Raw genomic sequence first — 72,089 nt, 5'->3', positions numbered from 1 at the left:
CTTGCCCGCACGAGGTTGTCTCACGCCAAGGGTCTTGTGAGGCTCTTGCCTTCCATGCCCTTTGGGGCCATATCTTCCATGACAACCCATAAGTTCTACAACACTTAACAAAATGTAAGAAAGTTTGGTGTATCTTTGAAATGGGAAAAAGAACCATCAGGTACAAGGCATGCCCATGAGTACGGGATGTACGATCCTAAGGAGGATAGAGGCACGACTCTTACATTCGTGCCTGGCAAGTAGTGGAAGTACGAGGAGTGGTGGCATGACCTGCATGTCTCTGACCACAAACCAGCATCGACACCATGATCCGCTGCTCCACCATGACATGTGCCACTACCATGACAGTGAACCCAAGTACCTTCTTGTCCCCTAGGACCACCTTGTATCAGAGGCCATTACAGCCAAGCTATAAATATACCTCCACCCCTCAAACTAAGGGGTTGGAAAATTCTTGTAATACCAGGAAATTCAAAGAGCAATATACATGTTTTCTTTCATTACTCTACTGCCGTTGTTCTCTGAGTCTCCATAAGTTTTCCTAAGTTTATAAGTTTTTGGTTAAGTCATTGAATTTTCTGACCTTAATTCGTTGACGAGTTCTCACCATCTACACCATGACATCTATGGCAGCGCAGATTACTGCTTTAACTAATCAAGTGGTTTCTTTAACAACTCAGAATAATCCATCAGTTATTGAAAGTGTAGCAGCTGCATCTATTTCACAATACATGGACAACAGATCGTACAATAACAACTACCGGGGTAATCCAATTCCTAATTATTATCATTCGGGGTTAAGAAACCATGAGAATTTCTCCTATGCCAACAATAAAAATATCTTGCAACTGCCACCTGGGTTTAATGCTCAACAGCCAACTGAGAAGAAATCATTAGAAGATATTTTGGGGACTTGTATGATGGAATCAAACAAGAGGTTTAATAAGAATGAAGCAAGGTTGGACAACATAGAAACCCATATTTCTAACATGGGTGCTTCAATAAAAAAAATATTGAGGTACAAGTAGGACAGTTGGAAAATGCAGTAAGTGCTAATTAGAAGAGGAATTTTCCTAGTGCTATCGTGGTAAATCCAAAGGAATCATGCCAAGAAATTTCGTTGAGAAACGGAAAGTTTATTGATGGGGATAAAACCAAGAGTGAAGACAATTTTTCAAGAAAGCAAGATGAGCCAATGGTGAGAGAGGTAGACAAGGAAAAGCAAGCCATAAAGCAGAGCGTTAATGACAAGTCTGATAAAGAGAAAGTTAGTCTTCCAATGTACAACCTCCTATACCATATCCTCAAAGATTTCAAAATAAGAAACTGGATGAGCAGTTTGCAAAATTCTTAGAGATTTTTAAAAAGATTCACATCAACATTCCATTTCTAGATGCCCTTGCACAGATGCCAAATTATGTACAATTTATGAAAGAAGTCATTCGAAGAGAAGAAAATTAGAAGACTTTGAAACTATGAAGCTAACAGAAGAATGTAGTGCCATCTTATAGAAAAAATTGCCTCAGAAGGTGAAAGATCTAGGTAGATTTACTATACCTTGCACTATTGGGGGGTCATCTTTTTATTAAGCATTATGTGATCTTGGAGCCAGTATTAATTTAATGCCTCTTTTAGTTTTTAAGAAGTTGGGGATAGGAGAGGTGAAGCCTACAACCATTACTCTTCAATTGGCAAATAGATCACTAACTTATCCTCGTGGAGTGATTGAAGATGTATTGGTTAAGGTTGACAAATTTATTTTACCTGCTGATTTTGCGGTATTTGACATGGAGGAAGACCATGAAATTCCCATTATTCTTGGTCGTCCATTTTTGGCTACTGTAAGAGCTCTTATTGATGTGTAGGGTGGTCATACGACATTGAGGGTTAATAATGAAGAGGTCAAATTCAACATTTATCAAGCACTGAAGCATCCCGATAACACAAGCACTTGTCACCATGTTTATTCTGTTGACGTAGTAGTGGAAGAGACGATGAAGAAGGAATTATGTTCATATCCTCTACAACATTATCTGAATTCTAGTGCTACTCAATCTGATTTAGAAAAGGTGAATGGAGAAGTTGTGGATGGTGAAGTTTTTGATTGTGTGATGGCTCTTAGTGCTATTCCTAGTACTAGTGGAATGAATGTGAAAGAAACTCTATGTCAAGCTGAAGATGGTGAAGTGGAAATAAAAAGTAGTGGGTAAGAAAGATTTGAAACCTTCTCTGATCATTTACGCTATGAATTTCTAGGAGAGAATTTCATAAATCTAGTTATTATCTCATCAAAACTTTCGGAGGGTGAAACAGACGAATTACTAAGAATTTTGAGAGATCATAAATCTGCCTTGGGATGGACGATTGCAGATCTAAAGGGAATAACCCCAACTGTTTGCATGCACAAGATTATGTTCGAGGAGAATTACAAGCCAGCCATTGATCATCAAAGAAGATTAAATCCATCCATGAAGGAAGTAGTACGATCTGAGGTTCTTAAGCTTTTAAATGTTGGAATTATTTATGCTATTTCAGATAGTAGTTGGGTTAGTCTTGTTCAAGTTGTACCGAAGAAAGGAGGAATGAAAGTGGTGAAGACTGAGGCCAATGAGTTGATTCTAATGAGAACAGTGACTGGGTGGAGAGTGTGTATTGACCATAGGAAGTTGAACAAGGACACTAGAAAAGACCATTTTCCGCTTCCCTTTATTGATCAGATGCTTGACTGGTTAGCTGGGTATTCACACTACTATTTCTTTGATGGTTATTCAGGTTATAATCAAATAGCCATCGCTCCAAAAGATCAAGAAAAGACCACATTCACTTGCCCATACGGTACATTTGCTTATCGAAGAATGCCATTCGACTTATGTAATGCTCTAGCTATGTTTCAACGATGCATGATGGCTATATTTTCTTATATGACTGAGGAGATTATGGAAGTATTTATGGATGACTTTTTTGTGTTTGTGTTATCTTTTGATCATTGTCTACATAATTTGTCTTTGGTACTTCATCGCTATAAAGAGAAGAATCTTGTGCTGAATTGGGAGAAGTGTCACTTCATGGTTCATGAAGGAATTATTTTGGGGCATCATGTGTCAAAGGAGGGCCTTGAAGTGGACTGAGCAAAGATAACAATTATTGAGAAGTTACCTCCACCAACTAATGTCAAAGCTATTAGAAGTTTCCTTGGGCATGGCAGTTTCTATAGAAGGTTTATTATTGATTTTTCAAAGATAAGTAAGCCATTGTGTAACCTTCTTGAAAAAGACACATCATTTACTTTTGATGATGAATGTAGACAAGCTTTTGACGCCATAAAGGAGAATTTGGTGACCGCACCAATTATGGTTATGTTGGATTGGAGTCAACCTTTTGAGATTATGTGTGACACTAGTGATTATGCTATGGGGGTTGTTTTGGGTCAAAGAAGAGAGAAAATATTTTGAGCTATTTATTATGCGAGCAAGATCTTGAATGATACTCAACGAAACTACTCAACTACTGAGAAGGCATTGTTGGCAGTTGTAACGTCCCAAAATTACCTAAAAGGCTTAGGGCCTTGATTAGGGGGCCGTGATGGAAATATGTGAAAATATGTGTTTAGTTGCTATGTTAATTGTAATTATGTGAATTACGTGATAATATGACTAGATGTGCATATTTAGGGGTATTAAATATGCATGTGGAGCTGCTTCTTATTAGAAGGGCGACTTTGGTAATTTGGCCCGTTGCGGGCATAAATGTGTATTTGTGTGCATATATGTGATATATGTGAGAGACTACATTATTATGTGGATTTATTTGGATTATTCGGCATGAGGCGATTCTAGGGAGCAAGTTAGCGGGAGAGTCACAATGGGACCCGATACCCGACTCAGGGTGAGTCAAGAGGTATTTTGAGTATTAGATATTTATTTAGGTTATTGGGTTATAAAAATAATTATTTGGAGTTAGAGTGTTTAGGAGGGAATATTGGGGAAATTTACCATTTTTCCCTCATGGATGTTTTTGGTACCCCGAGCCTTGGGATTAATTTAAGTGACTTAAGTTAGATAAGACAAAAATAAGGGAAACAATTGGAAGCTGTCTAAACCGACCCCCTCCCTTTCTCTCAGCTCACTCTTTTCTTTTCTCAAAACTCTCTCAAGCTAAACCATTGGAAATCAAGGGGATTTTAACTAGAAGTCACAAGAATTGAAGCTTAGGACTTGGGGATTTATCTGTCACAGCTTGTGGATTCAAACAATAATTGAGGTGTGCTTTGAAATTTGATTTCTGGCCATTAAATTCTGAGTTTTCATGGCTGGTTTTAAGTGTTCTTGAGCTCTTAAAGTTTAAAGATTTAATTGGTGGTTTAATGAGTTTTGGGACTAGTTTTCTGTTGGGTTTTGTTGCTGGGAGCATATTAGAGATGTTGTATTGATTTAATTTTGTTGTTGGGATGATTTTGAGTTAAATTGGATGGAATTTGGCTGCTGAAATGAAGGTTTTTTCTGGGTTCGAAGGGGTCGGGCTGCGGCTTTATTCTTGGTGTGTCATGGCCCTCTAGAACTATTGGGAGCGAAGGTGGGCTCTACAGCAAGGACGGCCTGCGGCGCCACCATGGCTGGGCCGCGATGCGTGTCTGATGGTTGGGGAGGCTGAGCCTTTGGTTGGAGGCAGGTTGTGGCATAGGGGCATGGGGTCGCAACTCTTAGGGGGGTTTTTGGACCCCAAGAAGATTTTGAGCACGAGAACTAAACCTTAGGGGCTCGAGATTGTTTCCACTACCCAGTTTGGTGGAACCCGAAGCCCCAGAGGCTAGGACTTGGTCTGAAAGTCTTTGATATCTCGATATTAATAGAATCCTATTTTATGGTTGTGACTTAGGCTATCACTAAGGGCTTGGAACCGGGATTGTGCTCGAGGGTCGTTGTTGTTTGCAGTTGCTTGGACTTAAGGTAAGAAAACTGCACCCAGAACGTGTTGTATGTGATTAGGGCTTGGCCTGTTTGTTATATATTAATATGATTAGGGCTTGGGCCCCAGGGTTGGTTTTATTAGGCTATTGTTCTAAATTCTTGTTAATAAATGCTTAAGTGCTTATATTCGTTACATGAATTCTATGGCCAGAGCATGTGGCCCCGTTATGTGAATATGTTTAGCATTGTGGAAATGGTTATATAATGAGATTCTATGATTAGCATGAATATGTGCTTAATTGTTGGGATGTGCCTATCCACATCTGTTTCTTACAAGTAAGGTATGTAATCCTGGATCAGGGCTTGACTTATAAGTCAAGGACGGAAATAGCGCGTTGTGCGCTGGTCGAAAGGCATTGGCCTAAACTAGCAACGTACTATTACGTTGATCGACTCTAAGGTCGAAGGTGAACCACGGGGGTTGGGCTAGCTCTATGGCTAGTGAGATAGAGCTAAGGGCGAGGCCCCAGGTGACTCTATGGTCACGTAGCTAGGGCATAGGCCCAAGAATTGGCTTAAAATCCAACCAAGTAGGGCAGCGGCCCCAAGTTGATCTAGTGATCTAGTGATTGAGTATATATGATACTAGCTATGAATTAATGTTATTGATTACCTTTGAATGGTTATTTTAATGTTATATTCTCTGTTGTTGTATATTCTATTTTCTTGCTGAGCCTTAGCTCACAGATGCTTTGTGGTGCAGGTAAGGGAAAGGGAAAGTTTGACCAGCCATGAGTTGGAGAGCTTCGGTGGCGGCGGGTACATATGCAGCTGCTCGACCATCACAGCCGGGGTTATCTCAGAGGAACTAGGGTTATAGCCCTGTTTTGTTGCTTAGGCTGGCTGATGTAACTTTTGATATGTATCTATCCTTTTTAACAGTTGAGTTGTAATATTTTGGGATCCCATGTTATACAACACTTTTGGAATAAAAGTCAATGGTTCCTTGACCAAATTTTTTAACCCTAACGCTTGTCATTAACCTTAGTTACACGCTTTAAGCCAAATGCCCTGATTAGCAGGTCTGACAAAATTTTAAGTACACAGTGTAATGGTCCTGGATTAGGAGGGCATTACAGCAGTGGTATTTTCTTGTGATAAATTTAGGCCCTATTTATTGTATTCTAAAGTTCTCCTTCATACAGATCATGCAGCGCTTTGTTACCTTTTTGCAAAGAAAGATGCCAAACTAAGGTTGATTCATTGGGTATTGTTACTCCAAGAATTCAGTGTCGAGATTATTGATAAGAAGGGAAGGGATAACTTGGTGGTTGAACACTTCTAGATTGGAGAATGGAGTAGAGGAAGAAAACAATCCCATTAAAGAAATATTTCCAAATGAGTTGTTATTGTCCATTTTAGCGACAGTGCCTTGGTTTGCTGATATTGTCAACTACATAGTTTGTGGTACACTTCCTCTAGATTACAATTCTCATCAAAGAAAAAAATTAATTCATGATTCCAGGTTTTATTTCTTTGATGATCAAGATTTGTTCAAGAGAAGTTCTGATAGTGTGATTTGACGCTGTGTACCAATAGAATAAATTCAATCCATAATTGAACATTGTCATTCGTCTCCTAATGGTGGTCATTTTGGCCCATCTCGTACAACAGCAAAGGTATTACAATCTGGTTTTTATTGGCCTTCTGTATTTAAAGATTGTTATACTTTCATAAAGACTTGTGATAGATGTCAACGAATTGGGAATATTTCAAGATGTAATGAGTTACCCATGAATGATATATTGGAGATTGAATTATTTGATGTATAGGGTATAGACTTCATTGGACCATTCCCACCATCTTTTGGGAACTTGTATATTCTGCTCTCTGTGGATTATGTTTCAAAGTAGGTAGAAGCAATTGCTACCACAATGAATGATGCTAAAGTAGTTATGAAGTTTCTGCATAAAAACATTTTTTTGTCGCTTTGGTACTCCAAGGACCATTCTTAGCGATGAAGGGACTCACTTTTGCAACAAACTCCTGGATGCTCTCTTAAGAAAATATGAAGTGAGACATAAAGTGGCATTGGCTTATCATCCACATTCCAATGGACAAGATGCGGTATCAAACCGAGAGATCAAGTTAATCTTGGAGAAGATGGTCAATACCAATACAAAAGATTGGTCTCAAAAGCTTGATGATTCCTTGTAGGCTTATCGGACTGCCCTTAAGACTCCTCTTGGTATGGCACCATATAGACTTGTTTATGGTAAATCATGTCACTTACCAATTTAATTAGAACATAAGGCGTATTGAGCTATAAAGAAAATGAATTTTGATTTCCATGGAGCTGGTGAGAAACATCTTTTGCAACTTAATGAGATGGAGGAATTTTGTAATGATGCTTATGATAGTGCTCGGATTTAAAAGGAACGAATGAAGAAGTACCATGATCAACAGATTTTGAACCAGGTCAACAGGTGTTACTTTATAATTCTCATCTAAAGTTGTTTCCTGGTAAACTTAAGTCTTGTTGGTCTGGTCCATTCACTATCACAAAAGTTTTACCTATGGAGCGGTGGAGTTGAAATATACTAATGATTCTATATTTCAAGTCAATGGCCAAAGATTGAAACATTATTTTGGTCATGTTAATCGAAATGTGGAGACCATATACATTAAGAATTGTCACTGAAGCAACAACAACGTCTAGCTTAAGACGATAACAAAGCGCTTTATGGGAGGCCGCCCATACATTTTTTTATATATTTTTTAGTTTTTAATTTTTGTTTATGAACTACGTTTTTATTTTTGTTATTTCTGTATGTACTTTAGTCGATGAATCATAAAATACGTGAAAAAAAAATTATTTGGAATTTTTGGCGCAATAGCGCCTAGTGTTAGGCGCTACAGCGCCGTGCGTCACTGACTGAACAGTGACAGAAGCCTCATCAGGTGCTATTGCGCTGCGAGGACTGTTTCGAAAAAAAATAGAATTATGACCACTTAAGTGGTCATGTGAGTGACACATGACGTCGATGATGATCCACCTACTACTGATGGTGGTGACACGGTTATGGACCCTTAGTCCTAGCTGCTCTGGTTTGTTTTCTCTCCTTTAATTTTATTGCACAGTGGGGACACTGTTTACTTTAAGTTTGGGGGAAAGACAATTTTTATGTTTTCATTTTTCGCTATTTTGGGTTTTATGGGTAGTTTAGTTTTTTTTTTTTAATTATTGGGTGACTGTACTATTAATGTTGACCACCTTATGACCTATGGGCTTCGATAATGAACTGATGTTGAACTCTTTGATATTATTCAGTATGTGTGAATAACTTGTGGAATGTGTGCTTAATCTATTATGCTTACTTTTGGTATTGTTATATGGATATATGTTGTTCTACTTGTTCTATACATATTTTTATTTTGTGTGTATATGAAGACTTGGTTTGAATTGGTTGATATTGAGATAACTAGAACTTGTGTAATTGATTTGATGATGCGAAATTAAAAATCTTTGTTGTGTAGAGATGATTAAGGCAATTTTTGTTGAAGCGTTTGAGCCAAAAAGCTAACCTTGATACATTATCCTTTGTTGTCCTATTTTGAGCTTAATTTTTCCAACTTTTGTTCTTTGCTAAATAAATGCATATTTATCCTTGATTAGGAACATTGACCGTGATTAAGCATAGGTTGTTTTGTAATGAGTGACAATATGATGTCAGTAAGATGGGAATATTATGAAAGTATCATTTTGGAAAAGGAATTTATGTGTATAATAAGTTATGATCCATTTGTTTTATGTTGAAAAATTTTCTTGTTATGAAAAAAAAAAAAGATTCAAAGAAAGAAAAATTCATGATGAAAAGCAAAAGAAAAATAACAAGAGATTAAATTTTATAGGATTGTAACTTCACTTGTGCTAAAGGAAAGCATTGAATGGAAGTGCTAAAAAGGATTTGGAAAGTGAGTTGTGTATTATTGAGTTTAGTTGTTTTGTCAGTTTATGGTGTGAAATTAGCCTAAATGACATTCTAATCCACCATTTACCTAAGTCTAATGATATATGCCTATAAAGTCCTTTTTATCTACATGATTTTTATTTACATTAGTGGAGATGAATTGGTTATGCAAGCTTATGGTTATCTTGATTGTTTTGTGGTATGGGAAGTCTTTATGCACATGAACTATGTGTTATATAGAATTTTTAGAATTGACATATACACACTTTAATGATAAGACAATATTGGAAGTTTGAGTTTGACAGGTTGAAATTCTAATCCTTTGTTTGAAGTGCAAGTTGGATAATTGAAAAAAAGTTTGGTATGTTGAGATAAATTGCCCTTGGTCTATGCTTTTTTTTTTTTTTTGATGAACAAAGAATATTATTAACAAACCAAACCAATTACAAACCGAGAACACAAAAACCAAAACAAAAACAGCTCAAAAAGAGCCCAGCCAACCGAGACAAATAACAGACCAGCTCACCAAGAGCCCAGCAAAAGAAGATTACAGCAGATTCAGGCTCCTAAGAAAAATAATGTCATTGCTCTTCATCTTAGCCTTAGACAAACTAGAAACTCTAGCCTTAATACTATCTTGAATCATAGAGACAGCCTTGCAAACAGACATCGAAAAGGAATTAAAAACACACTGGTTTCTGTTCCACCAAACCAGATACACAGAGGCAGCTAGCCCAGCAGCAACTATCTTCTGCTGCAGAGACTTTGGCTTCCCCTCCATCCACCTAATCCAATCCTGGAAACAAGCAGGCCAAATCAACCTACCCAGCCAGCTAGCCACACCTTTCCTTACTTGAGCAGCAAATTGACATTGAAAAAATAAGTGCTCATGACATTCCTGATGCACTTCACAGATTGGACACAAGCAAGAAGACAGTTGCAGATGGCACTTCACTAAATTGTCCCTGGTTAATAGGTGCTTCAAGGATGCTTGCCAAAGAATAAACCTGTGTTTAGGCAAGGACAAGCTACACCAAATAACAGCAGCCGAAGGCACCTTATCTCTGTTCATCAGCTGAAAGTACATCTTACTGGTTTTAAAATTGCTGTTAACTATAGCCTTATCTAACATCTCCTTGCTAAGTAAAGCCCTCAACTTGATTAGCTTACGCCAATACCAGCTCATGTCAGATTGTATATTGTACTCCCAAAAAGATTGTCCTTTAAGATAAACAGAATCAATCCATTTAACCCAAAGAAGATCTTGTTTAGTAGACACAGCCCAAATATACTTAGCAAGAAGAACCATATTCCAGGTGGCCCCTTCCTTGAACCCGATACCCCCCAAACACTTAGGCAAGCAAACTTGGTTCCAAGCTGTGAGGTGAATTCTACTTCTGTTTTCATTCCCTTTGCTGGTCCCCCACAGAAATCTCCTACACAGGCTATCAATCTCACTAATTACACTCTTAGGGAGGAGAAAAATACTCATCCAAAAAGATCTAATTCCCAACAGAACAGATTGAATGAGCTGAGCTCGTCCAGCATATGAAAGATGCCGATTAGACCAATGGAAAAGTTTCAGCTGAATTTTTTGAATAATAGTAGCACAATCCCCCGCCCTCCACTTTGTAGGTCTCAGCGGAACACCAAGATACTTTAAGGGGAAATCACCTTCAGCAAAGTGCAAATCTCTTAAAATATCCCTGGTCTCTACCTCTGTTAAACCCCCAAAGTAAACTCTGCATTTGTCCAAATTAGCTGTCAAACCAGAAATCTCACTGAACTCAGTAAAACACTTCTTTATAATCTGAACAGAAGCGCTCTGGCCTTTGCAAAAGATCACAAGATCGTCTGCGAAGCAAAGGCTCACCAAATTCAAGCTCCTACACCGAGGGTGAAACTTAAACTCCCTGTTTTGAGTGGCTCGGATAAGCATCCTGGTGAAGAATTCCATAACTAGAACAAATAATAACGGAGGGATTGGATCTCCTTGCTTCAGCCCCCTTCTACCCGTAAAACAGCCCTGAACTCTACCATTAAGCAAAATAGAATAAGAAGCATCTCTTAAACACACAAAAATCCAGTTAATAAATTGCTTCGGGAAACAAAAACCAGTAAGAATCGTCTCCAAACAATGCCAATCAATGGAATCATAAGCCTTGCTGAGATCGACCTTCATCACACATCGAGGGGAAATATGTTTTCTTTTATAACCCTTAAGGATATCCTGAAAAATCAGAATGTTATGCGCTAAAAGCCGATCCTTAATAAACGCCCCTTGATTCTGATGAATAAGAAAAGGAAGTACCCTTTTAAGTCTCTCACACATCATCTTAGAAATACACTTATACAAAGTATTGCAGCAAGCGATGGGCCTATACTCCACAGCCTTCGTCGGATTAGCAATTTTTGGAATCAAAGTCAACATAGCATTATTAAGATTTTTAGGAAGAATGCCTTGCTGAAAGAAACCCAAAACAGCCTCTGAAACTTCATCACCAATCTCATTCCACATAGCTTTAAAGAAACCCGACCCATAACCATCCGGACCCAGACTCTTTAAAGATCCAATGCTAAACATAGCATTTCTAACATCCTTCTTAGTAAACGGTTTAACTAAAGCCAGCTGATGCTCTAAAGAAAGGATATTACCATGAACAAAACACTCCATGTGAATAGATCCCGAAGCCTTACTTTGACTGCCCAAAACATTTCTAAAATGATGTAAGAAATGATCCACCACCTCCTCATACTTCTCAACAAGCTGACCATTGTCAGAAACATAAGAGGCAATCCTATTTATTTCCTTCCTCTGCTTCAAACAAGCATGGAAATACGCTGTATTATCATCCCCAAATTTGAGCCAATTAACTTTACTTTTTTGCCTCAAAAAACTATCATAAAATCTGGAACTCTGAACCAACACCTCAAGCGCCAGCTTTTCCTCAGCCTGAAACACAGAAGACAAAGGATCCTGCTGAAGGTTACTTTGGGCCTGGTTATACAAAATTTTAGCCATCTGGAATTTGCTCTCTACATCACCAAAATCAGACTTATTAAATCTCCTTAAGACATGGCTAAGCCTCTGAAGTTTCAATAACACACCAGTAAAACCACCAACAGCTACTGGTTTTTGCCAATTTTGCATAACAGTAGACTTAAAATTATTATGCTCCACCCACATGTTATAAAATCTAAAAGGTTTGAACCCAGTGATAACCTCCTAAAACAACTTAATAATGCAATAACAGTGGTCTGAGAGCAAGTCCCACTGTTTGATAGCCACTGAAGCAGGAAAGAGGTCAAGCCACTCCTCATTTTTAAAGACCCGATCTATTTTGGAATAGATCCTAGCATCAGCTGTTTGGTTATTAGTCCAAGTATAATGAGAACCAATTGAACCCAGCTCATCAGCTAATCCTTGACCACGCCATCTCTGAGCATCAACCAACTCCGCAGAAGTAACTGGCCGACCCCCTTTTCTGTCTTCAAACTCAAACACAGTGTTGAAATCTCCAGCCAACAACCAAGGAGCAACAGGGAACCTAAGACAAGATAAATCAAGCCACATCTGAGTTCTTTCCTGGACCAAGTTACGCCCATAAGCAAAAGTCACACAGTACATCCTCTTAGACTGATGCTCCTTGATAATAGTATGAACAAGTTGATCAGTCTCATGAATAACATCAACCAAAAGCAGACTACTCTTCCAAACCAGCAAAATTCTACCCTCACAAAGAGAACCTTTAAAATAATTCCACCCATCAAAAAATCTACTCATCATATTCTCCACTTTCTCACCTCTTAACTTGGTTTCAAGAAAAGCACCCAAACCAATCTTATTGATACGACAAAAAACACTAAGGGATCTCTGTTTTTCCCTCTTATTCAAACCTCGAACATTCCAGCTAAGAATTTGGAACTCTACCATAAGATTTTTTATTTGCAGGCAAAGCCAAATTCGCATCCTCCCCACTCTTATCAAGTAAGACATTATAAGTATTTTTTACCCTGTTCTGAGCCTTATAAGCCAGCGATTTCTTCCCCCCAACTTTCCTAGGAGTAATCCAATCTCCATCTGGTTCTACCATACTAGCGGAACCATTATCAACAGCCACCAGGTTTCCTTTGGAAGCTTGGTTCAACTTATCTGCACCCATCTCTGTATTTGTCTGAACTTGTGTACCCTTCAGAGCCTTGTCAAGCAAAGTAGACTTGTCCCCCTCTCCAGTACCTGGCACCGAAGAAATAGCCTCTTTGTGCACCTCAGAATTGCTCCTTATAGTCTCCTCCACCGATTTATCCAATTTGGTTCCATTAACTAACTGATCTTTTGGTCTCCAAACTACATTTTTTTTTCTTATTACATAAAGATTCAGTATGACCAAACACCTTGCATAGCTTACATTGGGTGGGCAGCCACTCAAACTCAACAAATTGTTCCATTAATTGACCTCTTTCATTCAAAAACTGAATGGATTTCGGGACCTCATCAGCTATGTCAATATCAACTAAAACTCGAGCAAATTGCATCATAGACCTTTCCATTGTAACCTTATCCACCATGATAGGTTTGCCAAGAGTACTAACTAAAGCACTAAGGCATTTGGTACCCCAATACTGTAGCCCCAAACCGGGCAACCTCACCCAAATTGGGACCGATTTAACCATTCGCAAATGATCTAATTCAGCTGTCCAAGGCCTAACAATGACTGGTTTTCTGTCAAAGTGCAAAACTCCATTTTCTAACACCATATCTCTAGTCGATTCGTCCCTGAATTTGACCAATGTATGGCCATCATTTAGTCTCGCTATCCGCTCAATACCCAGTTTTCCCCACATTCTCTTGATGAAACCCTCAAAAACAGTGAACGGGGGGTTAGCACCCAACACCGTACACACTACAGCAGACTGCCAATGAGAAGTTTCAACCTCAATTTCTTCCAAATCCACCTGAGCTATCCGATGACCGTCCTGAACTAACGGCTCCTCAAATTGTAAACGAGCACCCCCTTGGTTCGGCAATAGATCTTTGAATGATGCCCACTTATCCTTAGCTTGATTAGCACAATCATTTAGATCTTCTTCTTGCTCACTCCATCTCAAACCAGTCTGGGTCGAATCCACCCTATCCCTAATCAAATTACCTTTCACCGACCCTCCAATCTCTGGAAATTCTGCCATCGAGTCCTTGAAAACATCCTCCATCTCAGCTGGAAGATCAGCATCTTCAACTACAACCGATTCACCACCCATGCCCACATGTATACCCTCATCGCAATCCTTGTCCACATTGCCCTTGTCGATTGAAACTGGCTTCTGGTGTACCCTCTTACGTCTCGCCATGGAGCAGCATAGAGAGAAACCTCACGCCCTGGTCTATGATTTTTTATTTGGTCATTCCAATAATTTAAGTTTTTTAGTTTTATGTTTTCTTTTGTCATTGCTTGAGGACACGCAATAGTTCAAGTTTGGGGTGTGATGAGTGCACATTTGTACATTCATTCATGATCATTAATAATATTAATTATTGTGCTTTTCTTAATATTTTTGTATAAATTTGATGTGTTCTCTGTAGTGTGCAGTGTTGAGCTTAAATTGATGATATTAGAGTGAATTTGGAGTCCACTGTACATAATTGAGTAAAGTGCTGAAACCGGGAAGCGACTGGGTAAAGAACCACACAAAATCAAGAAATGTTATTTCAGGCGCAATAGCACCGCATATGAAGCGCAATAACGTCGTTCATGGAGAAAAAATATTTCATGCATAAACAACAAGACTTCGGGAAAATAAGTCAGGCACAATTGCGCCGCTTGCTAGGCGCCATAGCGTCGTACATTTGTCGATTTTAATTAACCTATTTTTAAAACGTGATTTTTATGGGCCTATGAATACAATCTGATAGCTTTGGTTTTGGGGACTAGAGAGAACGAGAGATGACGTTTTACGTCAGAGAAACACATTGAAGAGGAGGAGAGAACGAGATTCCAAGTGATCACCGATCATCATTAGAGTTCTTTCTTCCTTTATTCTCTTATTTAGTGAATTAATTATGAATATGATTATTGCTATTATGTTTGTGATTATGAACTAAACACTCTTTTCTAGAGTGTTGATGGAACTATTTATGATTATGAATTCAAGTTTTAGTTTATCCCCGTATTTATTCTTGTGAATTGTTTGTGCAATTTTGTGAGTATTTCTATCTTGTTAATGCTTGATCATCATTAAATAGTATTGAGATTTTAGGTTTTACACTTGAGAGAGGTAATTAGTATTGAGATTGAGATTTTCCACTAATTCTATGAGTTTCATTTAAGAGAATCAGAGTGCTTTATTCCTACTTGATTGATTAATATTGAATAGAGATATCTTATTAATTGATTAAGTTAATTCTATCATCACTTGAGAAAGGATTACATTAGGATTCTTGAAACTACAAATTAGGGATAAATTAGGATAATTGATAAACTAATGTTCATGGTTTGGAATAGGGAAATCAATGCTCTAGTTTTGTATTCTCTCATTGAAATCATCTAATCATCTTGTTTACGTTTATGTTATTTATTATTCTTTTGCTCTTAAAGCCTTCTAAATTTTGTTTCATCTAATTAAAACAAGAGACTAAAAAGTGTTGTACTTAGTAAAATTTAATAATCAATCCCTGTGGGTTCGACAATCTTTTAAATATTAAAATTTTGCTATAACAACATTGAGTAGTTGCAGTAAAAAAAATTGTGTACCAATGCTCATTTTATGGAGACGTAAGGGCGTCTTGACCGTAATTTTTTTTCCCATAACAGTATCCATTATATAGCGAGCCTCCTGCAAGTTTTCGAGAAATTCTGAATAATTAAAGTACCGAAAAATAAAATTCAAACTGTTTGTTGTACGTGTGCTTTTATTTAATATTATTATTTTATATGCTTTGCGTGGTTTTTTTTATATAAAAAGTAAAATTATGTATAAGAAAAATTATATTTTGTGTAAGGGTTATTTTGGCCGATTACCCATTTGGACAATTAACTTTTAGACTTTGTGTTTTGTAAAAATATTAAAAATAGGAATTGATAGATTGATTATTTGAGTACTGTATTTTGACCGATTACACATTTTAACCCTTTAATTTTAGAAATTAACCTTTGGAACATGTATTTATTCAAAAGTTTAAAAATTCTTTATAAAAAGGAAGTATATAATTTATGTTTTCTGTAAATGTTCACACCATTTTGAACCTTGTATTTTAACTGATTATCCGTTGGGACTCTTTATTTCTAAAAATTAACTTATGAACCTCAAGTTTTGTCAAAAGGTTAAGAATAGGAAATAGATAGGCCAGTTATTTGAACACTATTTGGCCAATCACCCGTTTTAATTCATTATTTTTAAAAATTAACCTTAGGACCATGTATTTATTCAAAATGTTAAAAATTATTTATAAAATTTATGTTTTCGATAAGAGTTCACACCATTTTGACCCTTGTATTTTAGCCAATTACCTATTTGGATCCTTTATTATTAAAATTAACTTGTGGACCTTGTGTTTTGTCAAAATATTAAAAATATGAATATATAGATAGATTATTTTAACCACATGTATTTTGGTCCATTGCTTGTTTTGGGATCCTTTATTTTTTTTTTAAAATAAGAAAAATAGATATATAAGTAAATTGTATCATAATTAAATTGCATGAAAATAATTCATTCGCAAAAATGGATACATGAATTAAAAGTGACAATATGTAAAATGCTTATTGTAAATTTTAAAGCTATTAATTATATATATATGATACTTACCATTTTTATTTTTATTACTAATTAATTATTCAATTATTTTTTAGGCTATATAATTATTAGAAAATTAATTAAATAGGTATAAATTAGAAAAAGATAGAGTGCTTTCGAAAGATTTTAACAAACACATATGTATTGTATTATCCAAAGAAAACATATATGAAAGAGTTAAATGAAAAACGAAGGAGAAAAAACAACTACTAACAATTTTTAGTAAAATACTGCTACAAATTTATAAAAGACATAAATTGAAATTTGATCATATATCAATGTACATGCATAATTCTCACCAGACACAATTACCAATTTGTTAGAAGTGTATATTAAAAATGTTACGATACTTGACCCATTTGCCGAAAAAATGAGAAAAAAATATATTAATCTCATATGATCATTTATTTACAAATGATGCATGAATGTTCCCAAAGTCAACAAAAAGTAGTCAAGATTGTGTAAGATGACCACTTGAAAAGAAAAAAAAAGTAGTAATTTTAGATTTGACATTCCTACTATACTACCTCCATGCCATTAAAACGGCTCAAGATTGATTTTTGTATAAGGAACCAACATCCCAATCCTAAGTTGTTCATCCAAGCCCTTGATTGATATCTTCAAGAGTTTATTCTTACAAATACTTAGTTAATATCAACAAAGATATTAGTTAGATAAATTGAAACTACAACGAACAAGTGAACAAATAAAGAAAGAGAATAATAATGATCAAAAGAAATTAAGTAAATGAAAAAAGTTAAGAAAAAATAAGATCATAGAAGGCATGAAAGACATGAACTCAAATATATTGAATGAATTTGGAATAAAATAATTTTGGCCAAATTGAAATTCAAATTATATAGGAAGATCGTAATTATATATAGATATATATATAGAATTTAAAATAGATAATTAGAATTTATATATCTCTTATTTAAAATAATTAATTAATTTTTTATTATTATTATTATAAAAAATAAAAATAAGTTTTCATAACTATATATATTTAGAATTTAAATATCTCTCATTTCAATTAATGAATTAATTTAATTCAAATTATATATGAATTTGATAGATATTTTTATTTTTTTAATCATAAATTTTTAAAAGAAGAATAAAAAAAAAGTGAAAAAAGAAAGAAAGAATGTTTTTGAACAACTTTAGAGTACCACATCATTTTCATGATCCTCTCATCTATATAAATATATAGATAGATAGATAGATATGAATTAGACATATATTTAAATTTTTTATTGTAAATTTTTAAAAGAAGAATAAAAAAAATTAGAAAATAGAAAAGATACTTTGAAATAATTTTAGAGTGTTACATTATCTCCGTGATCCTCTCGTTTATATAAATATATAGATATATAGATGGTTTGGAGAGATTGTAGAGTATTACATCACTTTTTTAGGACTCTCCTTTATATAAATTTAAAATAAAATAAAATAAAATAAATTAATTAATTAATCTTTAAACTATATATAGAAAAATATCTTTAAATTATATATAGAAATTATCATGATTATACGGATGGAAGAAAACATAAAATTTGTGAATTTAAAATAAAATAAATTAATTAATCTTTAAACTATATATATAAAATATCTTTAAACTATATAATAGGAAATATCATAATAATTTCGTTATGAAAAAATGAATTAAAAATAAAAGCAATTTTGGAATATTTTAAAAATTAATTTGTAGAATAAAAAAATGAGAAAAAAATAAGAAGATAGATAAAGTGGTTTGGAGATATTTTAGAGTGTCACATTACCTTGAGACTCTCCTTTATATAAATATATCATCATTTCACGTTGTTTACTTAGTTTTACATATAGAATTTTTCAATTATATTTATTAAATTTATATCACTGTCATATAAATTTCAATATAAATAAATAATATTATTGTTGATCATCGATCTGGCCAACGACACGGAATCAGAAATAAGATGATAATCAAGAATGGAATCAAATGGTAAAGAGATGGCACAGATGATTTATAGTAGTTCGGCCTCAAAGAACTAGGGTTCTTGAGTTTCACAAGCCTTAGGAGAATTACAATTGTTTTGAGGATAATCGCACTATCCACCCTTTCTCTTAGTATTCAGAAAAAAGGTTCAAAAGTCTCTTCCTTGAGCCCTCTCATGCATATTTATAGGCTCAAGGGGGGTTACATGGGCAAATGGGCCTTAATTATCCTTATATCTGCATATCAAGGCAATAAAGAAGAAATAATCAATGTAGTTATTATAAAATTATAATCTTATAAGGAAATAAACCGAAGAATACGACCAGTCTGGTGGCATCTAATCGTGAGGTTTGACGAAGCAACAAGGAGTTGGTCGATAAGCGAACAACACATCTTCATTTCAACTCTGCCACGTGTCAACCACGTGTGAGAAATTCTTGCCACATCATCAGCAACCATTTTTTTGGGTAAACATTTGCCCCCAAGTTTATTTTACTGCGACCAGCATAAAGTAAACTTAGGAAACAGACCCTTCACATACCCCACCAAATCTGTCAGAGCTGCCCATGCCTTCTCGAAAAAGGTAACTAATCATGTCCAATCAAGTCTTTTCGGTTTCCCAAAAATTTGTCTGACGACTATTGTGTTTCCCCATGCTTTGAAAAAAGTAATTCCATGATTACCTCTTTTACAGTGCCGCGATCAATATAAATAATCCCCCCAAGATCATTTTTTACTTTTTACTTTTCACTTATCTTCTCTTCTTCAAGAACTCTGAAGAACAGAGCCAAACAACCCAGAAGCTTTCATCGCTGATCTAAGGAACTTTCGCTCAGACGTTCAAAACGTTTGTGTTTGTACTCTAACTTTCATCCAAGTAAGTTTTCCGAACCTTTTAGTCGTTTGAGATGCCATGCAATACATGTTCCATCTTCGTTTTGTATTCTGAGTTTCTGAGCACTTTCGGCTGTTTTTGAGAAATTACTTCAGGGTAGACGATTATACTGATCTATTTTTTAGAGGGTAGTGAAATAATGTTTTATAGGAGTTAAGAGTCAGTTTGGTAGTTGAGATTGTAGATTTAGGGCGTAAAATCGAAGTAAAAAATCAATTTTTAAGCTAGTTGAAAAACTGGGTTTTTCCCGCCCTTTCAGAGTCGAAAAGTTTTTCTTGAAAAACCTTTCACTTATGCTTTTTTAATCCATTTTCCAAACTGTTCGCTTGAAATATAGTGTTTTTTATCAAAATGTTGTTGGTCGTATAAAAGCTTACCTTTTATACATGAGCAGCGTTATTCCAACTTTTAAACACAAGGTTTTAGGCCTTAGATTCTAATCTCCCCCTTTTCTGTTCGCAGATTTTCATGCAAGATCTGTGGGGAGGTGAGAGGCCTATCAACGACGATTTGCTGGCCCAATTGCTCGAGGACAAGGAGCAACCGTCGATGTTGATCCCAGAGATCCCCTTTTCTCCTGTCATCCCAAACACTCCATCGGCCCTTCTTCAAAACATGGGTCGAGTAAAGTCCAAAGCCCAGAAAAAGAAACCATCCGCTTCTCCTTCAAATCAGCCTGCTCCTCAGGGTGAAATTCCTTTGACCAGTGGTCAGGAAGAAAATATCCCCGACCCAGAAATCCAAACTCAAGCCCAACTCTGAAACGTCATTTGACCGGATGTCGAATGGCACGTTGCCCCTCCTAGTTGAGTAACTGTTAGGATGATTGTCAAATACATCAGGAAGTACGAGCTTCCTGGGGTGACCCTAGTCCAACCCACCGGAGACCAACGGGCGAATCTTCCTGGAGGCGCCTTCAGCGCCTGGTCGAGGTATCACATCGAGACAGGAGCGATCTTGCCTCTCCATCCTTTCTTCCAAGGAGTGGCCAACTATTTTGGGGTCGCTCCTTTCCAAATAACCCCAGATGGGTATAGAATTCTCTCTACGCTCTATATCCTTTATAGTCATAAGAAGTGGCCTGTCCCCATGCCACACGAGGTCAACTATCTGTTCGACCTAAAATCCAACCTCAATCAAGAAAACACAGGGTCTTCCATTTCTGCCACCAGGAAACAACCCGCATTTTCCTGAGTGATACCACATTTATATCCAATGTGGAGAAGTACCATCTAGAGTACTTTCTGACTACCGACATGGTCACCAACAACCTGGCCTTCACCCAAGGAGGTAATATCTTTGCTCCCCTAGTCATTTATTTTCCTTTAATTCTTCCTACATTCCCCTTAGAGATTTAGTTTATTTTAGGTTTGTGGCTGCGACTGGCTCCCACTCCAGGCATGGAAGTTCGATCAGCACTCTTGGCCAGCATGACTGACGTAGAGAAGAGCTTCAAACAGTTGGTCACAGAAGCTAACCTGAGGCTGGTCGGGCTTCTGGCGCCTCACCAGGATGTGAGGGAGTCAACAGTGGGGAGTGCCACCGGTGAGGAGATTCCCGAGCAGCACCCAGATGTGTAGCAACCTCAAAGGAGGAGGATGACTTGAGTGACAATCAGGGAACCCTCCAGCACCCTGCGAGTTGCTGCTCCCCCTGCCCCACTTGGAAAGGGAAAAAAGAAAGTCACCAAACCCTCTGCTCCCATCGATGAGTCCTCAGATGAGAACGGTACTGTTTTCTCATTCTTTGATAGCTTGCCAATTCCCTGTCATTTATTTGACGGGGATGACAACTTTAAGTATACTCCACACTTAGGTTCAGATTTCTTCCAAGCAGTAAGTGAGGGTAGCAGTAGTTCAGTAAGTAATGTAGTGACCCGTAGTTGTAGCACGGGTACTTTACTTATAATTTCCTAGCTTTCCTTTTTAGCTCCATCTATAAATATTGTCTCACTGTTCGTATTGTTTCCTTTTATGAATATATGTCTTCTGAAGACATGTTCGAGCATTACAAGGCCGCTGCTACTTCCTCGAGCAGGAAGAATGATAGCAAGAGGGATCACGGAGAAAGCAGCAAAATTGCTTCAAAGAAGGCCCGGACTGAGGGTCCTTTAGCAGCTGCCCCTTCGAAGGAAACCACGCCACCTCCTTCTCCACTTGACCAGCCGTCCTCAACTCCACCGATCGACCAGCACTCTACTCCTCCAGCACCTTCCGACCATCCACATCGTACTCAGCCCGAAGGCACCCTGGCCAGCACCATGGTTAGTTCGGCCAGGGATAGAATATACAAACTCTCCAAGCACAAGTGCAGCCAAGAGGCCATCAACAGTACCATCTCCATGGAAACCAATCAAATAATAAACCGAGGACTAAACGAGATAGTCAGTGTAAGTTGCTTTTCGTTGCTGAGTCATTCTACTCTTAATTTCTACCATCATCTTATTTCTTTTGTCTGGTTGCAGGGATTGCTGACAATGACTACTGGCTGGCGCCGAGCGGGTGCAATGGTCTCCCAGACCAAATACTTTGACACCAGGCTCGTTGAGGCAATGAAGTCGCTTGAGGGGAAGAATGCTGACCTGCTCGAGAAAAATAAAAAACTGACCAAGCAGAACGGTGAACTGCTTGAGAAAAATGCATAATTGACCAAGCAGAACGATGAACTGCTCGAGCAGAATGCCACGCTGACCGAGGAGCTATTGGAAAGCCGACCCGCCCTGAATAAATCCAATGAAGAGAAAGAAAAATTTAGGGTGAGTGCCAAACTCAACTACCAAGAATCCAAACAGCTTGAGCTCGATCTGATCGCGAGCAGAAAGGGGACGGAGGAGTTGGAGGGGCGCGTTAAGGAGCTCGAAGAGACTGATGCCAAAAAATTGGAGAAGTACAGGGAAGCCACCCACCTTTGCTTCTACGAGTTTTGGAAGCACAATCAAAAGGTCGACTTCAGCTATCTGTCTGAGCGCCTGAGACGCACTTTAATGACCCGATGCGCCATTCGCCTAGAGGAGGAGGAAAGAGCCAAAACTCCTGCTTCCCCATAAATTTCCTTAGCAACGGGGATTGATGGTGTAGACAACGAAGCAAACGCAACTGCCGACCAGAACGCTCCTCAAGATCCTACAGCCTCGTAGTCTTTTTTTTACGACCTATGGGTCGTGATGTAAAGACAATTTCTTCTTTAATTTTTATTGATGCATGGGCAGCTTTTACTTTTAACAAACAATTACATCCGAGCAGCTACTGCTCGCGGTGTAAAGGAATTCCTTTTGATATTATAATATTTGTATTTTATTATAACATATGTTCATATGACTGAACCTAGCATAGTACTTTGGTTTGATTTAACAAAATACAAAATTTTAAAAAATACTCTAAGTACCGTAACATGCTTTCACTTATTTTGCTCATGTGTTCATATCTTTTTATATGCTTTGCTTTACTAGATGCCTTATATGCCCCCTAAGTGATTGAGGAGCTTTAGGTCCTTGGTCACTTGCCTTTTCCAAAACCTGTTCGAACCTTATTGCTCGTATCAAAGAATTTAATACAGCAAAACAACACACGTAATGAGAAAATATTTGTAATAAATACAATAATTGGCAAGAGTGACTGGCTGCGCACAATCCCTTATATTTCTCGTAATAAATGGACAAAACATGTCTGTACGAGTGATCAACAAGATCTTACACTTATAAGCGATCAGTCACGTAAAATGACCAACGCTTTTTCATAACTTGTAAAAAGTAAAATTAATACAAGCCAATTCTATAAGAAGAATTGTTTATTGATAGTACTTGCGTAGGTGTTCTCCATTCCAATAGCGAGGAATGAGATCTCCATTTAAGCGAGCAAGTTTATAGGTGCCTGGATGGAGGACTTCTTCAATCTGGTATGGTCTTTCCCAATTAGGTCTGAGTACTCCAGCAGCCTGGTCGCGGGTGTTAAGGAAAACCCTTCGAAGTACTAGATCTCCGACATTGAATTTCCTTTCACGTACTTTAGAATTGAAATACCAAGCAACTTTTTGCTGGTAAGCTGCTACTCGAAGTTGGGCATACTCACGCTTTTCATCGATCAAATCCAGGGACTCCATTAATAGCTGACTATTAGAGCCTTGATCGTACGTTATTCTTCGATGTGACGGTGGATCTAACTCAACAGGCAACATAGCCTCATATTCGATGGGAAGTTCTGTACGACCAAAGTACCTCAGGCAATTGCTTCGACCATGCCCCCTTAGCTTCTTCAAGTCTTTTCTTCAGAGTATCCTTTAGCGTTTTATTAACTGCTTTAACATGTCCATTTTCTTGAGGATGAGCAACTGAAGAAAAGCTCTTGATAATTCCATGTCGTTCACAAAAATCCATGAATAGATCACCATCAAACTGCGTGTCGTTGTCTGAGACAATTTTTCTTGGCAATCCATAGTGACACACAATGTTTTTAATCACAAAATCCAGCACTTTCTTGGTCATTAAGGTTGCGAGTGGCTCAACTTCGGCCCATTTAGTGAAGTAATCAATGGCAACCACAGCGTACTTGGCGCTGCCCTTTCCTGTAGGCAGAGATCCGATTAAATCTATACCCCAGACTGCAAACGACCACTGACTTTGCATCTATTTTAGCTCATTAAGGGCTGCTCGTGCAATTTTGGAGAACCTCTGGCACTTGTCGCACCTCCGCATAAATTCCATCGAGTCTTCATTCATTGTTGGCCAGAAGTATACTTGCCTTAGGATCTTTTTCGATAAGCTCTGCCCCCCAGCATGGTCCCCACAAAAGCCTCTGTTGGCCTCTTTCATCAATTCTTTGGCCTTCTCCTTTCAAATACATCTGAGGAGTGGCATTGAGTATCCCCTTTGGTACATGATTCCATTGACCAAGATATACCTAGCAGCCTGCCGCTGAAGGGTCTTAGCTTTGTTTTTGTCCGTCGATAAGATGCCCTGCGTAAGGTACTCTATGTAAGGTGCCATCCATGTATTGGCCGCCTAGATCACCAAAGAGGTCTCCTCTGCTTGGATGCTTCGCATGGATAGTCGCTCAACTGGCACTATGTTTAGAGTGTCAGCGTCCTTCGCACTTGCTTATTTGGCCAAAGCATCAGCATTTGAATTCTAGTCGTGAGGCACTTGCTGGAGGGTGTACTTGTCAAACTGCGCTAATAGATCATTTGCTTTATTTAAGTAAGCAACCATTTTTAAGCCTCGGGCCTGATATTCTCCACTGATTTGATTGACCACCAGTTGGGAGTCACTATAGATATTAAGCAATTCTATGTGCATATCTCTGGCTAGCCATAACCCAACGAGCAAAACTTCATACTCGGCCTCGTTGTTAGAAGCAGTGAAGTCAAACCTGATCGCGCAGTGAAATCGATGCCCTTAAGGCATTATCAAAATCACACCTGCTCCTACGTGATGTTCATTAGAAGATCTGTCCGTGTACAACTTCCATGAGGGAGGTTGGTTATGAGGCTCGGTGTAACACCCTGGCTACCCCAGAACAGTTACGGTGAATGGTGGACCGGACATTTGACTCGCTACCCAAGTCCTTTGGTCAAAAACGTGCTCTAAGTGTAATTAACAGGTTAAGGCATAAAACCAATAAAAAGGAAGAGGAGATTTTCATTACAAACTGCTCTGCAGAGCTAAACAAAACATTTACAAGTGGTTCTCAGTACAAAATGGTCATTATTGTTTTAAATTTACAATCCCGCCGACCTAAGCGGCAAAAATAGGGTAAACCCCCTAGTTCCTCTGAGAACTCCTTGGGCGTGGTGGTCAAGCGGCCGCATATGTACACATCACCACATTAGCTCTCCACTCAAGGCTAGGTGAGCTTTTCTTTCCCTTTACCTGCACCACATAGCACCCATGAGCCAAAGCCCAGCAAGAAAACATAATACTTTTCATAAACATTATCAAATGATTATCATTATAATCACATTGAGCATAAAGCTCTCGAACAAACGAGTGAACATCACATGATATTAGCAGGGGAGAGTGGCTGCTAGGTAAGCCACTAGAATCCAAGCGCTTATTTCATTCATCGACCCTCGGGGTCGGTCTGGCATTAATGATCTTTGAGCCATTCAATGCTAATAGTCGATTAGATCTAATCTCTGTTGGCTTGCGTGATCCACGCTATGGCCGTTCTGACTAATGAGTCTGCGCTACGTGACCAGTGTCCAGTATCACTGCCGAACCTGACTAATAAGTCACAGCTTCACAGTTAACACTAACACCTTTGCCAATTCTGACTGATGAGTCAGTGCAACGTGACCAGTGCCCAGTACCACTGCCGAACCTGACTAATGAGTCACAGCTTCACAGTTGATACCAGCACCTTTGCCGAACCTGGCTAATAAGTCAGTACCATGCACAAGTGAGCAACTTATGCTAAGCATTATATATTCAATCCATGTCCATATTACACAACCAACATGCCTCACGAATATCCATGCATGTCACACTTGAGGTGCAGTTTTCTTACCTCTGGTTCGAGCTAGAATGAATAAAAGAACGACCCTGAGAACGATCAACCTTTTGGTCCTTTAGCGGTTACCTGGTCATAACCAATTATGGGATTCCATCAATAAAATGAACAATAAAAGGTTCCCAAACCAAAACCTAACCTCCGGGACATCAAACACTACTCAACCGGGTAGTAGGTTCAACCCCGAGGCCTTAGGCTTGGATTCCCATGCTAGAAGCTCCATTTTGGCCAAAAATGCCTTAAGGGCTGCGACCCTCCTTGGCCATGCCGCGGCCCGCCCCTCAAACAGAGGCGCCCAAACTCAGCATTCCCCAAGGGCCGCGGCTCACCCTGGCCATGCCGCGGCGCAACCCCCAGTTCAGCCAAAACCCCTGTTTTTCTTCCCTTGCGTTCTCTCTTGGAACCAACCCTTCAAACCCAATTAAAACACCAACCTAACACCCAATTAAACGTCTAAACATCACCCATAACTCTCCCCCATCATAACCCAACCTAAACATCACAAAAAATCCCCTTGATTCCAACTTTCCACACCAAAATCTAGAGCTGAAATCTTAAAACGAAAACAGAGCATACATGGAGACTAATGGCTAAAAGCTTACCTCAAGTTCAGGTTATGGTGCTCTTCCACAGTGGAACACTCTCCCAATGTACCAAGGCCTAGCTCCCAAGCTCAAATCCTCAACAAGATCACAAAAATTCACAAGGAAGATGAAGGAAGGAGAAGGTACGGGAAGAAGAAGAAGAAAACTCTGTTTTTGGTTCTGTTTATTCTACAACCTCCAAACATCATATATATCCAAGCCCAAAAGACTAAAATACCCCTAGGTCTTTTAAAGCTTCTAAAACCACTTCAAGGGTAATTTTGGCATTTTCCACCTACACCGTTAATGATAATTAACGCTTCCCAATTCCCGCTAATCTCAATATTCTCAAACACCAATAATTCACATCCTGTTACCCTTTAACGCCCGGTAACACTCTAATCATTAAAACACCCCGAGACTCACCCCGAGCCCCGAGCTTAAGCCTATTATGACCAAACCGATAATTAACATTCCTTGATCGTCTCATGCCAAATGGCTCGAACAAACCCACATCATAATGTGGTCTCAAGATATATCACCAACATGCGTACAAATAATCAATTTACCCTCAACGGGCCAAATTACTATCACACCCCTGTAATTAGAAATATGGACTCACATGCATGCATTTCACATCATATCATAATATAATCAACATATACATGCATTTTATCAATTAATAACATAACTAAGCAAGTATGGCCCTCCCGGCCTACTATTCACGCCGTTAAACACAACGGAGAATTCGGGGCATTACACGCGGGCTCTTCAGGCGCTTCTGGCTGCTTGCTATCTGGAAGCCCAGTGAGCTCTGCGATGAAGTCAGCCAGGGCTTGCCCTTTTATCGCTACTCGTGGCAAGTAAGAGATATCGAACTGCCCAAGTTCGACTGCCCATTTCAATAATCTGCCTGCGGCTTCTGGCTTCTGCAGAACTTGTCGTAGAGGCTGGTCGGTCAGGACCATGATTGGGTGAGCTTGAAAGTAGGGTCGCAGCTTCCTGGAGGCTAAGATCAAGCAATAGGCTAATTTTTCAATAGGTGGATATCGCAGTTCCACTCCTATTAGCCTCTTTCTTACATAATAAACAACCTTTTGCACACCTTCTTCTTCTCTTACTAAGACAGCACTAGCAGCGTATTCTGTGATCGCCAAGTAAATGAACAAAGTTTCTTTATCCACTGGCTTTGATAGGATCGGTGGTTGCGACATGTGCATCTTCAATGCTTGAAAAGCCTGCTCGCATTCCTCCGTCCATTCGAATTTCTTGCTGCCTCTGAGTAGATTAAAAAATGGGACGCATTTTTCCGTAGATTTGGAAATAAATCTACTGAGAGCAACAATTCTTCCGGTCAAACTTTGAACATCCTTGATCTTTGCTGGCAATTTTATATCGACCAGGGCTTTGATTTTCTCGGGATTGGCCTCAATCCCTCGTGAATTTACTATAAATCCCAAGAATTTCCCTGATCCAACTCCGAATGAGCACTTGAGGGGATTCAGCTTCATCTGATACTTGTTCAAGACGCTGAAGCATGCTTGCAAGTCCCCTACATGCCCTTCTACCTTCTTCGACTTAACCAGCATGTCATCGACATACACTTCCATGTTTGTGCCGATCAGCTCCTTAAACATGTGGCTGACCAGTCGCTGGTAAGTTGTACCAGCATTTTTCAAATCGAAGGGCATTACTTTGTAACAGTAAAGCCCTGTATGAGTCTGAAAGCTAGTGTGATCCTCATCAGGAGGATGCATACTGATCTGATTATATCCAGAGTATGCATCCATGAATGAGAGAATCTCGTGCCCCACAGTGGCATCAACTAGTTGGTTGATCCTAGGGAGTGGGAAACAATCTTTTGGGCAGGCTTTATTAAGGTTTGTTAAATCCACGCCTGTTCACCATTTTCCATTAGGCTTGGGAACAAGCACGGGATTAGAGGCCCATGATTGATAAAACCTTACCCTGATGAATCCATTCTCCTTCAACGTCTCGACTTCTTCCTTTATAGCCTTTGATCTATCTTTGTCGAGCAGTCTCCTTTTTTGTTGCACTGGTGGAAAACTTTTGTCTATGTTCAGGACATGTCTAATGAATGCAGGGTCTATTCCCACCATGTCTTTATGCGACCAGGCAAAGACTTCCTAGTTTTTCCTCAAAAATTCCACCAGTGCTTGCTTCGTTGTTGTCTCTAAGTTTTTACCGACTTTCACAACATTGGTCGGGTTTTCTTCATCGAGTTGGACCTCTTCAAGGTCCTCGATGGGTCCTATCTCTTCATCAAAATCCCCAAAGCGAGGATCTATATCTCTGTCCTCACTTTGGGCAACGCCCTATTTGGTGACATTATCACCTGATTGGGCTTGTACATTAGTCGCCATTTGCAACTCTTTTCTGGCAACTTCCCTCGATACACCTTTCTTCGCCTTAGCTATCGAGACATTGTAACACTCCCTCGCTTCCCGCTGATTTCCCAACACGCATCCTGCCCCTGCGTTGGTTGGGAATTTCATGGCCAGGTTCCATATCGAGGTAATGGCTCGTAGGTCGACCAAAATTGGCCTCCCAATTACAGAATTATATGCTGAAGGACATTCAACTACTATGAAAGCAGTGAGTAATGTCCTGTTAGCAGGTACAGTACCTGCTGTAACTGGGAGCCTGATTGACCCAGTTGGGGCGAGCCCTTAGCTAGAAAAACCATAAATGGTTTGGTTGCATGGCTCCAAATCCTTGACGGACAGTTTCATTCTTTCCAGTGAAGACTTGTATAGGATGTTGACTGAGCTTCCTGTGTCAACCAACACCTTCTTAACCATCATGTTGGCAATTTGAACGTCCACGACCAGCGGATCGGAGTGTGGGAATCGTACGTGCTGGGCATCGTCCTTAGAGAAGGTTATTAATTCCTCCTCTGTTCGAGCCTTCTTTGGTGCTCGATCCTCCACACTCATCATCTCGATGTCCTGGTCATGTCGTAGGGTTCGAGCGTATTGTTCCCTTGTCTTCCCACTGCCCCCTGCAAGGTGTGGGCCACCACAGATGGTGAGTAAAGTGCCTGCCACAGGAGCTGGCTGTAAAGTTGGCGAGCGTTGGCGTGCAGGTGCTTGCTCGTTGCCACCTTGAGCCTCTCGCTGAGACCCTCCTGCGGCTCGCACTGTCCCTGCCTGATCAAGAACTCAATCTCATCCTTCAACTGGTTGCACTCATTGGTATCGTGTCCGTAGTCGTTGTGAAAAAAACAGAATTTTGTGGTATATCTCTTGGAGATATCCTTCCTTATAGGTGTAGGTCGCTTATAAGGAACATTAGAGTTGGTCACCTGGTAGACCTCTGCTTGACTTTCAACAAGGGTCACGTAGTTGGTGAATCTCGGCTCATATCTATTGCCTTTGGGGCATTTATTCTCAAATGCTGACGGCTCATTGCTCGCCCGTTTTCCACCATTTCTGCCATTTCCATTCCCGTTTCCCTTGCCGTTGCCATTGGGTTTCTCCGATCCGTTGGCGGCCTTGGTGGGTTATTCCTTTGGCCCCTTGTCCTTCGTGGGCGATTTCCCCTCGTTGGAAATCGCGTCCTCGAGCTTGATATATCAATCTGCTCGATCCAAAAACTCCTGGGTACTTTTTACCCCATTCTTTCTTAGGCTACTCCAGAGGGGAGAATGGCGTCTAACCCCAGTAGTTAGGGCCATCATTTTACCCTTGTCCCCCACTGTCTTGGCTCCAGCTGCTGCTCGCATGAAGCGCTGGACATACTCTTTTAAGGGCTCTCCCTCCTTTTGGCGTATCTCGACCAGCTGGTTGGCCTCAGTGGGGTGTACGTGACCCGCATAAAACTGTCCGTAAAATTCCTTCATGAAAATTTCCCAGGATACTATACTAGCAGGAGGAAACTTAAATAATCACTCATGGGCGGTGTCAGACAGTGTTGCGGGGAAGATCCTACAGCAGGCATCGCCTGACACTTTCTGTATGTCCATTTGTATCTCAAATTTGTTGACATGAGATACTGGATCTCCGTACCCATCAAAGTTTGGAAGTATTGGCATTTTGAATTTACTGGGGGTTTCTGCCACACTAATATTTTGCACAAACGGAGTGCTCTGATCAAACTCTATGTGGGATGTTCGACCCCCGACCAGCTGTTGTACTGCCTGGTTCAGAGCATCAATCTGAGCCTGAACCGCTTCTGGGATCGCTGGGGCGACCGGTGCCAAAGGAGTGTACTAATCATGCCTTTCACGACAGTCGTTGAGTACGTCCCTCAAATCATCATCCCTGCGCCTCTGCTCGCTAACTCCTAGCCGATCAAAGACGTTATGATGCCTGGGTTGCCCCCCAGCGTTATGGCTTGCTGGCCTATTTTCTCTAGGTGGGGGGCTTCTGTCTCCACCTCTTTCCTCATTCCTTCGACCAGCATTCCCTCTGCCAGAATCGACTTCATTATAGTCATGGAAATCTCTAAACTGTGGCCGACTATGGCGTGACTGGCTGTTCACGCTATTTCCTCCTTGGGCTGGTATTTCCCGAGCGTCACAGGGAGGCCTGCGCTGGTCGTTGGGTCCTCGTGCATTATTATGTCGTGGGGGGCCCCTGACCGTAGAGCCTGACTCATTCCTTCAGTTGGTAGAAGGATGCTGCCCCCTGCTCGGTGGATTCGGCTCTTCGTCCCCTGCGTGCCCAGGGCTGCGGGGTGGTTGCCCGGCCCTATTCTGCCTCTGGCCCTGGGGATCACCTCGACCAGCTTGAGATGGAGGCAACTGCTCAGGATCCCAAATTGGGACATCATCCTAAGCCACAGGTGGCTGCTCCGGCCTTTAGGGGCTTGCTGGCTGGAGTGGAGGACTTGGATTGGGAGCCCGCTGTGGTGGCGTGCTCGGTGGCTGATCTGGTTGAGAGGCCGGCATAGCCTGTCCTCGAGCTAATTGAATGGATGCTTCAAGAGCGGCCATGGCATCCCTCTGCCGATGGTCCATGTCCGCTTGCCGCTCATTCAGCTCCTGGCGCTGACGTTCAATTTCTCTCTACTGCAGCACCATTATCTCCGCTGCGTTCTCCTAATTGGCCCTCAGATTGGCCAACTCATCCTACAACACCCCCAGTGTTGCCCTCAGTGTTTCCGTATCCAACTCCTCATCTTCAAACTCTAAATGTGGTTCATTCTCCGCCACATTTGGAGGAGGAGGTTGAGATGATGCAACGCCAGCGGCCAGTCCAACTTTCTTAGATGTCTTTGCCATTAGATTTTCTTACAGCTTCTTGAGTTCAACTCTCAATGAAAACACCATAATGTTGACCCTCGATCTGTCCAACGACACAGAGTCAGAAATACGACAAGAAATGAGATGATAATCAAGAATGGAATCAAATGGTAAAGAGATGACACTGACGATTTATAGTGGTTCGGCCCCAATGAATGGTAATGACCTACATCCACTTAGTGCTATTATTGATATTGAATCCCAATGTCGTGATCAAAGAACTAGGGTTCTTGAGTTTCACAAGCCTTAGGAGAATTACAACTGTTTGGAGGACAATCGCACTATCCACCCTTTCTCTTAGTATTCAGAAAAAAGGTTCAAAAGTCTCTTCCTTGAGCCCTCTCATGCATATTTATAGGCTCAAGGGGGGTTACATGGGCCAATGGGCCTTAATTATCCTTAATATCCGCGTATCAAGGCAATAAAGATGAAATAATCAATGTAGTTATTATAAAATTACAATCTTTTAAGGAAATAAATTGAAGTATACGACCAGTCTAGTCGCATCTAATCGTGAGGTTTGACGAAGCAACAGGGAGTTGGTCGATAAGCGAACAACACCTCTTCATTTCGACTCTGCCACATGTCAACCACATGTGAGAAACTCTTGCCACGTCATCAGCAGCCATTTTTTTGGGTAAACAATTATATATAAAAAATGACATAAACATATTAAATAAAAAATTAAACCAAAACATTGTTTATTGTTTTTTTAAATATATATAATATGATAAAATATTTAAACATAAATGATAATTTTCTTAATAAAAATCAAGATTATGTATTATATATTATTATTATAATATTTAAATTTATATTAATATAAGCATTAAATATCTAGTTTTGTATTAAATAATAGAATAAATAACATTTTTGCCCCCCGGACTATGACCATTGTATGATCGTGCCCCCCAAATGATTCATAGTGTTAAAAATTTCCCCCAAACTATACACATTACTTAAATATGAGACTTAGTCTAATATAAGTCTCATATTTCAGTAACGTGTATAGTTCGGAGGGAAGTTTTAACATCGCAAATCATTTGGGGGGCACGATCATGTAGTGGTCATAGTTCGGGAGCAAAAATGTTATTTATTCTAAATATTATTATAACAATAATATTTTATAATATTTGAATTCATATAAATATAATTAGTAAAAAAATAGGTTTGTATAATATTATCAAAATAATATTAATAACATTTAAATTTACATTAATATAATTATTAAATATCTAGTCTTGTATTATATATTATAAAATTTGAATTTGATTTTATATTAATATAATTATTATATATGCAGTTTTATATTAAATATTATTATAATAATGATATTTTATAATATTTAAATTTATATTAATATAATTAATAAATATCTATTTTAATTAGTTTTAAAGGAATATTTCGTTAAATATTTAGAATATTCCATTAAAGTTAACCAAACAACCCATTAAAACTAAGAATTTCCATTATCTACATTTTTTTATATAGAAGAGATATAGACATAGATATAGATATTGAATTCAACATATCATGTTCACCCAATATAAAAAATAAAAAATAAAAAAACTAGAAAATATAACTGCGTTTCGCGCAATCTTTTGTAATGGATATTTTGGAAAATTATCTTTTATTTATAAAAATAAACTTTTAAACCTCGTGTTTTGTCAAAAGGTAAAAAAAGAATATATAGATCGATTATTTGAACACTCTATTTCAACCAATTACTCGTTTTGACATTTTATTTATAAAAATTAAGATTTGGACCATGTATATATTCAAAAGGTTAAAAATTATTTATAAAAATAAATTATATATAATATATTTTTTGTGTAAGGGTTCACACTATTTTGAGCCTTCCATTATAGCCGATCACCCGTTTGGACCATTTATTTTTAAAAAAATTAACTTTTGGATCTCATGTTTTGTTAAAACCTTAAAAAATTGTATATATAAATAGATTATTTGAACCACATGTATTTGGTTGTTTAAATCACTTATTTTAAAAAATCAAAATTTTGGACCTCGTGTTTTATATATTCGATTACATGTTTAGACCATTTATTTTAAAAAATTAATTTTTGCACCTCGTGTTTTGTCGAAACGTTACAAATAGATATATTATTTTAATCACATATATTTGGGTCCATTACTTATTGGGACCCTTTATTTTTAAAATAATAAAAAAAAGATTAATTTTTTCTAACAAAGAGTTAGTATTAAATTTTCGGAAATAATATTTGAATAAAATAGAATGGATTAGAATATATTTTCTTTTATATAATTGTGTTGTACTTTTGTTTTGAAGTAATTTTAAATATATATTTATATATGTCTATTATTATATATAGATAGATATTTCAAAACTAAAATAAAAAAATTTGAAAAGTAGAATAAAAATATATATTCTTTTAGAAATGTTGAATAAAAAAATGAGAAAAAATAAGAAAATAGATAGATTGTTTTAGAGAAATTTTAGAGTGTCACATAATATATATGCTTATTGTTATACCCAAAAATTGGAGAATGCATCCTAGGAGGCTAAGGAGAATGCATCTAGGAGAGTGCCTCCTAGGAGAGCTAAGGGGAGTGGTCCTAGGAGACCCCAAGGAGGATGTGGTCCTAGGAGACCCCAAGGGTGTGTAGGAGGCAAGCCTCCCAAGGTTTTCTAAGTGTTGGCTCGAACGTGTCCAAGGTAAATAGCTAAGGAGGAGGAGTCTCATGCAAGAGAATGGAGACTTAGACTTTCATAAGGAAAGTCTATACAATGTTCGATCGGACATGTTTGGGAGATGCTAAAGAAGGTTGCCTCAATGTTGTCCAAGGTGAGGTTGCCTCAATGTTGTCCAAGGTGAGGTTGCCTCAATATTGTCCAAGGTGAGGTTCCCTCAATGTTGTCCAAGGTGAGGTTCCCTCAATGTTGTCCAAGGTGAGGTGCCAAGGAGGTTGCCTCGGACCACCTTGGTCCGAGGAGAAGCCAAGGAGATTGGTTCAAGGAGGAACATGGCATGCTAGAGGAGAGTGCATGTTAGAGGAGAGAAGTGCATCTCCTACCACCATGCACGTTCAACCTACCACCATGCATATCCTACCACCATGCATGTTCAACCAGCACTTGCATGGGTAGTGAGTAGGAGGTGGACCAACTAGCTAGAGGAGACTAAGTCAGACACAACTTCAACAACATGCGCGGGAATCTCTCATTCTTCCCACAAATGGGGAGTTTGTTACATTTCAAATTTTGAATGTTTATTTGTAATATAAATGTAATAAATATAATAAAATATCCCTATTATAAGGGGATATCAATTGAGGATCCCAGGCCTATAAATAGAGAGCTTATGGGATGAGAGAGGGGCTCTTCTTCTGCTTCTTCTTTCTAGAGAGAGAAAATTGGGACTGTCTATTCTAGAGAGAGAAAGTGCTGAAGTTAGAGAGAATTCTTGTATTTTCACAATTTATACTGAAGAAACTCAGTTGGCATAGTCCATCTGATCTTGAGTATAGATTTATAAATCACAACTCTAAGTGGATTAGGCTATTACCGACAATCGGGGCTGAACCACTATAAAAATCCTGTGTGTTATTTACTTTTCTTGTTTATACCGTCTGTTGTCGTTTACATTCTCTTGAAGGTTCGTCGTATTTGACGTTCTCACGTCATTGGCTAAAAACGCAGTCAACATTTTGGTGCTTTCATTGAGAGCCTGAAGAGAAGAACAGACGGTCCCTAAAGCAAGATGGCGCCTAAGAACACCACTGCTGCTTCCAAGAGGACAAACTCCTCTAAAGAACCTGCTAGATCTGAAGGTCCTTGCCCACAATATCATGAGAATGAGCCTAGAGTCATGCTTGAGGACGTGACTCCAGGAGTCGAAGAGCTCCAAGAGACCATGGGGGCCTTCCAGGAGGAGATGGCACGATTCCACGCTAGGCAAGAGGCGTTTGCTGAAGAGATGGCCAGGCAGAGAGCTGCCTTAGAGCAGCAAAAACACGATATGGAGGCCAGAAGTGAGGAGCTCAGACAACAACAGGAGGAGGTCAACCAGAAACATCGTGAAGCAGCGTTTGCTTTGGAGGCAGCTACCAAGTTGGCCCAGGCCAATGCCCAAGCTACAGCACGAGGGGCAACCACTCCAGGAGCAAGGACCACAGAAGCTGGTGGTAGGAGTAATGATAGACCAAGGAGGGGTGGTAATAACCCACCTAGTGAGGGAGATGGAGTTCGATCGCACACTACCTCAACCCAAGGGGAGCACTCTAGAACCCCCTCCAGAAGTCACCGATCGGGCAGTAAAAAGACTCCACCTGGGAAGGAGCAAAATAAAGCTCCTAGAGAGAAGAGGACCTCTCAGTTCAAAGATGGGCATGGTGGGGATGAGGCTGATAGTCATCCAACCAGCCAATCCAAGGAAAAGGAGGACCACAACCCACAAGGAGGAGAAAACTGCCCAGAGCACGCTAAGAAGCCTCCATTGCACCCCGACCAGCGGCGTAGCAGGAGAGAGGAAGTCCCATGTAGTAAGCCCGCTGGGAAATCGAAGAGTACGGTGTTCGATCGGGTAGGAGAGCATGCTTCTCAGAAGGATCTAAGGGACGTTATCACCAACAAGAGGAGGACCGTCCTGGTCGAAGGGCAAAATCTGGACCGTCCTACCAGTCAAGTAGAAATACTTGACGGTGACGCCCCAGATGCTAATGCCCGACCAGGCGGTCAAAACCTTGGAACCTCATCAGTTGCACCAGCTATCCAAGCCCAGCTTGACATGCTAGCAGCTGCAGTGCAAGTTTTGTCGAAGCGACCTTCCGAGATAGATCCGATAGACTACCGGAGTGGCAGCCCGTTCTCTGCTCGAATAAGAGCAGCCCAACCACCAGCAAAGTACAAAGCACCGGTACTGCCAATTTATACCGAAAAGGTAGACCCGATAAGACATGTTGGAAAGTTTGAGGACCAGATGGAACTACTCGGAGTGAGTGATGACTATCGGTGTAGAGTCTTCCCCACCACCTTGACGGACACTGCCCAAGAGTGGTATTGGAGGTTTAAACCAAACTCCATTACCTCTTGGGAGTCATTCAGGAAGGAGTTTTGTAGACAATTTAGCACTGCCCGGACTCCACCAGTTTATGCCAACGACTTGGCAGATATCAAACAAAGAAAAGATGAGTCTCTAAAGAGCTATATACAGAGGTTCATGAGAGAAGCCAATAGAGCAACTGCTGTAGGAGACGAAGGGAAGATGGTTGCCATATCTGCTGGGATAATTTATCGGAGTCCTCTATGGGACAGCATCCATCGCCATCCAATCTCAACACTTCAACAATTTCTTGACCGGGCAGAAAAATATATGAATTTGGATGATGCGATAGAGAAAGGGGAGAATGGCATAAACAACCCAAGTAGACCAAGTGACTCTCCTAGTGATGGTGGAAAGAAACGTAGAAGTAATGGGTCTGACCACCATGAAGAAAAGAAGGCAAAGGTGGATTCAAGTGAGAAGCCAACCAAGTATGAGCCTCAATTCACCAACTACACCACTCTCTCAACCAATAGAGCAGAGATATATCTTGCTAGTCAAGAGGAGGTTCCTTACAAGAAGCCTCCACCCATCAGGAGAGAGATGAGGAAGAGAGACATGAACAAGTATTGTCGCTTCCATGAAGATTATGGTCACGACACAAATGAATGCAACCACCTCAAGGATGAGATAGAATTTCTTCTCCGGTCGGGCAAGTTGAAGAAGTACCGAGCAGAGACACCCCAAGGAGAAGGAGGTAGAAGCAACTCCGGATTCAAGCGACAAAAATGTCCACCCTTGCAGCCTGGACCCGTGGACTTCACCGTAGACACTATATGTGGAGGTCCACCCTTAGCTGAGGAGAGCAACGAAGCAAGAGGAGGAGTATGCTGAGGAGGAGTGCTAGGAGCAGGAATCGTTGGAGTGGCGTGCACATAGAGCGTCGAAGGAGATATTATTTTTAAATACCGCTTTCAGAGTGGTAGCTTGGTTTCGAGTTTTTTAGACTTGTTATTTAAGTTTGGTGTATGAACTGGTTATTTGCTAACCAGTCATTTTATTTTGAACAATTTTGGTTGTTTAAGACTCGTTGTTAGACATGTTTTGTCATTTTTAATTTACGAGTAATAAAAGAGACTACGCGCAGCGTGGTCGATTCTTGCTACAAATATGCATGTGTGTTAATTATCCGAGCAGTGTTCAACTGGTCGATATGTTCAAGCAGTGTTCAACTGCTTGAGTATTTTCCATATATTCTATGTGTTTCACGAGTAGTTAACTGCTCGAACAGATTCAGTCAGGTAGCAAGTGACTAAGGATCTTTCAACCTCCAACCACCTGGGGGGCACATGGGGTATGTTGGTATATAACTTAACACAGGCAATAAGAGCACGAGGTAATATATCTGTTTTTAGGCTGACTTGTAAATTTTCGAAGTCCAAAAAGGCCATTAAGCTAACTTGCTTGGCAAAGCTTAAGTAACTTGGAATTTTTTAAAAATCTCAAGTTAGGAGCAGATATTCGTGTGACCATAAACATCATGCTCATAAAATGTTAGAGCAATAAGAGTGTGAGAAAGTATACTTCGCACGGACTTATGAAATGTCTAGAATTTCTAAGTTAGAAAACTAAGTACTCATGCGAAAATCTAAGGCATACACCAGAGTGACTTTACTCTTCACAAAAAACTTATAACTTTTTAAGTCTAGAGGAGACTTAGAATGTTTTAAGTTAACAAGGAGAAGTAAAGTCTAAATGCCAACAGCTACAAGTTTAGCTCACCAGGTGCAAAGTTTTCTTGCTCAGGAGAGCAGATACAACTTCCCTGGTAGGCTAAGCATGTATCACCAATCGACTTCCCTGGAGTGAATCAAACAAATACGTGCAAAATAAATGCTACATGGTGAAAATTTCTCCTTGGGAGGAGAAGTCAAGTTTTCACCAAGATTTATTGAGAAAAATCAATCTCTCAAAATAATTTTGGGAGGCTCGAACAAAGGTGCTTCGATGGTCTTTCTTAAAAGGTCCTAAGAGTGCCTAAAGGTGAAATGTTTGGAAAAATTATAGCATGGAGTATACCATGTTTGGTCCGAAAGGTGTGTCTAAGGAGAAGCGTCCAAATGGTGATGCTGCCTATGTCCGATCGGATGTGCATGCTTAGAAGGCTGGCTACTGTTCCATGCATTGCATTGCATTGCATTCATGTTAACACAGCTTATGCCTGTTTGTCCATGCTCACGATCAATACAGGTGCTTAAAGTGTTTGAAAAATTTGGTGTCCAAGCATACTTTGAGATGGCTGATCGGATGCATGTTGATCCAAGGAGCATCTCACCTACGTCCAAGGATCTAGGCTAGAAATATTGGTGCCTAAGGTGCTACATCCGACCAAGAGGAAACAAGAAGTATCCAGTCGGACCTAGGTCTTTGGCACCATAAGAAAAGAAGTGTCCGATCGGACAAGAAGTGTGCCTAAGGTGCTACATTCGACCAAGAGATAGACTTGGACCTTGGCCAAAGAGAGGCCACGAAGTGACCGATCAGACCTTAGTTGGAGGAGCCAAAAGCTTCGCTCGGACCATGTCCAAGGAGGAGCCAAGTCATTGGCTTGGACTTTGGTTCAAGGAAAGGTCATGAAAGCTTCGATCGGATTATGCTCGAGGAGAAGGCCATGCATGTGTGCCAAGGGTCCGATCGGACCTTAGCTTGGTGAGCTTCCAAGAAGATTGGCTCGGACCAAATCCAAGGAGAGGTCCAATGCATGCCTGCCTTGTGTCTAAGAGTATATGCATCCGATCGGACATGATTGGAGGAGCCAAGAAGTGTCCGATCGGACCTTAGTTTGAACTTCCAAAAATATGTAGCTGGGACATGTCCGAGGAGAGCCAAGGTGATTGCCTTGGACCCATACCCGAGGAGAGTGCCTGCATTCGATCGGATCACATCCAAGGAGACCCTGTTTTGCATGGTGTAGGCCGAGCATATCCAAGGAGCCTAATGCATGTGTCCGATCGGACAATGTCATGAAAGCTCAGTCTGAGGAGACCGTGCATCCGTTCCAAGATGGTTGGCTCGGACCAAGTCCAAGGAGAAGTCCCATGCATACCCAAAAGATGAACTTAGTTTTTGGCCAAGGGTATGCAATGTCCGATCGGACATGATCTGAGATGCCAAGAAGAGTGTTCTTCCGATTGGGCATGGTTGAAGATGCCAAGAGATTGGACCTAGATTTTGGCCAAGGAGAGGCCACACAAGCTTCGATCGGACAGTGTCCGAGGAGAAAGCCAAGTCATTGGCTTAGATTTTAGATCGAGGAAAGGCCATGGAAGCTCCGATCGGACCATATCATGAAAGCTCCGATCGGACCATATCATGAAAGCTCCGATCGGACATAGTTGGAGGAGCCTAGTGCGTTTGGCTCGGACATGTCCGAGGTGAACTTCCAAGATGTGTGGCTCGGACCACCTTGGTCCGAGGAGAATGCAAAAATATGCCCGATCAGACCCTAGTCTGAGAAGCCAAGAAATTGCCTCGGAGGAGAAGACAAGAAGCTCACCCATGGTCCGCAACCAAATCCTAGCGCAACCAAATCGAGGATATTCAACGACGTATCTCTATACCATGATGATTTTGCAACATATACAAAGGGAGCTTATGTTTTCATTACATCAAGAAAATAGAGTTTGAAGAAATCACAAGGCAAGTTCGAGACAAGTTCTGTCATGGGAGTTTACGTGAAAGTTATCAACCGGATAGGAGCTTTGGGATGACCTCGAGAGCATTTTGCTAGAAGAAAAGTTTATCATACGAGGGAAATCGTATAATAAACTTGGGGGGCAAATGTTATACCCAAAAATTGGAGAATGCATCCTAGGAGGCTAAGGAGAATGCATCTAGGAGAGTGCCTCCTAGGAGAGCTAAGGGGAGTGGTCCTAGGAGACCCCAAGGGTGTGTAGGAGGCAAGCCTCCCAAGGTTTTCTAAGTGTTGGCTCGAACGTGTCCAAGGTAAATAGCTAAGGAGGAGGAGTCTCATGCAAGAGAATGGAGACTTAGACTTTCATAAGGAAAGTCTATACAATGTTCGATCGGACATGTTTGGGAGATGCTAAAGAAGGTTGCCTCAATGTTGTCCAAGGTGAGGTTGCCTCAATGTTGTCCAAGGTGAGGTTGCCTCAATATTGTCCAAGGTGAGGTTCCCTCAATGTTGTCCAAGGTGAGGTTCCCTCAATGTTGTCCAAGGTGAGGTGCCAAGGAGGTTGCCTCGGACCACCTTGGTCCGAGGAGAAGCCAAGGAGATTGGTTCAAGGAGGAACATGGCATGCTAGAGGAGAGTGCATGTTAGAGGAGAGAAGTGCATCTCCTACCACCATGCACGTTCAACCTACCACCATGCATATCCTACCACCATGCATGTTCAACCAGCACTTGCATGGGTAGTGAGTAGGAGGTGGACCAACTAGCTAGAGGAGACTAAGTCAGACACAACTTCAACAACATGCGCGGGAATCTCTCATTCTTCCCACAAATGGGGAGTTTGTTACATTTCAAATTTTGAATGTTTATTTGTAATATAAATGTAATAAATATAATAAAATATCCCTATTATAAGGGGATATCAATTGAGGATCCCAGGCCTATAAATAGAGAGCTTATGGGATGAGAGAGGGGCTCTTCTTCTGCTTCTTCTTTCTAGAGAGAGAAATTTGGGACTGTCTATTCTAGAGAGAGAAAGTGCTGAAGTTAGAGAGAATTCTTGTATTTTCACAATTTATACTGAAGAAACTCAGTTGGCATAGTCCATCTGATCTTGAGTATAGATTTATAAATCACAACTCTAAGTGGATTAGGCTATTACCGACAATCGGGGCTGAACCACTATAAAAATCCTGTGTGTTATTTACTTTTCTTGTTTATACCGTCTGTTGTCGTTTACATTCTCTTGAAGGTTCGTCGTATTTGACGTTCTCACGTCGTTGGCTAAAAACGCAGTCAACACTTATTATTATCTATAGATAAATATTTAGAAACTAAAATAAAATAAAATAGAAAAGTAGAATAAAAATACATTTTTTTAGAAAAAAACATAAGAAAATAGATTGAGTGATTTAGAGCAATTTTAGAGTGACACATCATCTCTTTGGTACTCTCTTTTATATAGATATATAGATATATATATATTGGTTGATTATTTATTTGGACCCTTTATTTTGAAAACTTGTTGAACAAAGAGTTAATATTGAATTTTCAAAAATTATATTTGATTAAAATATAATGGATCAGAATTTATCTTCTTTTATATAATTGTGTTGTACTTTTATGTTCAAGTAAATTCAAATATATATTTATATATGTCTATTATTATATGAGTAATAATATATGCACCAAAAATATGCACCCAAACATTACACACAGTGACGTGTCACTGCTTTTTAAAACAGTGGGTCCCAATTTTAATAAATGTGATTGGTTGGGTTAAACTGCCACATCACTGTGTATAATGTTTGAGTGTATATTTTAGGTGCACATATCATTACTCTTATTATATATATAAAGATATTTAGAAATTAAAATAAGATTAAAATAGAAAAGTAGAATAATATATTTTTTTAGAAATGTTGAATAAAAAATGAGAAAAAAAATAGAAAGAGTGATTTAAAGCAATTTTAAAATGTCACATCATATATATATATATATATATATGTCTATTACTATATATAGATAGACATTTTAATATATAAAGATAGATATTTAGAAACTAATATAGAAAAGTAGAATAAAAATATAAAAAAATAAGTAAATAGATAGAATGATTTAGAACAATTTTAGAGTGTCACTTCATTTCCTTAGTGCTCTCTTTTATATAATGTTATCCCCATTTCCTGTCGTGGGCTCGGGACGATGATCCTGGCCCATGGGTTGGGCGTTCGCCCAACCCAAGCCCGCTTGGTGTAGGAGTAACCAAGGGCTACGGCCCAAGCACTACAAGAAAAAACAGTATTCATAGCACTTAAAAACTGCTAACCGGGAGTATTGATAACGCTTCTGAAAATGCTAACGTAGCCCCTGTTATTAAAAATCCTATCTTTTCTATAACAGTATTCGAATGTTATGTTCGATGTTATCTTAAACTATTCAATAACACATTTTTAGTTGCTATAATATTCAAATAATAACATTTAGTTATAGTATTTGGTTATAAATTTGAAGTTTAATATTATACTTTTTGCATAACACTTTTCAACTGTTACATTTGATTATTTTGATAACATTTTTAGTTTGTTATATTATATAAATCATAACAATTTGTTACGCTTATAATATGTTTCTAAATCATAACATATTAAGGTTTTTTATTGTGATAAGAGTACTTATAAGTTTTTTTTTTTAATTAAAAGATTTTCATTATTGTATTTCGATAAAAAAAAAATCAAAATTAATCATAAAATGTAATTCTCAATATATTGATAAACCATAAGTATGACATTAAACAATAACTAATTCAAACTATGAATGTGTCTATTTCATGAGATCTTAGTTCTAACTTAAGTTTGAAAGCATAACATAATAAAGTTTCTTGAACATTTTTTACTTCAAAAATGAAAAACAAAAATATTACAAGATACACAAAAGTAAACCATGCATGAAACTTGTTCCATCCTTCAATTCATCATCCTTTGTGCACTTGTCTGGAAGACAAAATTCTCACATTCTATGATATCCCTTTGGGTCTGGTTGACAAGTCCTGGAAGTGATCTGAACCTAAAACAACACATATGGACATTAGACACATATTATTTCCCTTAAAACCAAATAGATTATTACATAGATATGCATGAACATCAGATGAGATGAACCTGATACCACTAGCTATTTTGCACAGCTTAATGATTATATGTGCTAAAGACAAAAAAAATGGAGATGCTTAAAAATTAACAAAGACCTGTAAAAGATTTCATTCACCCGCTTGGAATCCAAACTAACATGTATTTAGCCCAGGTTAGAGAAATTTTATAGTTATATTTCTCCAAATATATCACACAGCCCTGTTACATCATATACCTTACAAGATACAGTTTTCTCTTCCTCTGTTTTTCTTCATTTATTTAAATTATATGCACACACACACATACACACAAAAATATGAGAGCCAAGAGTAGTTATTCTGTAAGGAACACTTTCTTAATCTCCATACCAACTTCTACTTTATGAGTTTCATGAGAGTTTCCACATATTGCCAAGAGCAGTTTTATGAGAATAACATGGGGCAGGGGAATAAAAACTACTGCTCAAACAAAAAGTTTCCACATATTGCAGTAAAAAGAATCATCTAGTTGTTTTTTATGCCTTGTTTTCTTAATTTGTTTTCTATTTCTATTGTTGCTCTTTGCAACTACTTAGAAAATAATTCCCTTATATTGCTCTCTAAACAACTTCAGAATAAAGGAAAAGCTAGAAGGAATCAAATAACTCAAGAAAATAAAAGGCCAAACAAGAAACTAGAATAGACTCAAGCCATATATTATAACAACTCAATGACTAAGAAACAAAATAAAATAACTCAAAAAATATACCAATTCAGAGAAATAAACAAGAGATAACCACTATAAATTCCAGCTACCTGAGTTAGCAAATAGACATATATACACATTCATCAAATTAAGCTACAACAATCATAAAAAGCACAACTTTTTATTTACTCTCTTGCTAACTAAACTATGAAAAAGAAACAACAAGGTTTGTACATGAAACAAAGAAAGTTCAAAGAAAAGTCCAGAAAAAAAGAGTTAACAGTATGAATGCAGTCCCAATGGAGTGACTAATAAACCTCTTTTAATATGTGGACAGAAAGAGAGGCATACTTGGTTTCAAATATGTATCCAAGGAAAAAGAGTCCATTCCAGAGTTGCCTGATTATTTTGTAGGCAACCCTATATTAACACAAGTAATTAAGTCAAAAATTTCAACACTCAATAGCTTTGCAAGTTGCAATGGCCACAATTAGCGAAAAATCACTAGTTTCCATATATCTCAAGCTCACATGTTGTGCTTACTTCAAAACTAAGAGAACAAAACTAACAATTGTATTAAAGTTAATCAATGCAACTATTTTAATAGTAAATTTTAATATATTAATACGCTGACAACAAAAATAGGCCTTTAATACATTTTCATTTATAAGGGTTGTCGCTCTTTAACTTTCATCCCGCTTGTTTATGCTAAAATTGGTAGGAGAAGGGAGAAAAAGTATATTCTGTTAAAAAAAAATAGTTTCATAGCTTAAGTTGCTGTTTATTTTCAAATAAAGGGAAACTAAAAACAAAAAATAATAACTGGTAAAAAAATATAGTGGAATGGTTATATTTACAGCCTCTAGAGACAAACTACTGACCTGAGTTTCTCCACTGGAAGACAGCCCAAAATCAATTTTGCATACAGAACAGTAATCAACCTCCTCATCCGAGAGCATCTCATATATGCATGTTCTGCAAACTGGTTTTAAAGTCATGATTGCATAAGTTAGACTCTGGTTTGCAAGTCGAGTCAAAACACTATTTAAGCAAACAACAACCTCTAACTTTTGGTTTCTCCAAATAAAAGTCCAGAGAAAACTTTACATTGCTTCGTTACTCCCTTGCACTTTCACTCTATAAACATTTTAATGATTATTGGAGAATATAGAATACTAAAGAGTAAACACACACACACACACACATATTTTCCCTTCCGCTAAAGCCTACACTCAGACAAATTGCTATATAAGTCCATACGAGAAATCAAACCCTAGATTTCATGGCAGCAACCCATGGGCCTGGCCTTTCAACTTAAGAAATATAAGCCATTAAACCTACCCAGGATTATGCCTCCCCCAGAGTAGTGATACGTTTTTGGGCATTAACATCAACACAGCCAGCTATCTTTCCAACTTTGGCATTAAGATTGCCTTTCACTTGCTTTTTTCTCCTGCAACAGTGTGTTAATAATTAGAGCAAAACCCAAAAAAGCAATTTGATTTTAGAAATAAGAAGCAACAAACACACATGACTTCTGACATATTGGCAAGATTGTTATAATCCCAAAACCTACATCAGGAGGCACATTACTGATAAACAACCCGTATAAGCCCATGCCAAAGATCAACATGACAGTCCCATCAAGATAAACATCTGTGTCATTGGATTACATTATTAGCAAAAGAAGCTCATAATGAGAAAAAGATAAGACCATAAAACAAGGGAATGAGACAGTTTTCTGTTCAAATATCAGTCCTCAAATAAACCATTTGGATCAATAGAGTGGCACAATTACATTGTTTTTTAGCTCTGTAATAATCAATTGTAGCAAGTCTTGGGAGTTGTAATAGTGAGAAAGAGTGAAAGAAGATAAGCCAGGGCTGAGAGGGTGTTTTCTCGAAAGGGCTTCCAAAGGATACTCTTCTCAGTGTGTTTCTCAAGCTTGTATTGAATGAAGTTGTAACTGTGTAATTGATAGTGGAGAAGGAAACAAACCTCTTTGCATTTTTTTTCTCTGTTATTTCTTTCCTTGTTCATTTGCTTGTGTGTTTGTGTTTTAGTACATAATTGCATACACATTGAGAGAAGGAAAGAACTGTTGAAAAGTTACCAATTGCTTTAACTAGCCGCAGAACCATTTGTCCAGCGTGAATCCCTTTAACACAGCTACTCCAGTAAACTTTATATGCATCAACAATATAAATGCAACCCTATAAAGATTGAATTTATTCTGAGTATTCATGTACTATATATAATACCAAATACACTTATGTTCATCACTATAACTTATACTTAATTATAACTAAAATGAATTGAATAATGGCTATGGTATTTCAATAATTTTGTAGAGAAGAGAAATTACATTGAGAAAGCACAAGAGGGAACCAGCCAATGAACCTGCAACTACGAAAAGTGCCAAAAATCAGAAGTCGAAAATCACTTGCCCAACAGCAAAAGAGTCGGAAATTCTTTTCATTTTCAACATGGTTCATAACCCATTTGAGTATACTATTTCCTAGTTTTATTTCCAAAGATTCAAGCTTTAATTATCATGACAATCGACTAAAATTTAAACAATTTCATAATTGCCAAACCCAAATCTCATAATTGCATTTAGTTTCTTCCACATGTAGTAGTGACCCTTCACTACAAAACCCCCCAAAAGAACTTAACTTTATACAGTGATTGAAGTTTTGAGCTAGCTAACCCTTTCAATGTTGAATTCAGTGGATCGGAAAATTCAAAGAAGAGGGCTGTCGCTGGAGTTGGCGAAAGCGTAATTGAAGCTGGAATTGGGCTGTCTGGGAGAGGAGTGTGAAGAAGCAGAGGATACATGAATGGGGTCAACAATTGGGGTTATGTTTGTGTTTGAGGTTGATTTTGATTCTGGAGAAGAAGAAAGGCTGAGAGAAGAAGTAATGGGTGAAAAAGTATTCAATAATTAAAGAATTAAAGGAATTTTTTATCAAGTAAATTGAATGCAATATGCAATTTTTTAGCGGAGTCAGGAGAACGGCAAGATTGAGCTCTGATTTTTTTGGGGATAAGTACTCATGGCCATTGTTTTAAGCTGTCAGGACCACATTACAATATGCAAACAAAAAAAAATTATAAACACACAAAAGGCACCAGCAATTATGTTATTAAAATAATAAGTTACCATCAATTAGAAGCTACATGAACAAGACAAACAAAATTCAAGAAACATATCATGTATAGCAAGATGCATATTACCATATAACATGCACCCAAATGCATATTACCATATATAATACTTGGCTTTTATTGATTTTGTTTTTCTCAGTAAAAGGAAAAGAAAACTGTGACTACACTTTGTTCATGGAAATTGTTACGTACATGGAAATTGAATAGAGTACTGCATAAAAATAATATATTACACTCAAAAAGCAACAAACCCAGAGATAAGAGAAAACTTCACTTCTTAATTAGCTAGCATATATGGAGTTAACAGTGTTCATAGAACAGCAAACAAGTGGCCACAGTACTCTAAATTTCAAACATATGGTTCCAATTCTATGCGAGGCAAAGAATTCAAGATGAAAAAATAAATATAAAAAGTAACAATGAATTTATAATAGCTAATACAATGCCACTGGAATATAACCATATGGAAAACAACTAAATTACTAGAATAATGCTATTGAAAATAACCATGAGGTGTAAACAAACTATTACGTGATGGATTGCAGCTTCTAAAATTCATAGAAATCTTACATATACTAAGGAAAAATTTAGCAATGAAATTAAAGGTTTAAGTTATTTCTCATACTAGTTCATCTTAAGGGTACTAGTAGTGTCATATATATACGTATATATATATTATATATACAGAAAGAAAGAGAGAGATTTACTTACAGTCAAAGGTCAAAGCTCCCCCAAAACAACAAATAATTGCAGTGAAGCTTTGGGACAACCTTACAGTGAGGACACAGAAAGGTGAAGACAGTCGTACTGTTGAGATTAGCTTACTCTAATTTTTAATATATTTTAACTTAGAGGTGGAATTAGTTTTAAGATGAAGTTCTTGTAATTTTTAAAACTTAAAGGTGAGTTACATAATCATCATTTCTAATGATTCATTTATTTTAAGAAACTAGATTAAATATGCATCGTCTGCTATTACTTACCTCAAGTAAAGCACGAATGGCGAGCTTGACGGTTTCTTGCCCAGCTGTCTCCTTGTAGTTTTTCTCAAGAAACTCACGTAATGAGTTAGAGTTTCTTCCAGTGGCATTTGCTTTCCAGGCTGAAAATGTCCCAAAAGGATCTATCTGATATAGTGCCGGTGCACCTGTGTATGGGTCAAAGCCAATAATCAAAGTTGAAAGCCCAAACGGTCTAACACCACCACTTTGTGTATACTTCTATTGAAGACCAGCAATGTAGCGAGTAATATACTCAATTGTTACTGGATCCTCAACCATAAGTTGGTGGATACTCAACATTCAATTCTCACCTTGTTTATCAAGGCACGAGCATCAGCTTTGAGCCCAGCACAGGCCAATGCAATGTGATCATCCAAATTCACAATCTTCCTCACCGTTCTACACAAAAACAACCAATAAGAGAAGATAATCTTCTTTTCATCAACATAAAATGATTCCAACACATGAGCATTGCCAACTCCCAGTTCTTATTTAACATAGAATCTAACTAGTTCAATCTCCATTTCTTATAAAACTACACAATCTAAAATAATCCAAATTTCAAGGCTCATGCCTCATGGGGTAAGGGATATAGCTAAATCTCTCTCTCTATTTCCTCTATCCCCAAAAACTAAACATAAATTCATACACCTGTTGGGCTTAATTGAGTATCAAAGTTCAGTAAGATTATGCAAAAAAGAGCCAATTCCAAGATCAAATCAAACCCAATGAATTTCAATTTCCAGCAAAAGTACATTTTAAAAAAACACTACATTTCCTTTCTTTCTTACTCCAAATAAAACCCCTAAAATCATAATTTCACAAAAACTAGATCAACCCAAACCCCCATAAAATGAAAACTGTTGCGGCCTCATCAGACTTTACAAACAACTAAACATAAAATCCTAGTTCAAGTTCAAAATCTCACTCTACTCAAATAAAAAAAAACGAGAAAATACCAAAATAAAACTCAGTTTGTATTTAGTTAAGTGTGCTCTGTAGAAGTGTTTTTTGAACAAACATAAATAAAACCCAACAATGAGAGAAGATAATGAATATGGAAATGTCTTGCTATATAAAAATGAGATATATATATTTTATATCCGTAGATTTATAACAACCCACTCCTTCAAAGGTTAAAGAGTGGAATTTTTATACGTTTGAAGAGATTTTACAATTACTTGCATGATAATTTGTTCACATCAGAGACCAAGTCTTGCTCACATTTGAAGATTGAGTGAACTTGAGCAAAAGCTTTCTTTTGATTTACATAATGGAAAAACTATACCAAATGCCCTTTTGTGCTATCACCTAGTCCATGAAGCTTTAATCTCTAACTAAACATATTATAAAAATAATAATAATAAATAAAAGTAAAATCCAACTTTAAGATCAAACTTGCCCAATAAGAATTTTCTCTAGTAACAATGGTGCCTATATCTCCAACTTAAACACAGAGTTCTCTGATATGACATGAACATTAACAGAATCAGAAGAAAGGGAAATTAAGTATTAACAAGTAAAACATTTTATTAAAAAGAAAGCCAAAAAATAAATTCATATAAGATAGCATCTTCTTTTCAATAAATAATAAGCAAAACATGTTGGTACTGGAAAACAGATTCAGACTTTAGACACTCAGAAATTTGTATCTGAGAAATACCAAATTAAACAAGGATATCAGCATTTATGTCCAGTACAGAACTCAGTTAATTGGCATCATCTGGTTTGGGAAAAACTGACTATAACGAGACATAGATTTCTGGTTTGATAGATTTCTAGTTTGGTAGATTTCTGGTTTGGTATGTCACCAATTTCTTTTATCGAATAAATTAATAATGTTAACATGGGTGTGCATACAAAAATAAACATAATCAGATGACAATATATCTTCTTATACAGATTTTCTAGCCACTTTACATTGAGAACGAATTCAAGGGAGTGTAAGCATAATGAAATACCCATGAGCAACCTCAATATTCAAATCCCAAACCCCAAATCATATCTGACTTTCACATAGACACGGAAACAACTTGAATCTACAAACCCCAAATCGTATCTGATTTTGGGATGTAGAATTTGGATTAGACTACTAAAGTATTGTAACACCCTGTAAATAATTAAAAAATAATGTACAAACTTGCAAAACAACCAATTTCCCCAAGAATTTTCTTGAGAAACAAAAGGAAATACAGAGATGGAAGATTGAGACCTGATGGAAGATAGACCAGTCGAGCCATGTCGTAGACCCACCACCGCAAGCACCGTCGTACCCACGAGCGAGCCACGACATAGACCCACTAGTCGAGCCTCCCTGTCATACGACCCAAGCCGCAGCCCCCATCACCTTGTTACACACCTACAACAAACAGAGAGAAGGAAAGAAGGATTGAACGAGAGAGTAGCTAAGAGAGAAAGATAGAACGAGAGAGAGTTACTGAGTGTGAGAGAGGAGGTGTAAAGGGTTATTAGGATTCAACCTTAGAGATTAGGGTAAGGGATGAGTTGGAGATTAGAGAGAGTTACTAAGTTGGAGATTAGGAAGCTCCACTCTGGAGCGTGACTTCGTGAGGCGGAGAAAGAGCTCCACTCTGGAGCGTGTCTTCGTGAGGCAGAGATGAGTTGAGAAGACTTCGTGAGGCGGAGAGACGAGACGAGAGTGAGAGATGGAGACTTCGTGAGGCTGAGAGACGGAGACTTCGTGAGGCGGAGAGACGAGACGAGAGTGAGAGATGGAGGCTGAGAGAAATTTTTCGGGTAACTTAGATTTAGGGATTAAAATTTGGGACTCAAAAACAAATTTTCATTTGGCGCCTGAGGTTAATTCATATGGCGCCAAAATAATCTGTGTGTTTTTAATCACCCACCATTAATAGCACTTCTAAATATATGCTATTTTTTAATGTAATATATAGTAAAAATTGTTGTAGTGAAGTGTGATTTTAGACCTGGATGATGTCCGGGATGGTGATCCAGGACAGTCGTCCAGGATGCGTATGGACAGTTGGGATTACAGTTGAAGTATATGTAAAACGATCCCAGAGCCTGGTAAACGGTCCGGGCCTGTGGTAAACAAAGAGGGACAGGGGTAAAAGAACCCGGATCAGGTCCTCCCAGTTTGGTAAAGAAAAGCATCTGTGACCCTGAAGCCGCCCCACGACGCGTGGGGGTTGTCCCCACTTTTCACCTGCAGAAAAGGCCACCTCAAGATTGCACGCCGTTGTTTTAGACCTGCACTGCCAAGTACTCTGACTGGCTTTGTCCTCTGAATCTGCCTCGTAACTCGGAGTACCCAGGCCAAAAGCACCATTTTGTCGGGCGAAATATAGTTCTTGGGCTGCCCTATTGGGCCTTAATTATTCTTGGACCTGTGTATTTTTATCTTTTGTATTGGGCTTCCACCAGAGAAGCCAAGAGTATCCACATCTTTGATGGGCCCAGGTCATACCCGGCCTAGACCCAGTGTTCCTACGAGCCTATAAATACAGGCGATAGAGCACTAGAAAAAGGATCTCTCTTCGACTTGTATACAGTTACTCTGTCAAAACATAGAGAGAAACTCCATTGTAAAAGACTTTCCAAGCTCTAATACAACTGCTCGTGGACTAAGGCTTATTAACGCCCCAACCACGTAAAAATCTTGTGTTAATCTTCTAAATTCCATGTCATTAGTCTTAGCTAATATTCATTAGTGTAGTTTCCGAAAATCTTGGTAAACATTTTTGTGCTTTCATTGAGAGCCTGAGAAATCTAGTGCTAACACCAAGCCTTTGCTACAATGGTGAACACACGACACACAACGTTCGACCCTAGTAATCTAGAACAGGGCAATGGAGATCCGTTGCCTTCCCAGCATCTTCCTCAGAATCCGCCTGAGAACGTTTCTCCTCAAACATCTCACCTTGACGAGTCACAAGACTATGAGGGTGGGACAGAGTACGAAAAGGAGAACGAGGAGGAATATTATGAAGAGGAAAACGAGGGGGAGTACCACGACGAAGCTACGGATCCCGAGATCCCCGAAGGAGAGCCCAACCAGCAGGACCTGGAGGTGACTATACTGAGGCAGCAAGTCCTGGACCAGGAGGCCAGGATCACTGAGCAAGCGGAGGCACATCGGCGGATGCAAGAGTCTCTCCAAGCCCTGCAGGCATTCATAGTCGTGCAGGGTCTGGCGAATAATCCTACAGCTGGCCCACTTCCGAAAGCGCAACAGCCCACTCCGCAAGCCCGAGCCAGGGTCCCCGAAGAAGCAAGGCTGACCCCTCCCCTGGAGCAATTTCCTGAGCCAGCCCCAGGAAACCCGGACAGGGAGAAAAAGAAGGTCGGTGGAAAGACCCGAGAAAAGAGCACCCCCGTCACGAAAGTCGGGACCCGTTCCCGGCCGCTCCCTAGGAAAGAGAAGGTGCGCCCCGTCCCAGGACGAGGCCACCCGACCGATCCGCAGGGGATGCAGCCGCGGAACGCACGGCCCCAGCACGCCCCAGGGCGAGATGAACGGGAAAGGTCTTTGCACCCAAGCGCCTCGGTAAACAAAAACTGTCGGGAGCAGCCGCGCAGCGAGGAGTGTCATGCCCTTAGTTCAGGGGACGACACATCCCGGATAGATCTACGCGACGGACTGAACGTTCGAAAAGAGCAGGCCCTTAAGGAAAAGATTCTCCCCCGAGGTGGCAACCTTAGGAACAACATCAACGACAGGAGGAACGAAAGAATCCCCCTGGAGGATGGCACGGCCAGGCAGCTCATGGAGCAGCTGGCCGCTTTGAAAAAGGTTACGGACCGTTTGGTCCGCAAGCAGGAAGGAGCGGATACCGACTCCAATGAAGAGGATAAAGAGCCCTACGCGAGGCACATCCTGGACGTTGTACTCCCCAAGGGGTTCAAGATGCGAAGCCTCACCGCCTATACCGGAAACACCGACCCCAGGGACCATCTGTCCCGATACAACCGGCTTATGACGGTGGCCCAGGGACCATCTGTTCCTTATACCAATCTTATCTGTAGTCTGACCTTGAAGTATCCCCTAAATCTTTCTTTACATACCCACATAATTTTCCCACTGATCAGCTCTGTCTCCTTTACGTACTCCAGATGATATCCTCAACAATCCATCTGCCAGAGTTTCTAATTCCTTCTCAATAAGTATCACTGTCCTCAGCCTCTCGAATGGCACCATTGAGGCAACCTCTCTATGTCCATCACCCTCTCGGAGCATTCTCAACACCGAATCTTTCCAGTTCACTACATGACCAAAGCATAAGCTCGTCAGTTAAATACTCACCCTTGAGGACTCAGCCTCGAACTTTGAATGTATCGCTGCACTCTGGTTCTCCGTTCCCTCACCATGGGAAATCCATCCCAACATATCGAGTCATTCTATGTAGAAGTCCTCATCTGACCTCCTCTCAGGTGGCATCCTCTCCCCCATGCGCATACTAACTAACCTCCCTGGTTCCTGTCGCCAGCTCGACATCCACCTTAGCAATCAAGCTTCTTTCAAATCTCAAATTAGGTGCCCAAGCACTGTCTGGGGTCCTTCTACCTCAACAATCGTGAATCCAACCTTGCTGCGTTCTATCAAATAAAAGTACCATCCTTTCAACCAGACCTCTCCCCTTTCTTGGCAATTCCAGAAGCCACAACCCTATTCGGGGTTCTTTTAACTTGATTGTCCCGAATCTATCTTTACTAATTCCATCAAAGGAAGCACTGCCCTTGCGGCTCTAGCACTCATGCTCTAATCATCAACCATCTGTTCCTCCACATCATGGCCCTCTCCGCCATCCACATACATACGATAATTCCTTATATCAGGGCGGCCCAAATTCCCTAGACTATTCCAGATCTCATATCCTTAAATGGGTCGCCATCCAATTCCGGATACATCCGTCAGTATAAATTCCCAAATGAATTATCCAATTCACCAAACCCATTGATTTACACTGTTGTTACCCCCAACAGTCCAAGCCAAACTTATAAGTCCACTTGTCTCCACGGTTCAAATCATGTCTTATAATCCCTTCTAACAATCATCATCTAGGTTCTTCCCAACCCATTGAGTCAGTACCTCATCCCGAGTACCAAATCTAGGCATCTCTCTGCTTCAACATTTAACGCAGCCCTCTAATCGGGATCTCTCATCCTCTTAACCAAGGGTGGAATTAACTCTGCCCGTCTATTGATAATTTCCTTGTCAGCCTGTACTCTCCTCAACACCCGAGGATAATACCCTTTAAGCCTTTCATACAGTACCATTATCTGTCCATACCTCACAGTAAACCAACACTGGTAACCTCACTGTCGAAACATCTAAATCAGCTATTCCCCAGAGAAATCCGCTGTTCTTCTATCCCATCTCAACTAACAAACTCCGCAGCTTACTCACACACTAGTGACTCTCTGCTGCTACTTTCAGGGATAACTAGAGATCTCAACTCCAACTTACATCTAGAAACCCCCTTTTCAACACAATATCAGGTCCCCAAACCCTTCTAGGAACCAACAACTCGAGTTCATCCGTCAAAACCGACCAACTCTTGAACTCTGTGGTTCCTACTCTGAACCAAACCACCACTAGGTCCAAATATCCACAGGTATAATGCACACACAAGCATATACTAGTTCAAATCCACAATGATATACATTTAGCTACCAGATTTATCACCACTAAGTATATCCATGCTCATCATGCTTCATACAAGCCAATATACAGATATAACATATGAATTTAATCCAGAAAATTAACCACATACACTCAATATGCGAACCATTATGCTAATATTCATCCATATGCATAATAGTATTATTCAGCATGCATCAATCTCAACATGCAATAATCAAGGGCCCAGCCCAACAGCATCTCATGCATATGTCATCTCATTCCTCATGCTCCATATAAAATAAGCAGGCAAACAGGGCATTCCAACATATATTCAGACATGTCAATTAATCATACCAACCAACCCTGAGTCGAGCTTGTCACTGACAGCGAGCGTACATGTTCGGTCGATCTCCAGAACCAATAAACCTTGGCTCGCTCTGATACCAAGTTGTAACGCCCTACTTCCTTAGAGCCGTTACTAAGTGATTTTTAAGACAAAACAGTGTGCAATGAACTTGCTAACCGAGGTTTTGAGACAAAAGTGTGACTAATTAAAATTTAAGGCTGTAATCTTAGAAAATGCGTCGTTTCATTTAAAACTGCTAGTATTAAGCATTTGGGATCCCAAAATAAGGTTTGAAAACTATTTACATCTTGAAATAAGTTTACAGTTGATAAATCATAAAATCATAGATTATTACAGCCATTTTCAAATAAACCCCCAACCAAAGCAGTCGAGCAGGCCAAACATGTACGCGTCGCTTCACGCTCTCCGTACTCATGGTTGGTTGACTCAGCCATTGCCCTTATCTGCAACACAGAGCACCCGTGAGCCGAAGCCCAGCAAGAAAACTCATGCAGAACATAACATATGCAAATAATAATATCACTGGCATAATTCACTGATAAATAGGAAAACCATCATAATAAACAAGTACGGCCGTGCCGCCCCCGAGGCCTTACCAAAGCCTGGGGTTTCGGTTCTCACCGCGAGGATAACTCATGTATCCCTTGGGTCCCACCCTGAATATAAGCATCCCATGTGCTGTGTGTTACTTTCGGCCCCACGGCCGTACCCGGCCTACGCTGCACTCGGCCCTTGCCGTTCATTTCATCATAATCACACATAGCATAAATCAAGCAACATTCAAACAAATGCTAATTCAATTAAATCTGCACCCTAACATGTAATGCAGTATAGGGCCACGCCCGGCAATCATCTCATCATGCAACATGCAATATAGGGCCGTGCCCCGCAATCACACTATGGGCCCACGCCCCATCCTACGGGTGTTATAGTTTTCTTACCTGACAATTCGATAGTTAAAATCACCTGACTCCTTGAGCACGATCCCACTCGAGCCTTAGCGCACACCTAGGCACAAACATAGGTCAAAGTCAACACCGAACCCCAAGTCCGAAAACCTAGCCTCGGGACAAATCCCGAGCCCCCCCGGGAAGTCCTAGATCCACAAAACAAGGTGGCGGAGTCGAACCCCGAACCCTAGGTCAAAATCCCTCACAAATAGCCCAAAAACCCCATTCTGGGCGCAGGGTAGCGCTACAGCGCTCAAAAGAGAGCGATATAGCGCTACAAGAAGAATCAGCACCTCCCCAGAAAGAAGGCCTAGCGCTACAGCGCCCAAAGACTAGTGCTGTAGCGCTAGTTGCAGGCAGCCAAAACCAAAAATCGCTTCTTGCGATTTTCTTCTCTCATTTCAACTCCAAACTTGTCCAAGTCTTTCCCAAGCCCAAAAACAAACTTATACACACCTCACACTCATCCCAAGCATCCCAAGAACTCAATCCCAAGCTCAAGCAACCCAACAACTCAAAATCTACCATGAACAACCCTAAACCAGAAATTCATGTAAAGCACAAAGATAGAGTCTTAGAAATCATACCATTAATGCAATTTCGACCTTGATTCAACCCTAGGCCTCCTTAGCTTGATCATCATCAAAGCTTGACCTGCTTTTCCCCAAAAGTCCCATCCATTTAGCTCAAAAAACACAGCTCAAAACCAGTAAAGCCCTAAAACTGAAATCCTCAAGAACTTACCTCAAGTTTCAGATGTTCTTGCTAATCCTAGCCAAGTCTTCAAGTGTAACCTTATGATTCTTGATGCTCAGCCTATCCTAGCTCCCCACTGAGCTTGACCTCAAGAAAAATGAAGAGAAGAGGTGCTAGAACCCCCAAACCGATCCCTTAGAAAACCCATCAGTTTTCTCTCTTTTCTTTCTTTCCTTTTTCCTTTCTTTTCCAGCCCCTTTACTCTATTCTACAAAATCCACTAAGTGTATAAAGCCTCATTTATTCTATCTTCAAAAGCCAATTGACCAAAATGCCCTCCCTATTAATTCTAAACCATTTTTCCCAAGTAGGGCCATTTTAGTCATTTACCCAATTCCCGATAATCCTCAAGTGTCTCTAATATTTTCCTGTTGCTTCCCAATACTTGATAAATCACCAAATAATTATCCCCCATCATCAAAATAAATCTCAATCTATTTCTCTGAATTCCTGTTCATACCCCCAGGCTCGCCCCGAGCCGGGTATAAATTCCCGCTAAGACTTTCCGCTAGCCTGCTCACTGGGATCGCCTCGAGTCACAAATCACTGATACACCCACATACCACTGTGGTCTCAACAATCATCACATATCAATGCAGTTATGCCCAACATGGCCAAAATTACAATTATGCCCTTCTAACACGATCCGGGCCTACATGCATACTAACATACATAGTCATGCATCTCAGATAAACAAATGGTCATATAACATGCTTTAAATCATAACCATGCATTTAAATCATTAAAATCACACATAAATCCCATCATGCCCTCCTGGCACGCTAATCAAGGCCCTCAAGCCTTATTAGCGGATTTGGGTCGTTACATGCCTCTTCGGGATACGCCTTGAACCCATCAGCCCATTTCTCTGGATATGGGTCCGCGCCAGCGGGGCCCAGCAGTCACAAGAAGGAGTGATAGAAGCAAGCATGAACCCCTCCCGAGGGAAGCGATCTGGCAAGGGCCAAAACCGGCCCGAGCCGGCCAAGAAGGGAAAAGGAGGCTACGAGCCCCAATATTCAGAATACACCAATCTGGTGGACACCAGGGAGAACATCTACCTGGCCACAAAAAGGGAGGTTCACTACCGGAAGCCTAGCCCCATGTTCAAGGAGGGAAGGAATCTGAGGGATACCAGCAAGAGGTGCGCCTATCATAAGGATGTAGGCCACACTACCGAAGAATGCCGGCAGCTCAAGGACGAGATCGAAAATCTCATCAAGTTGGGGCATCTCCACTAGTGGGTCAGGATGCCCGTGGGAGTCCCGGGCCTGTCAGCAGGCCCCGGACAACCCACGGTCCCGGGAACACCCAGAGCATACCTGCCTCAGGGAGGGTATGCACAGGGACCGACAGCACAGGCCTCTCAGGGGGCCCCCGTCGCACAAGCTCCCGGCCCTGGAATGCCTTACCCATCTGGGCCACACCCCCTCGAGTGAACGGGCATGTGGCCACCATCTCAGGCGGACCTCACCCGGGAGGATCGTCCAAGAACGACCAAAAGCGCTACCTGAGCGAACTGGACCATGATCAGGAGGTATGCGCCCTTGTCCAGGCCCCGGATCAGCGCCCGAAGTTGATGAACCTCCCCATCACCTTCACGGAGGACGACGCCTGCAACGTCCATTTCCCGCACCATGACCCGCTGGTAATAGATGTGCAAATCGTCAACAAGTTGGTGTCCCGCGTGTTGGTGGATGACGGGAGCTCCGTCAACCTCTTGTTCAAGCCCGCCTTCACCGCCATTGGCTTGACTGAAGCGGATCTGGCATCGTGCCCGACCCAGATTTACAGCTTCAACGGAGATGCACTACTCCCCATGGGGAAGATCCAGTTGCCCGTTACGTTGGGAAGTGAGTTGCAACACTCGTTCAAGTTCTACGCCTTTGTAGTGGTGGACTGCCCCACCGCATACAACGTCATTTTTGGCTGGCCTGCATTAGTAGAATTCGGGGCCATCACCTCTCTCCGTCATCTTTGCATGAAGTTCCCTTGCAAAAATGGAGGAGTGGGGACTGTCCGGAGAGATCAGAAGAGCGCCAGGAAGTGCTACCATGTATCCACCCGGCCAATATATATGGTCTGGGACTAGCCCGTTGAGGACTTCATCGACCCGATTCCTCCCCCACCAGTTGAGAGGGTGATCTGGGAAGAAGATGACCTGGACCCGAGGATAGGGGACGACCGCGTCCTAGAGCCAGTGGACGAGATAGAGGAGGTGTGCATCAGCGACACCGATCCGACCCAGGTCATCCAAGTCGGGAAAAATCTGTCGGCGGATGTTCGGGGTGCCATCATCGCCCAAGTTAAGGAGAACCAGGATATCCTGGCCTGGTCTCACTCGGACATGACGGGGATCGACCGCAACATCATCTGCCACGCGTTGAGTATTGACCAAAACGCGACCCCGGTCCACCAGAAACGCAGGCCTTTGGGGACGGAGAGGGCCAAGGCCCTTAAGCTGGAAGTTGAGAAGCTGTCTTCAATCAACTTCATACGCGAGGCTGTATACCCCGTGTGGCTGGCCAATCCCGTTCTGGTGCCGAAACCAAACGGGACATGGAGAACGTGCATCAACTTCACGGATCTCAACAAAGCTTGTCCGAAGGATTGTTTCCCGCTACCCAGGATTGACCAAATGGTGGATGCTACGTCTGGGTACTAGATCTTAAGCTTCATGGATGCTTACTCCGGCTACAATCAGATCTCTATGCATGTGGCAGATCAGGAGCACACCAGTTTCCAAACTGACAAAGGGGTATACTACTACATAGTCATGCCCTTCGGACTGAAAAACGCTGGGGCAACCTATCAAAGGTTTGTCAATCGAATGTTCCGGGCCCAACTAGGGCGAAACATGGAAGTCTACATCGATGACATGCTGGTCAAGTCCAAGATGTCCGGGAAGCATTCAGACGACTTGGCTGAAGCTTTCGCAGTCATTCGGAAGTACGGGATGAAGCTGAATCCCAAGAAGTGCACTTTTGGCGTGGCCTTTGGGAAGTTCCTGGGCTTCATAGTGAGCTTTTGGGGAATAGAGGCCAATCCGGATAAGATCACAGCACTGGTTGATATGCTCTCTCCCCGGAAGCATAAGGACGTGCAAAGTCTGACAGGGCGGATAGCCGCCTTAAGCCGTTTCGTTTCGAAAGCCACGGACAAGTGCATCCCATTCTTTAACATCCTTCGGGGAAGCCAGCGGTTCGAATGGTCAGTCGAGTGTGAAGAAGCCTTTCGTAAACTGAAAGAACACCTGGCCCAAGCTCCAATCCTGGCAAAGCCGGTGGACGAGGAGCCTCTGTACCTCTATCTGGCAGTGACCGAGCACGTGATCAGCGCCGCGCTGGTACGGGAGGAGGAAAGGACGCAGCTCCCGATGTACTACATGAGTAAGTAATTGCTGGACGCTAAGTCTCAGTATCCATTAATCGAGAAGCTGACCTTTTGCCTGCTGATGGCATCCCGGAAGCTCCGACCTTACTTCCAGGCCCACGCCATAAAGGTTCTGACCAACCACCCCCTGCGGCAAGTGTCACAGAAGCCCGAGTCATCAGGAAGACTCCTAAAGTGGGCCATGGAACTAAGTCAGTTCGATATATCCTACGTCCCTAGAGTGTCCATCAAGGGTCAGGCCCTGGCCAACTTCATCATTGAGTGTTCTGGGATATCTTAGGAAGATGGTGATCTCGAGGTCCCCGCGGTGCCCGTATGGAAGTTCTTCGTGGACGGGGCCTCGAATGAGAATGGGGCTGGGGCTGGGATCATCTTGGTATCACCACAAGGGCACCAGCTACAAAATGCCCTTCGTTTCTAGTTCAAGGCATTGAACAACGAAGCTGAGCACGAATCTGTCTTAGCCGGGCTACGTTTGGCCCGGGAAGTAGGAGCCGCGAACCTAGAAATCTACAGCGATTCCCAGTTAGTTCTCAGGCAGATCTCGGGGGAATATCAAACTAAAGGGGAGATAATGGCGGCCTATGTGACCCAGACGAGGGAGATGCTGCAGGCGTTCGCAAAGCACTCCATCCACCAGATCCCCAGAGAGCAAAATGTCTTCGCAGACACACTAGCAAAGCTGGCCACCGACGCCAAAGTAGAATTGGTCGGGCTAGTCCCCATCAATCATCTCCCCGTCCCAAGCTTTAGAGCCCACGTGGTCCACACCGTCGACCACTCCGCGTCTTGGATGGGACCGCTTATTCGCTATCTGACAGCCGGGGAAGTGCCAGCAGACAGGGCCGCAGCCAGGAAGCTTTAATACCAGGTCCGCTGATATGTCATGATGGATGGAAAACTCTATTGCCGGGGGTTGTCCATGCCTTACCTCAGGTGTGTGTCCGGGACAGAGCTAAGCGCCATCATGCATGAAGTGCACGAAGGCTTTTGCGGAGATCATACAGCGGGGCCCAGTCTATCCAAAAAGATCCTGTGCCAAGGATACTTCTAGCCAACCATGAAGAAAGATTGTATCGATTACGTCTGCAAGTGCGAACAGTGCCAGAGGTACGCAAAGGTCCCACGGGCCCCCCCCGACAGAAATAACCTTAATGACTAGCCCCTGGCCCTTCGCAGTGTGGGGAATCGATCTTGTAGGATCGCTCCCAACCGGGAAAGGAGGAGTGAAGTATGCCATCGTGGCTGTGGACTACTACACCAAGCGGGTTGAGGTGGAGCCCATAAACACAATCACTTCGAAGAAGGCCTTGGATTTCGTCATCAACAACATAGTGTGTCAGTACGGCCTCCCCTACAAAATTGTATCTGATAACGGGAAGCAGTTCGACAGCGCCCACTTCACAGACTTTTGCGAGAGACATGGTATCGTCAATAGCTTCTCCGCGGTCACCAGGCCCCAAGCAAACGGGCAGGCAGAAGCCGTGAACAAAATCGTAAAAGGGACGCTGAAGAAAAGCTCCAGGCCTGCAAGAGCAAATGGCCCGAAGAGCTGCCCCGCGTGCTGTGGGCTTACCGGACGACCGAGAGGACATCAACCGGCCACACTCCTTACTCCATGGTCTATGGATGTGAAGCCGTCATCCCCATCAAAACGGCCATCCCGTCTCACCGAAGAGACACGTATGACCCCGTCCAGAACCACGCCTTACTCCAGGAATCGCTGGATCTCATCGAGGAGATCCGGGAGGAGTCGCAAGTGCAGCTGAAGATGTACCAAGGCAAGATCGCACGACATTTCAACTCCAAAGTAAAAAGTCAAAAGTTTGATACCGTCTTGCGAAGAGTCTTCCCTACTACTCAAGATCCGGGAGTGGGGGTTCTGAGTCCGAATTGGGAAGGGTCGTATGAAATCCAACATGAAGTGTGCCCCGGGACATACCGCTTAAAGCGGCTTGATGGCTCGGAAGTCCTGCGAGCCTGGAATGTGGAACATCTCCGTCAATACTATCAGTAGTCAGAAGAGCGTGTTCCAATTTTGTATTTTCATTGTAAACAATGTACGCCTCAGGGAGACCCCCTCCGAATAATAAAAATGGCGTGTACAAAACGTCATAAAGAAATATTGTCGAACAATGAGAATCTTCCTCAAGTGACCCCAGACCAGTCTCCGCTCACTTGCGGGGGATGTCCCGGGTATGAGCAAATACCCGGCGGGGCGCAAGCTCAGGCTAGTCCCGGCTCGGACTAATGATGTCCGGGTGATACAAACCCCATGTGACCAAGCCCGAGGCTGGTCCCACCCCGGACGAACGATGTCCAGGGGTATAAAGTTAAAAGGACCAAGACCAAGGCCAGTCCCATCCCGGACGAACGATGTCCGGGGGGTATAAATTAAAGAGGACCGAACCTAAGGCCGGTCCCACCCCGGACGAACGATGTCCGGGGGGTATAAATTAAAGGGACCAAGCCTAAGGCTAGTCCCACCCTGGACGAACGATGTTCGGGGGTTTACATTAAAGAGGACCAAGCCCGAGGCTGGTCCCACCCTAGACGAACGATGTCCGGGGGTATAAAGTTAAAAGGACCAAGACCAAGGCCGGTCCCAACTCGAACGAACGATGTCCGGGGGTATAAATCAATGCGGACCAAGCCTAAGGCCGGTCCCACCCCAGACGAACGATGTCCAGGGGGTATAAATTAAAGAGGACCGAGCCTAAGGTCGGTCCCACCCCGAACGAACGATGTCCGAGGGGTATAAATTAAAGGGATCAAGCCTAAGGCCGGTCCCACCCCGGACGAACGATGTCCGGGGGTATACATTAAAGAGGACCAAGCCCAAGGCTGGTCCCACCCCGGACGAGCGATGTTCGGGGGTATAAAGTAGAGAGGACCGAGCCCAAGGCTGGTCCCACCCCGGACGAACGATGTCCGGGGGTATAAGTTAAAAGGACCGAGCCCAAGGCTGGTCCCACTCCGGACGAGCGATGTCCAGGAGCGATGTCAGGGCAAAGTCATGGCCTACAACTAGTAAAGGGAGAACAACGTTCCAAAATAAACTATTTCAGCCACGTTGGCTTGAGTCGTTGGAGCGGGGATTGGAAACTTGGCGGTTAGGTCTGAAAACTTGACAAGCTAGTCAGTTGGTCTAGTCCAGGCCGTTGGAACCGGGACCAAACCCTCTGAATCAATCAGACACGGTAATAAAATGAAATTTCTACTCAAGGAATAACAAAATATATATATATATATATACTGGAGAAAGAAATACAAAGTGTTTTGGACGCATACCCGTCCATAAAAGTTGTTACAAAATTACAAAAAAAAGATAGAGAAGAGACAAGGTGAGGATCCGGGCCTAGGCTTCATCCCCCAGGAGCTCCACGTCTTCCTTCTCCTTCGCCTCGAATTCGGCCCTCTTCGATTCCGGGTCGGGGAAGACCAGGAGGTTCATGCTCTTGTCCTTGCGCCAAGCCATGTAAATGGCCTCCTCGAAGGTGACTTCCAGCATGCCGTCTGCCTCCTCCTCCTCGCGGCGGGCCTTCTCGTGCGCCGTCTTCTCCTCGCGGAGAGAATCGTCCAGTTCACGGACCCGAGCCCTCATGGTCTGGATCTCCTCCTTGTCCCGAGCAGCCTGAGTCGCAGCTGCCTCCAGAAATTTTGCCCTCCCATTGGCCTCATTTTCCTTCCGGGACAAAGCCTCTTCCAGCCCGGCCTTGATGCGGTCGAACTCCGCACAGTCCGCCCGAGCCTGGGCCGCTTCCTTGCCCAGGGCCTCCTTGGCGGCCTCCCTCTGGTTCACGGTCGCCTCCAGCTCCAGCTTGACTGTCTCCATCTTCATGGCCAACTCGGCCACCAGATCGGCACTCCGATGGGACAGCAGATCAACCTGGAACAAAGCAAAGTTAGAAGGAATCCTTATAAACAAATAAGAAGAGGGAAAGAAAAAATACAAAATGAACTTACCGCAGTGGCCTGATGGCGTAGTGCCTGAGAGATAAACAGCACGTCTGGATTGGCTATGGTGGCGTACCGTTTGAGTTGGAGGTTGGACATGGTGTTCCCCACCTAGTCCAACAGGCCGCCGCCAGGGGGTTGTGTCCTGGCCAAGCTTAGGGCGGAAGCCCGTCTCAGCGGCTGGCCAATCCACAATCGACTGAGGGGCGCTGAACGCCGCCGGATGCTCCGCGAATTCGACCTGACAGCGGATCGTCAGGGCCTTGTATGTTTCGTCTCTCCAGCCCCGACCATTCTCCCAGGTCCGATTAATCAGCCGGGACTGCTCATCCCGCACAACGGCTTCCCCCTCCTCGATTAGTGCCGGACGTATGGGGAGAACCGGCAGTGCGGGAATCTATTTTGCGGCGAGCCGACTTTCGTCGTGCGACTCATCGGCCAAGCCAGCCCACCTCGCCTGGGGCCTCTTCTTCCCGGTGTTGGCCTCCTCAGCGCCAGCGTCCTGGCCCCTTTTCCCGGAACTTTGGCTGGCCGCTGCACCCATCTCCAAGTCAATCACTGGGTGTTGGGCGGAGCCGGAGACTTTAACCGGGTCCACGGCCAGAATGGGGACCACGGTAAAGGCTCCCCCGCCAGGTCGAAGTTCCACCCCGGGCGCCTCCTTGTTGAGGTTTGGGTCCGGGCCCACCACCTCGTTTGCCTTTCTGGCAGCTTTCCTGGCCTCCCTGTCCTTGAGGAGCTACTTCAATTCACTTGCGGGGGTAGACATGCCGGAGTCTCCTGCAAGTACACAAAAAAGAGTCAATACGACTAACCAAAAGAATCAACACCAAAACTAATAGTGACCCGGGACGAACCCTCATCTATGCCCCGGGCGTGACTCAACTCATCTAAAGCGAAGGAGTGGACTCGGTCCCCCATATCGTCCGGGTTCAAGAAATTCCCGTACTGAAGGAACCCGGACAAGAACATGAGAACCTCCGAGCCTACAGGGACAGGAGACGAAGGTCTCATCTCCCCGTCAGCCCCGAACGCGGGGCCTCGAAGTGCTAGCCTATCCCTAGATAAGTTCCCAACTTGGGGAGCATAAGTTAAGATTAAAGGGGAGTTACCTCGCCCCGATACGCTAGCCCCGGGGGTCCCCGTGTTCTGTAGGGCATCCTCGAAGAGCTCTTCTAGCTCCTCCGAAGTGGCCGCCTCCGTTTGGGCCTGGTCCCTTTTTCAATTGGCCGCGTCGGCTCGCGCCGACTTCTCCACCTCCGTGATGTGGTCCAGGGCCAGCTGTTCCCTGATGGCGACATTCTTCTCGCACTGGATCCCCCGAAGGTTCGGGATTACAATAGTTTGGTGGGTCGCGAGCATCCCGACCAGTCGAAGGTTGTCCGTGGTGACGTAGCCTCCTACATCCAGGTCATCCGCGCTCAACCCAGAATAGTACCTCCTCCGTTCCAGGATGAACTGGGTGAGGGGAGTCTGGGTGAAGGGTCTTGCCACCCGGAGGAACATGATGAGGAACGGAGAAAAAGAAAAAAGAGGAAAAGGATCTGGGAAGCACTTACCCACTCGCTGGAAGTCCAGCAGCAGCGTGGGGTTCTTCTCCACGAGGAACCCGGACATCATAAACCAGTAGTGACAGACGTCCGGGGGATGCTTCCAAGAGCTGGTGGGAGCGGGATAGTTGCCTCGTGAATTCAGTCTGTAGAAGCCGTCCAAGGTTTTGTCCTTGGCGTTGACCTGCGGCTCCATCTTGTAGAAATACAAGATTTCGGCAGGGGTCGGCTCCGCGATCTCCTTCGCGGCGCAGAACACTCGTCATCCCGTGAGCAGCCGATATGCTTGTGGCAGAAGCTGGAACGGTGCGATCCCCACGTACGTCAGGAACCACATGAAGTAATTGTGAAGCAGGAATATGACTCCCGCACTAATATGGTCGACGCTCCATGCCCCGAACCCTTCTACGAACGTGTGCGCCCGCTCCTCGATCCTGGCCAGGCGGTTGTGGAATAGTCCGGAAGTAGACTCTATGCCCAGGCGCTTCTCCAGGATGTACATCATCCGGTAGTTTCGGAACAGGTTGGTCAGCACATCCGTCTCCCATCTGTTGCCCTTGGGGGTCCGAGACCCGGAGAGGACGACGGGAGCCCTGTTGACTTCTTCCTCGGAGTGAAGGGTGACGCCCGTTGCCATAGTTGACGATCTGGGAACAAAGAAAGAAAACCAAGCAGTCAGTACCTAAACCCAAGAAAGTCGGTTAAGGTACGGGGGTCTCCTAAGGACTGCTTGGAGTCCCCTCCCGATCGGGTCCGGGATCACCAGGGAACCACGAAACCCAGATCGGGAACGGAAAAAGGGCTACTAAGTAGGTTCCACCATCTGTCCGGGAAGCATCCGGACCCGGAGCAACCCAGACCAGGCGGCCTTCCTTACAGTGTTCCTAAGTGTAATTAGATTCTAGCAGCCTAAGCATACGAATTAAAAGAACAGCCTAAGCTCATATATTCATCAAGAAGGTCAGGAGAACTTACTGTGAGTTGTTGTCCATAGAGGATGGTGGTTGTCCGACGGTAAGAACGGCAAAAATTCATTCTTGAACTGGTGAAGCCGGTTTAGCAACTCGTCGATAGGGCAGACCCAGGACATGCTCTCAGGCGGATGGGCAGACGCTGGGACTATCGGAAATAGACGACGGCGTAGAGTAAGCAGGCGATGAAGGATGTCGTCGGCGATATCGGACATGCAAAGCTTATCAGTTCCTGAAATGGCTCGAGAGTGTAAAAATGACAAATGAGTGTCTGAGGAGAATTTATAAAGGCCCAAATCCTGGCCTCTGATCCAACGGATAGAAATCTCCCCATCGGACGGTTCAAGATCGTGCAGGGGCATTTATGAGCACTCCAAAGCTGGATCCTCGCCATTTCATATCTAACAGCCCAAGAGAGGCGAATGTCAAAGGTCGCCCCATTCGACGGTCCACATCAGCACAGGAACATTAATGAAAGACCCCCGTGCGGATGGGACGCTTCGGAATCCGTGCTGACGCACTAGCCTAGGCCTAGCGACCCTTGAGGTGGTTAGGTGACCTTTCAAGGTTAAGAGCCATCTACGCAGCAGTCGCATGGCGACACGTGTACCCCTGCCATGAAGCGAGACTTAGGTAAACGTACCCGGACACTGGTAAATGGTCCGGGCCCAGCATGCAGCCAGCGTCACTGACCTTTGTCACAGACCCACGAATCCAAGCAGGAACTGGGAAGGCAACCGTGGAGCATCCGGGAACAGGGCAAGCCTCCACCTCGAGGACCCAGGCGAAGGCTTGGGGGTAAATGTTATCCCCATTCCCTGTCGTGGGCCCGGGACGATGATCCCGGCCCATGGGCTGGGCGTTCGGATACGGGCCCAACCCAAGCCCGCTTGGTACAGGAGTAACCAAGGGCTACGGCCCAAGTGTGATTCTGAACCCGGATGATGTCCGGGATGGTGATCCAGGACAGTTGTCCAGGATGCGTATGGACAGTTGGGATTACAGTTGAAGTATACGTAAAAAGATTCCGGAGCCTGGTAAACGGTCCGGGCCTATGGTAAACGAAGAGGGACAGAGGTAAACGAACCCGGATCAGGTCCTCCCGGTTTGGTAAAGAAAAGCATCCGTGACCCTGAAGCCGCCCCATGACGCGTGGGGGTTGTCCCCACTTTTCACCTGCAGAAAAGGCCACCTCGGGATTGCACGCCGCTGTTTCAGACCTGCGCTGCCAAGTACTCTGACTGGCTTTGTCCCTTGAATCTGCCTCGTAACTTGGAGTACCCAGACCAAAAGCACCATTTTTTCGGGCGAAATATAGTTCTTGGGCCGCCCTATTGAGCCTTAATTATTCTTGGACCTGTGTATTTTTATCTTTTGTATTGGGCTTCCGCCAAAGAAGCCAAGAGTATCCACATCTTTGATGGGCCCGGGTCATACCCGGCCCAGACCCAGTGTTCCTACGAGCCTATAAATACAGGCGATAGAGCACTGGAAAAAGGATCTCTCTTCGACTTGTATACAGTTACTCTGTCAAAACATAGAGAGAAACTCCATTGTAAAATACTTTCCAAGCTCTAATACAACTGACTCGTGGGCAAAGGCTTATTAACACCCCAACCACGTAAAAATCCTGTGTTAATCTTCTAAATTCCATGTCATTAGTCTTAGCTAATATTCATTAGTGTAGTTTCCGAAAATCTCGGTAAACATATAAATATATAGATATAGATAGATTATTTGAACCATATATATTTTGGTCAATTATTTATTTGGACCCTTTATTTTTAAAATGGTAAAAGAAATTATTAAAAATTTATCGAACAAAGAGTTAATATTAAATTTTCAGAAATAATATTTGGCTAAAATAGAATGGAACAGAATATATTTTGTTTTATATAATTGTGTTGTACTTTTATTTTTTTATTAAATTTAAATATATGTTTATTATTATATATAGATACAAAAAAAAGTAGAATAAAAATATATTTTTTTAGAAATTTTGAATTAAAAAAATGAGAAAATAAATAAAAATAGAAAAATTTGTCGAACAAAGAGTTAGTATTGAATTTTCAAAAATTATATTTGACTAAAATAGAAGGGATTAGAATATATTTTCTTTTATATAATTGTGTTGTACTTTTATTTTTAAGTAAATTTAAATATATATTTATATATGTCTATTAATATATATAAATAGTGTTGACGCGGTTCTTCGGCAACAGATAATTATATGAATAAAGAGATGGATTAGTGCTAAATGATGAACCGTAATATGTAAATAATCTCAAAGGGAGGTTATAACTCGTCTACTTTTTTAGGTGGTTCGAAGGTTAAAATCCCTCTAGTCCACCAGTCAATATTATTGATATATCTCTGATATTCCTTACAGGGTGTTTCTTTACAAATTAGAAGCCAACCCTTTGCAATGCCCAGGGTCTCCATATTTATAGGGAGAGGACACCTGGGTATTGGCAAAGGGGGTCATCCCGTGACCTTCTTACCCATCATGTCACTTCTGTGACACTTATGATTAATTCCTAAAACCTGACAATGAAGTGTGGTCTAATCAATAGGTAAGGGGGATAATGGGCCGCATGGCCCAAACCAATCGTGGGGTGCCTGAACACGCACGTTTATGCTGCATGTCTGAGATTTCAGGAATGGAGTAGCACGTGATGTCTGATATGCGCACGTTTACATTGCATGGTTGACTTTATAAAGGGTCGGAGGTGTCAGCTCTAGGTCGTACCTCGAGCTTGATGTAGTCCTAGCTCATGGTGCCCACACTGCTTACCCGATGCCTTCGAGTATTCTTACTAAACCTCTGGCTACCTCGAGCTAAAGAGGTAGAGACTCGTAACAGCCGCTCCGGGTAGGTGGCTTCCACGTAGCTGATAGGATTATGCCATTTTCCAGCTTGCTAATAACCCGTGGATATTTAGGGCGTACAGATAGATATTTAGAAATTAAAATAGAAAAGTAGAATAAAATTATATATTTTTTAGAAATGTTGAATAAAAAATGAGAAAAAATAAGAAAATAGATAAAGTGATTTAGATCAATTTCAGAGTGCCACATCATCCTCTTAGTGCTCTCATTTATATAAATACTAGAAAACATAAGCGCGCTTTACGCAGTCTTTTGTAATTATTAAAAAATATACATATTTTAAAATATTTTTTGGGAGATTGTAGGGTAGGAATTCATTTTCACCCTACTCGTACAACATGCTCTTTATATGGACACGTAAGGGCGTCATGACCACAATTTTTTTTTTCATGATGGTGTTCATTGTATAACAAACCTCTTGCAGGTTTTTGAAAAATTTTGAAAAATTAAAGTGCCGAAAACAAAGTTCAAAAAGCTTGTTGCACGTGTGGTTTTTTTTTATTATCATTATTATACACTTTGTGTGATTTTTTTTAATAAAAAAATCTAAATTATGTATAATAAAATTTATGTTTTGTGTAAGACTTATTTTGGTCGATTACCCATTTAAACTCTTTATTTTTTAAAAAAAACTTTTAGACCTCGTATTTTGTCAAAATATTAAATATAAGAATTGATAGATCGATTATTTAAACATTGCATTTTGGCCAATTACCCGTTTTGACCCTTTATTTTTAAAAATTAACCTTTGGACCATGTATTTTTTTCAAAAGGTTCAAAATTCTTTATAAAAATTAAATTATATAATTATGTTTTCTGTAAGGGTTCACAACATTTTGAACCTTGTATTTTATCTTATTACATGTTGAGACATTTATTTTTAAAAATTAACTTGTGGACCTCAAGTATTGTCAAAAGGTTAAAAATAGGAATAGAAAAGATCGGTTATTTGAATACTATATTTTGGCCAATTATTCGTTTTGACTCTTTATTTTTAAAAGAGTAAATGGCGGCAAAAATATCTAATGTTTTCAAAATGTTGCATTTTTATACACAATCCTTTTTTTAGCGGTAAATATACTTAATGTTTTCAAAATGTTACACTTCTATACCCAAACTTTTTTTTGCGGTAAATATACCTAATGTTTTTAAAATGTTGCACTTTTATACCTATTTTTTAAAATTATTTTGAGAAATAATAAGAAAGTGAAGGAAGAATATAAGATGTTATTTATTTTTAAAATTTTAAATTATTTAACTTTCAAAATAATAAAAAAAATTAAGATTACTAAAATTAATCAAAATTATTAAAACTAATATTTTTTTCTTTACTTTTCTTTTTTTAAAAAAACTTATATTTTAAATTGATGAAAATATATAAGTTTTTAATTATTTTAAATCATTTTTTTAATTATAATAAAACATTTATTAATGTTTAATTTAAAATACTTATTTTGAGAGAGAATAAGAAAGAAAAAATAATTTAAAATCTTAAAAATAATTAAAATCCTATATTTTTCCTTCACTTTCTTATTATTTATCAATATAATTAAAAATAGTTATAAAAGTACAATATTTTAAAAATATTGAGTATAATTACTGCCAAAAAAAATTGGGTATTGAAGTACAACATTTTGAAGACATTGAGTATATTTACTGCCAAAAAAAATGATTGGGTATAAAAGTGCAACATTTTGAAAACAATGGGTATTTTGGCCGTCATTTACTCTTTTTAAAAATTAACCTTTGGACCATGTATTTATTCAAAGTGTTAAAAATTCTTTATAAAAAGTAAATTATATAAATATATAATTATGTTTTCTATAAGGGTTTACACAATTTTGAACTTTGTATTTTAGTCAATTACCTGTTCGGACTCGTTATTTTTTAAAATTAACTTTTGAACTTTGTGTTTTGTCAAAATGTTAATTACCCGTTTGGATCATTTACTGTTTTCTTAGAGGAGTGCTAAGGAAACTCTCTATTTCACTATCTTTTACACTTTCCTTCATCCATGCATGACATGTGGATATTATTCAATTTTTTATATTTTAATCATTTT

The sequence above is a fragment of the Humulus lupulus genome, chromosome 2 (assembly GCF_963169125.1).
Source record: "Humulus lupulus chromosome 2, drHumLupu1.1, whole genome shotgun sequence".
In the NCBI taxonomy this organism is placed as follows: Eukaryota; Viridiplantae; Streptophyta; class Magnoliopsida; order Rosales; family Cannabaceae; genus Humulus; species Humulus lupulus.
This window is presented reverse-complemented; position numbering follows the sequence as displayed.